The sequence below is a fragment of the Netta rufina genome, assembly GCF_964035555.1.
Source record: "Netta rufina genome assembly, chromosome: 8".
NCBI classification, from domain to species: domain Eukaryota; kingdom Metazoa; phylum Chordata; class Aves; order Anseriformes; family Anatidae; genus Netta; species Netta rufina.
Window position 1 is genome coordinate 12518128 of NC_140131.1, and position 72089 is coordinate 12590216.

General features: G+C 37.9%; 1 protein-coding gene across 1 annotated transcript; it reads right to left on the reverse strand.

Moving 5' to 3' along the window:
* Window positions 1-17452: 17452 nt before the first annotated feature.
* On the reverse strand, window positions 17453-59995 carry LOC311211878 (vitellogenin-1-like; the record flags this gene model as incomplete). Its single annotated transcript, XM_084290864.1, has 35 exons — window positions 17453-17571; window positions 20274-20435; window positions 21642-21801; window positions 21908-22002; window positions 22446-22543; window positions 22962-23148; window positions 23855-23990; window positions 25213-25351; window positions 25826-25968; window positions 26897-27103; window positions 28112-28348; window positions 29191-29247; window positions 29331-29942; window positions 30608-30780; window positions 31642-31861; window positions 33534-33678; window positions 38746-38931; window positions 39048-39141; window positions 39226-39415; window positions 39687-39806; window positions 39894-39995; window positions 40081-40205; window positions 44492-44589; window positions 44675-44892; window positions 47020-47238; window positions 48724-48846; window positions 49933-50098; window positions 50212-50369; window positions 50465-50615; window positions 53318-53469; window positions 54151-54312; window positions 56501-56752; window positions 59249-59400; window positions 59624-59644; window positions 59956-59995. 35 exons carry the CDS (start codon window positions 59993-59995, stop codon window positions 17453-17455), a joined length of 5619 nt encoding a protein of 1872 aa, XP_084146990.1.
* Window positions 59996-72089: the final 12094 nt, after the last annotated feature.

The following is a 72089-nucleotide window of genomic DNA, read 5'->3' on the forward strand; positions in this document are numbered from 1 at the left end:
TAGTGAAGCAATATTTACTTAAGTTATTTGTAGCAACCAGTAATATTATCTCTGACCCAGGGAGCTGTAAGGTAGTTTGTACAGAGTGGCTTCAATAGAAAAGTGCCTGAGCTGTGCTGTGGAGAGGTGGTACAGACACACGTACCTAGTGGCATTCAATCTGCTGCAGCACTGAAATGTAATTGTATCAGCACATTGCAAATAAGGTCTGCCAAGAGGGCTGGCATCATTGTCTAAGCTAGTGGTTATGGAGCTTGGCCAAGAGCAATGTATACTTGATCCCAGTCTCTGTCCTTGATTATTTCTGGCTTTCTCATATATATTCAATACATATGTGATCTAATGTTAGGTGTTTGAACTCCTCAAGGAGCAGAAACTGCATCCCATGTCTCTTCCACTTAGATCCAGGGTTGTGCTTCTTGTAGCCTCTGCCTGGCCCCATCCTTCCTGCATTCTCCCATGGGAAGTGGGAGCTGTGGTTTGAGCCCTTCTCATCAGGGAAAAACCTGGAATCCAGGTCTACAACTTTCTAAGCAAATTCACTACTTGGGTAATATGCAAAATCCCATGGCTGTGAATAAAAACTTGGCTTGCATTAAAGTTGCTCAAAGCACACCAAATAAATCAGACTCTTCAGGAGGGACAGCTAGTTTGTAAATCCCGAACAGCCTTTGTTGACAGAGAAGTGCTTAGCTTGTCAGCTCAGCTTGGATTTTTCAGAAATCTAGTGCAAAATCCCTTTGTGTCTTCAGTTTTCATTACCCTCTGAGCTGTGAGGCAGCGCATTCGTGCCTGGCATTTAGGATGAAGTGTATTTCAGCTATTTGCCTGTCCTGTGTACCTGTAATACCTGGGCCCCAGAGCCGCATTCCTGTAAAAGGTTTTGTGCGAGGAAACGAGAGAGGACTGAAAGCAGAAGCCATGCTGGAGTGGTTTGAGGGCACAAGTCTGGCAGCATGCAGTACCTGGTGAATTGGGATTCAGCACAGATGTCTGGTGACTGTTTCGATGGGGAGAGTGCGACCAGATCCCCAGTCTGCTTGTGTGCTCCAAAGCTGCTTATGAAAGAATAGGAGAAAAAAGGTGATTATTTTAAAAAGTTGCATGAGCACAAATGGGTGGTTTGAATTCAACTCTGAAAAAAAATATTCTTTTAAGGCATACTTGAGCAGTTAATGTTTGAACCTGCCTAGTTTCCTGAAAGGTGATGCTTATTGTTTCCAAATCGGATGTGCTCAAAGCAACCATCCAGGGACTGTAGCCCATATCTAAGTAGCCAGATAACTTAATAACAAGCAACAGCAGGTTCTTTTGTGTAGCTATGGATGTCCTGCACAATTATGTCTATTTTCAATAGCATGGGTGAGACATTCCTATAAGATGTTTCTTGGTTCTTGTTTCAGATGTCCAAGATTAGAAAGCTTGACATTAATGTCCCAGGCTGTACTCACACCACTTTGCTCCAAAACTTCTTACTATGTTGGCATCTCTTCTCCTGGACAACATTAATTCTCCAGTTGAGCTACACAATGGCTTACATATGCTAAATCTGTTCATGTGTTCACAGTATAAAGTTTGCCAGGCATTATTTGCATTTGTGGTTTATAAAGCCTGAATGTGATTTCCTGAATGCATGATGGTGCCATATATCATCAACTGATATACTCTGAAAACCAACCTCCTAATGACTTTTAGCCTATTCTGAAGGCTGCTTACATTATTGTAATGTCGTTCAGTTACCTCTAACAGCACCAGAAGACCACTACAGAGATTTTATTCCCTTGTGAGAGGGCAAAGCAACTCTTTTTCTCAGCTGTATTAGTTGTCTCACTACAGATAACTCAACCCAGATTTACATAGGTGTTGAATGTCACAGCTGCATGTCCCAGTGGCTGCAGAAGACACTGGGGAGTGCTCAGTGCTTTCTGAAAAATGAGACTATTCAGATTTCAAATTTACCACTGCAAATTAGAGGAGTGGAAAGCATGAGGCAATGAAGGATGGGATTTATTTGCATTCTTCTGATTCCAATAAACTGGTGTGACGACTAAATATATTTTGAGATCTCCAGAGTGTTGGAGAGCATGTAATATTTTTATCTTAACAAGAAAGAAAGAAAAAGATGGATGAAATCAGATAATACAAATTTTATTTAAACTCGATGTCATTGACTTGCATTTTATTTCTTGGTCCAGCTGAAGCAGGAAAATCCTGATTTTTCAGCTCTGCATGTTCTATGATTACATGAGAATCCCCTAAAGCGCTGATAAAATAAATAATTGCTTCTGGCTAATTGTTTCCAAACTACAGATGCAGTCATATAGTCAAAAATCATCATGGCCAGGTCATGGAACATCTGTTTCATATAGAAATGCTGTGGTTCTTTTTGTATTCCTGTACATCATATGCTCTTGTTGAATTTGGTGCAATTATTTGTGGAAAAATGTTATTGCTTTTTGAGAAAGGCTTTGGAATCTGCCATTTTCCAGCAGTGTATTTCTGCATTGCATTATTCCCCCCAAACAGAAAACAGCCATAAAGATGTGTCAGAAAGACAGGTTATTCTCAAAAAACTTATGATAGGTGACAGTCTGTTTTCAACACTGTTCTGTGCCATTTGTTATTTGTTTTCTATCACATTAACTCTTAGTTGCCCTATTTGGTAAAGATGTGTGTTGATAGGAAAACAAACAAACAAACAAACTAGAAGCAACATTTTCTGAACAACCTGACTGACTGATAGAAATTCTGTTAGGTTGTTCCTCTTGTAGCTAAAAATATATAAAGTACCACAGGAAGGGAAGAGATTCTGGTCAAACGTGGCTCTCCAGTAGTAGAGATGAATACAGAACTGAAGCTGTGGTGATCCTGATTGCTAATTTTATTTGTGTTCGCTCTGTTATCTCAACTTTCTCCCTGTAAATGGATTATTAATCCATCCTCCCTTCAGAGATTTTGTTTAGTACAGTCCTTTGACACTACTGATGAAGGATTTCCTCTGCAGTTTAACCCACCTACCTCTTTGTGCAGATACTCCTGACCACATCAATAATGTTTCTCCGAAGAATCAGGTTCACTGTTTTGCATGAGGAGTTGATGAATGTAATGCTGAGGTTTTTCCCTGAAAATCTGGAAGAGACACTGAAATAGTTTCAGTGAAAAGTGATCCAGAGCGTTGAGTTTTATATCCCTGAATTAACAGTGAATGGAAGAGGAAAACTAAAGAAGTAATTTCACAGTAAAGCCCCAGCATGCTGCTGAGTAGGAGAATATTCTTTCTCCATGAATCATGCTCACTCCTGGGGAGGAAAGATAGACACTTATTTCTCTTGCCACTTACCCTCTGGCCAGCTGGCTGAAGAAGAGTCATGCACCTGTAGCCACATGTTGGAATGTCTTTTCTGCTCTCTCAAGTTGTTATAATGGTTAGAACAGAGAGGAATTGTGAAGGACTGCATTATCCTCACCCTTTAATTTTGCAGGATGCTTTTTGGGGCTTCTGCTCTGCAGTACAGAAACAGCATCTTGTCTGATGTATGCATACATATGGTGGACACCAAAGTAAGGCTACCACTAGTAAGAAATACTGACTTTAATGTCATGAATTACTACTACTCCCTCCCCCTTCACCCCTTCCCTGGAAGAGGAAGGAGAAAAAAAAAGCCAAGGCACTAAGACCACTTTAGAAAAATGAAGTAGAAATGCTTATTTATTTAGCAGCTACAGCACAGAAGGAGAACACCAAAAATCAAATAAAATACCCCTAAAGTATGGAAGTCTAGTGCTAGCAAGCACCAGTTCAGTGTTATCTCCTATGGCTACAGTTGGACGCAGCAGCAGGAGTGTTATTTTCTCCCTGCATGATATGAGTCACTTCCATAGGAGACAATATGCAATCCTAAGAGCTAAGCACTAGGTGTTTCATATTTGCTGAATCTCTTGCTTTGAGTCATTGATTTCTTCACATTGAATCTCATCTCTGGCCCAGTTAGTGAGCCATTAAGTGAGGAGTCTACTGTGTTGATGAAATAATAATTCTGTTTACAGATCGCCTTCTCACCAAGACTCTGTAGGTGCAGCACAGTATCTGCTTAATTCACACTCTTTTAATAATTAAAGCTTTTCTGCCTAATGCCTTTGTGCAAAACAGAATTCTTGTGCTGTCTTCAATCAGAAGCAATTGCAGGGAGGTGGTCTGGGGAACTGTTCCTAGAAAGCTGCCCATTTGTTTGGCACCAGAGTATCCTTTCCTCTAGAATGAAGGAAAAATCCTTTTTAGGAAGGTACTCAGGTCACATATGAGCATATCAGCTGGGATGCAGTGGTACTCTGTTGCTGCCATACTTGTGACCCCTTTCAGCATAATCTGAAAACATAATTAACATGACAATTCAAAGTCTTTTTTCCCCCTTCTAAAATTTGAAAACATGCTGAAATTATATACATCTCTTAATGATTCCAGTGTCTAAGAAGGGAGGGGAGAAGACAGGAAGGAACAGCGTGTGCTGGCTAAGCAACTGATGTGCCATCCCATCCCTTCCTACTTGCACACTGCTGGTTTTAATGTGAACAGTTCCTTAGTGGTTGTCTTCTAAGAATTCATAGACACTTGCAAAACCTATTGTGAGTTTTACTTCCCTGGACCTCCTAAGCCCATTTATTATATAGTCAGTGAACCCGATTTAAGAGAGAATACAGATCAGTTACAAATGTTAAAATATCCTTTAGCCATAAAGACTTGGTTCTCCTTTTATTTATTTATTAAGTTTTTCTCAATAAGCATTCACAATGTTTTTGTAAATAGCCACATTACATACAGGGCTCTGTATGTGTCTTGTTGTTCAGGTGTAAAAAATGAGACAAAAAGAAAGGCTGTGAAGGATCAGATGTCATAATTCTAAGCTGCCATCATTATTGATTTTCATGTGTAGACCTGCTCTTGGGCTAGTACACTGTAATTAATTAGCTATATGGGCTGGATACAGCTCTGAAGTGACCATCTGCAGTGGGATGTGAAAAATGAACCTGAGAAACCGGCTATGTAACACGATGACTATCACACCTGGCTGGTGTGACTTCCCTTTGCTTGCAGGGAGGATGCCTGGAAGCTAGAGCACTTCTTATCTCAGAGTTTAGGTTTTAGGTCACGTTATTGCTTGTGTTTGGAATATTTTTTGAGTAGGAAGTCCAACAGGGAAAGGTGATAGTCCATGCTGGAATGAATTAATTTAATTGACGCTTTTGTAAATGTGAGCATTGGCTTCCATAACTTCCCTTCCCAGATCCCTCGCAGATCCCTTGCTGTACATGTTGGGGGATGTGCTACATGTTTGACAGGTTACTCTGGTGCAAATGAAATTCCTTGAAAATGTCCAGCTTTATGTATTAACGTACTTGTATTTCTGTGCAGCTCCCCCTGCCTCCTTCCCAGTATATGTTTGAAGGGGCCCTGGCTTAAGGATAAACATTCATTTCAGTTCACATTGCATCATCCCAAACGCTTTTTGCAAAGGCTATAGTAATAGTGGAATAGTTCTGGTGGTTATTCTACTGAATAGTCTCTTTCTGGAAAACCATCTTGTGTCATGGCAAGTGAGCACTGACAGAGGGCTAGAGCTCACAGGAGAAAGGTGGTCAGACCTCCAGGAGAGGTGGTGGGTGAGGGTAAGCTATCTTTGGCTGAAGTCTTCACCCCTCTTGCCCCTGAGTGGCACTATTGTTGATGTGAAGGTATGGGAGCAACTAAAACTTGTGATGTCCTTAAACAATGCCTCTGAAAATATTTTCCTAAGATTTTTACTTTGCTTCTGTCACAAAAAGCAGACTGGAAAATAGTTTGAGAGCTCTTTAAGATAAATCCTTTTGTGCCTTTCCTACAGATGCAGGTAATTGCAGAGAGATTTGGGATCTGTCTAAGTCAGATCCTGCCCATTAAAAAATACATCTCAGAGTTGGATTTGACATGCAGTGTTGACATCTTTCTTTCTATAGTAAGGCAGATGATATGTTTAGCAGACAGCTACTTTGACAACTTCCCTTCTGAGGAGCTGAAGGAAAATGCTGAAAATTTCCTGTAGCTCTTGGTATTTTATGTGTTTGCTGGCATAATCTTTATAAAATCCTGACACTGGGGGGTCACATTTATTGCCACCACAAGCAGATGTAACTCCAGAGACATTTGTGGAATTGCATCTCATTGCAGTTGTGATGCTGGACCTCCCTTTGATGAAAAATATTGCCTTGCTTACACATTAAGGGAGAACAGACTCGCCCACTTCTCAGCTTTGATACCAATTCTGCAGTTTAAAAGGCAGCAGGATCTTTCCAAAACTGTAATTTCTTTCCATTAGGAGAATCACCTGCACAAACCTTTCAAGAAATTAAAAAAAAAAACAAAAAACCACATCCTCTTAGTAGTGTGAATTACATCTTTAGTTATTCCCTATGCATTTTTTATGTTTTTTACTTCCTTTCTTTCATTTTACTGCACTAAAACCTACCTCCAGTATCCTAATGTTGAATAGCTAACTGCCCATATTATGTGATAACAACTAGCTCCAGAAACAGACTCTGAAACCATTGTAACCAGGCTCGACCTGCCAACATTCTCACTCAGAATGAGATGAAAACCAGGCTAGTGACTTATAAAAACAGTGTAGATTTTTCATTTTATCACTTCTTTAATAGGAGATCCCCAACAATTTTCTGGAAATATTTTGATGGGTTACTATGAATATATATTTCAAAATCATTACATATCTAGTTTGTTTTTATGTGGTTTGACTCTTATCAAGATGTATGTCAGATCTTACTTTACTATCTGAGAAGAAGGTTTAACTTGCATATTTATAAAATATTTAGGGCCACACGTAATGAAGTGGCAATGTGTTTTGGCACAGGTGCAACTGTGAATACTTTCAGTGTGTCAGATACAAGGTTTGTGACAATTACTATATCTTCTCTAAAGGTACAGGCAGACAAAACGTCTTCTCATACAATAAGCCATAACTGAAATTGATTGTAAATTAATGTACAGAAATTTCTTTTTTAAAATGTCTTGGTCAAGTTTGCCCTCTAGTGGTACAGTGTTTGCTAACTCTGGACCCCCAGGAGCCCGTGCAAGAAGGGCGCTCTGCAGAGAGCATAGGTAATGGATTTCATTTTACTCTTTAATTCATGGTTCAGATTATTTATCAGCCTTTACTGTGAGCCTCCCATGTACAGGGAAGACTTTTTCTCACCTAGAGGTTAGAGCGAAGTGTGAATAAGCCTACTTTCCTTGCTGCACCAAGGAAGAGGAGAGAGGAGACCACCAAGTCTCTTATATGGAAGATAAGGCCAACGGCAGTTGGTAAGAGTTGGGGGGAGGGGAGGGGGTTGCAATTCAGTTTCCTGGGGTTTTGCTGTAGGAATACGTTCAGCTAGTTGAAACACACTTGATTATGTAGCCCTTTCATTATGAACCTGTTTTCTGGTTAACAAGAAAAAGAAGTCCTACAAATAGAATGTTCAAGAATTCAGGCAAACGGAAGACCTTAAAGTAGGACTAAAATTGAAAGGTCTTTTCATATGAAGAAAATCTTTTGGGAAGGGAAGGGGGTAATGAAACCCAGTAGCTGTGAAATTGCTATGTGATAACCAAGTAAGCAACCTCTCAGTCTGTCATTCAGAGAAATTATTGCAGTTTTCAGACTTGAGTCAATGGATTAATATGGCAAACTATGCCACATATTTTGTTTCGCATACACTGTTTTAAATGATCTACCAACATTTCTGCAGCAGAAGAAACATTATTTTTTACATTTTTTTTTTCCATAGAGCACATGCTGATATAGAGGAAAATGGTGAAGTGCAATGAGTTCAGTGGTGTTAATGTAAATATTGAGGAAAAGAATGAAATTCAAGAATGACGTAATGGGGAAATTATCAGGTATCTTCCTGAGGGGGCTGACTGATGGTGATCCCACTTCATCTGTATTTCAAACACACCCAATGACTTGTAGCAGTTGGTTTTTAAAAAAGTAGTGTTCCCTGTTCCCTTTTCCTTTTCCCTTTCTTTCCCTTTTTTGCTAAATACAGCTATGTTTGCAGCTAGTAGTGCTTGAAGCAGAGCTGCAGTTAAAGGAGAACTTGATTACTGGAATGGTGGCAGGGGGGTGGACACAATTAGAAAAAAAAAAAAATATATTGCCAATATAGATGTGGCAGTTCAGTCATACTGTCCTGGTCAAATGATCTCACAGAATCACAGAATTTCTAGGTTGGAAGAGACCTCAAGATCATCGAGTCCAACCTCTGACCTAACGCTAGCAGTCCCCACTAAACCATATCCCTAAGCTCTACATCTAAACGTCTTTTGAAGACCTCCAGGGATGGTGACTCCACCACTTCCCTGGGCAGCCTGTTCCAATGCCTCACAACCCTTTCAGTAAAGAAGTTCTTCCTAACATCTAACGTAAAACTCCCCTGGCTCAACTTAAGCCCATTCCCCCTCGTCCTGTCACCAGGCACGTGGGAGAACAGGCCAACCCCCACCTCGCTACAGCCTCCCTTGAGGTACCTATAAAGAGCGATAAGGTCGCCCCTGAGCCTCCTCTTCTCCAGGCTGAACAAGCCCAGCTCCCTCAGCCGCTCCTCGTAGGACTTGTTCTCCAGGCCCCTCACCAGCTTCGTCGCCCTTCTCTGCACCCGCTCGAGCACCTCGATGTCCTTCTTGTAGCGAGGGGCCCAAAACTGAACACAGTACTCGAGGTGCGGCCTCACCAGAGCTGAGTACAGGGGGACGATCACCTCCCTAGCCCTGCTGGCCACACTGTTTCTGATACAAGCCAAGATGCTGTTGGCCTTCTTGGCCACCTGAGCACACTGCTGGCTCATATTCAGCCGACTATCCACCATCACTCCCAGGTCCTTCTCTGCCTGGCAGCTCTCCAACCATTCTTCTCCCAGCCTGTAGCTCTGCTTGGGGTTATTGCGCCCCAGGTGCAGGATCCGGCACTTGGTCTTGTTGAACTTCATGCAGTTGACCTCAGCCCATCGGTCCAGCCTATCCAGATCCTCCTGCAGAGCTTTTCTACCCTCAAGCAGATCGACACACGCACCTAACTTGGTGTCATCTGCGAACTTACTGAGGGTGCACTCGATGCCCTCGTCCAGATCATCGATGAAGATATTAAAGAGGACCGGCCCCAGCACCGAGCCCTGGGGGACGCCACTAGTGACTGGCCTCCAACTGGACTTGGCTCCATTCACCACGACTCTTTGGGCCCGGCTATCCAGCCAGTTTCTAACCCAACGAAGCATGCGCCAGTCCAAGCCAAGAGCAGACAGTTTCTTGAGGAGAATGCTGTGGGAGACGGTGTCAAAAGCCTTGCTGAAGTCAAGGTAGACCACATCCACAGCCTTTCCCTCGTCCATCCAGCGCGTCACTTTGTCATAGAAGGAGATCAGGTTCATCAAGCAGGATCTGCCTTTCATAAACCCATGCTGACTGGGCCTGATCGCCTGCTTGCCCTGCAAGTGCTGCGTGATGACTCTCAGGAGGATCTGCTCCATGAGCTTCCCTGGCACTGAGGTCAAACTGACAGGCCTGTAGTTTCCCGGGTCTGCCCTCCGGCCCTTCTTGTAGATGGGATCTCAAAATGGATCAGTTGCATTTATATATTAACAACAAACAAAATCTTAAAATGTGGCTTTTAAGCAAGGACTTTCTCTGAATGTTGTCCATAAAGATACTAACGGTAAGGCAGGGAATTCAAGAGGAACAAAAATGTGCACATTTCAACCACTCCACTGGAGTGCTGAAAATGTGCAGCATGGGTGAGTGAAGGTGACATTTAAACCTTTGCACCATAAAAGATTTAGCCTTAGAATTGGTGGTAGAATTTTTAAAAAAGATGAGAAACCATATAAATCAGTACTGGCTAGGCCAGGATTTTCTTTCTAGGTGTTTATGGTGTTTATTCATGTAGAGGTGCAGGTTTAGGAGGACTGAATATCCCACAAAACAATGAGCTTTGCCTCCACTGGTGGCTAAACTCATCTAGTCAGTGCCTACGTGTAATGAGATAACGTAATGTCATGCAGAATTATACAAGAAATAGTACTTTGGGCTTCAGATCCTTTCACAAATATAGATGAAGCAGCCCCATAACGCTTCACTCTTGGTCCCCAGCACAAGTGAAGAGGCTGAGACAGAGAGCGACTCCTGCTCTCTGCACAAGGGAATTCTGTCCCAGGGGTTTGGGCTCGTCATGCTGCCTCTCCTTCTGCGCAGGAGGGGGACATCAGCATCCCAGCATTTCTCATGAGTGGAGCAATCCATTTTGTCAATCCACCAGCTGGCCAAAAGGTGGAGAGAGTGCCAGGTTCCCTGTCTGCCTGGTGCTAACCAGCTGGCCCTGGGCATGCTTAGGAGCTTGCAGAGCCAAGCCGAAGGCAGGAGGCAACGTGCAGGAGCTGGCTCTTAGCTGGATGGGAGCTGGCATCCTTACCTGGCCCTGGGAGCTATGTAATCTGTACAGTTGCAGCTGGGGATCTAAGGACTTGGCAAAGGGGGCAACCTGCCTGCCAGATTTATTTTGGTCTGTCAGGCAAGGTCACCAATTAATGCCTCCAGAGCCTTTCAGTTTGGTCACATCAGAATTTTCCAATGTAAAGCACTAGGATTGACTGATGCCCAGCTTCACAAAGGAAAATAAAAAAAACCTGGATGTAATGTGGGTGGTTAGACTGAAATCCTAAATGCTTTCTCCTGTACCTGTAAGTAGCAAGGCCTATAAGTGTCTAATTTTCACAACTTGTGCAGCTCTCCAGCACCCTAAAGAGCATCCTTGTATCTGCTCAGAAGTGTTGGAATAGCTACAGGGCTTAGCCCTGTCTCACGAAGGGCAGATGAGGAGCCTCACACTAGATGTCTTCCCTCAGCACCTTTAATCTGTGTCAGTGGGACCTACAAAAAACAGTATCTGTGATTACACTCAGTCAGTGATACAACAGTGGTTTCCACTTATTTTCTTACAAGGATTGAATGGGTTGAACAGTCACCTGAGATGTGAGACGTAGATTGAACACTGGATTCAGACAAATGAAAGTTAGATCATGTGATACAGGTAATCATAAGAGACGATTGGAGCACTATGAAGCATGCTATAAGGATGTCCAGATTGGGATCAAATGGAAGTGGTACAGCTGCATTACAGAGTTTAATGGTGAAACAGCATTCAGAGATATCAAGATATCTGCAGTGAGTCTGAAGTAATATAAAGAGGTTAGTGTCTTGGTAAGGTAAGCATTTTATTGCTTGTTCCAGCCCTAGCCTGAGTTTGCATCAATCTCTTATGCTCATAGTGAGTCTAATATGTATACCATCTGCAAAGTCTCGTGGTCATGAACATATTTTGAACATTAATAGTTTTGTTTGGATCATGTAAGCAGGAATCTGTTGAATTCTAGTGTTAGCTTATTCAGCTCAATTTCTTTGTTGTGTTTCTTTTGATGTAATTATCTTTTTATCAGCTGATGAGAAAACAAAGCATCAAAATGTCTCTTGCTAGAGTAAATTTTCAACCACACAAGAGACAGATATGACTGTTGCTAAACAAGGCACTTAAACATTGCTTTATGTAATGTCTGTAAATAACACTGGGTTACTTCAACTTGCAAAGATTAAGATGATATATGGACAAAATAATGTGCAAACAAAAAAAAATGGAGATCAGTTTGAGAGGTGCTAGTCACAACATTTCATGCATTTCTCACCACTTACTGTATTTTGAAATTCATTTCATTACCAAGAAGATTTTAGGAATCATGAAAGTGCTCTGAAGCTTCAGAACTAAAAGAGCCTGTGATCCATTTCTCCAGTGAGATAAAACAAGGATGTGGCAAAAGACCATGGGTCATTATTTCAGCACCCTAATTTAGCATTGTTTGTTATGGTAACCCTTGCAGAGTTCATGCAGGACTCAGGTCTTCATGGTATCTGATTATTCTTCAAAGTATCACAATCTGCATTAAGGCAAAGCCAAATACAACAGAGAACGTGGCTATCTAATAACAGGACCAAAGCTGACTTATGCGCATCCTGATGAGTCTCAGTTAGCTGCTACTGTGAAGAATTTTGGTTTCATTTAGCCTCAATTAGGCAGATGGCAATTGGAGTAGTTCAGGGTAGTCTACAGAGGTTTTGGATGTTCAGGCTCCTTATGGGCTCTGAACTCCATCCTTTCCCTAACATTAAAACCTCACTTTACAATGACTGTGTCACACATGTCCCTGGCCTGGTTTGTAGTCATAGATGACTGAAAGGTAACAGAGAAGGAAAACAGTGAGAAAAGAGAGAGAAAGTCTGTAGAACTCTGAAGGCTTCCACAAGCTGATGTTTTAACATAGGGTACAATCTGAATTTTAAAGCTGCCTGAATAGCTTCCAGTCTGGGTGCACAGATACAGAGCTGCCTTCTTCGCCCTGGCTCAGGGGTTGTTTCTGCAGGTTTGATGAAGGGATGCTGGGATGCCCACATTTGTCCTCCATAGAGAAGCTGAACAGGCCAGTGTGCAGTGATAAATGGGGAAAGAAAACTCAGGTGGTGGAAGAAACAGGCTACAGATAATGAAGGGAAGTGCTGTGATCAGATCTGTCTATATGTGTATATAATTTCTTCCCCAAATTCATCTGAAAATAAACTTAATAATATTAGGACGTATAAGTGCTCAATGTGAATTACAGCTAAGTGAACCACAAGGGAAAAAGCAGAAAAAACAGATGTCTTTTTGTGCATTAAAACATTTTGAGGTATCAAAATAACAGCCTTTCAGACTGGTTGAAGAAGGACCATAAGTACGCTTTTTGAACATCTTTGGATTTTCTAGTAAACTGTTCTCCCAGCCCTGCTTGCAATATAATTACTGCCTATCCAGCAATAACAGAAATGAGAATGTCTTAGGCAATGTCTTTTTCCTCCAGAGACAATGTGAAATGATGCTCAGAAAGGTACAGAATTGTAATGTACTCACAGGAAAAAACAAAAACAAAAACAAAAACACATAGTAATCAAGTGTGGAGGTTAGTGGGAAAAGAAACACTACCTCAAACCTTGATTAGAATTTATATAAAACTTCCTGGAATGTATCAGACCTATAAATAAACCTGAAGAGAGATTTAAACTGCTGCTAGTAAACAAATAAGCCTGTAGATGGCATGAGAGACCTTGAGATTCAACATACAGACCAACCGCTAATAGCTACTCTCCTGCAACCTTCTGTGCTGTCTCTGGTTTTAGCTCTAACTATCCTATATGCTGGATTCCCGAGGTTTCTTATTCATCAGCTACACTTAGATCCACACAGTACATTCATTTTTAGGGACAACTAAAGTTCATTTAATAACTCATTTAAACGTGCTGAGTAAAAGCCTGGATCTGTTGAGTTTAACCATTGACTTCAGTGGGGTTGGAATTGTACAAGTTATTTTTTCTTTTTTGTTGGTCATACTGGGGAGCAGGCATTTTGTTTCCAGGAGGGGTCTGATATTAAGTTTTATCTTTTCCTCTCATACTGCAGATCCTTTCTCCAGGGCACAACGACAGCTTTCCTGAGAGTCACTGTGTCATTTAAAATTAGTGAATCAAAAGAGCCTGGTCTGATGGACAAAAGGTTTGTTGCCTTTGTCTAGGATACAAAAGACTGTATCTCCAACAGTTTTTTGCCTATCTTACTGTAATAGCAGGATCCGATTCTAGGCTTTTATGAATAATCCACTAAGGTTTAACCAAAGCTGACCATGAACAAATTAAGTGTGTATATATATATATATATATATATATATATATATATTTTTTTTTTTTTCTTTTGGTGAATGCATAGTTATTTTACAATTGGATGAATCTGAAAATGAAAACCTTCAACCTAGCAATAAAATAACCTAACAATAAAATATACTCATGTGGTTATGAGATCTAGTGGAAAAATTTACTTTTCATCTGTAGAATCACTGAAGAACTTGCAAAAGGCATATGGGACTATAAATTCATATGCATTTCTGACTCCATCAGGTAGGTAAGTAGTCATATCCTTCTGATGCAGAAAATGAGGCACGGAAATCCCCAGCCTCATCCAAAATCACATTACAGAGCTGTATAGGCAGAATTAGGACTCAAGCCTTGCCTATGCTTAGACCTGTATCTTTTTTTATGGCACTCTTTTTTTAAGCAATACCAGAGTGCATATATATTTCTAGGCTTGTTTTCCTTGTTTACTATGGTAAAGTTCAAAGTTCATTAATGCGTATCATTTAGAAGTACTAGGAATGAAAAGTAGAGTGTATAAAAGCTCAGCCTGTGAAATATACATTTTAATACTTGGTTGGCTATGTAACTGCATTATAAGATAGGACAAGCATGATTTCTAAGTGAGGTTTAAATATGGACTCTGCATATCCTCCCAGATGAGTTGGAAATGTCTATGTGGTGCATAAGAAACTCCAGAAGAGCTTTTTCACACTTGTACTGTTAATGTTCTTAATTCTGTTGGCACGATGGGGTGATTGTCAATGTTTTGCTTTGCTGTGCCTGGTGCCAACCTCTGGCTTTACTAACTTTCATTATGTTTGGATTTTACAGCTGCAACATCAATGGAGTCAGTCACAGGTATTCAGCTGCCTCGGCAAGAGGGCGCCAATGAACAGGAACCAGACAGAGATGAACGCTGCCCCTTAGAGATGGAAACAGGAGGAGCTGCATCTACCCCATGCCCTGGACAGCCCAGGTGTGTGCATAGGTTTTGCTAGTGAATGCTTCCCCTCTGTCTGACCCTGCACCCAAACCTGGCTGTGTTACTGGTAGGGTGATGAGGCACAGATTCCTTGGCCAAGGTCTGCCATAGGGGACATTTTTATCTTTCCTTCTTTGTGTCTGGGAGAGTGTATGAACAGGTGTTTCCTTAGGATTGATGGACTCAAGCCACAGCAGGCAGCATCCTGCTGGTGGGGGCTTTGTTGTCTATTAATAGCACAGCCAGTGGAAGTGCTAACTGAGCAGCTTCTGCTGGGGGAGAGGCACATGTGTGTGGTTTTAGCATGTTTTTCTGCCATCAGCAGGAAGAGATGTGAAGCCACTCTGGTGGCTCCTTTTAACTGCTGAGACACTGGAGATGCCTTCTTCTCAGTGCAGGAGCCAAAGTGGTGCTTTGCCAGGGACAGACCTTACCTAGCATGCTCAGTGGTTTTTAAAACTGTACAGGATGTATTATATATCATCATTGTAAAAGAGGTTAATTTAAGGCCATTGATCAGGCCTTGAATTTTTTTTTTTTTTCCAGTGAGTTCAACAGATTGTAAATTGTTTCCAGGAGAAGGCATTTGCCTTTATGAGTTGCTTGTATTTTTGGTACTGTATATCCCAGCTTGATCATTGTTAATTAGTGTCATGCTTCTGTGTTTTATTGCAAGCAGAATTACTTCACTTACTAATGGCTCTTTGCTGCTGCTAAATTCCTATTCTAGTAGTTGAGCATGAAAGTTAATTTTTCTTCCCTCACTACATTTCTACACTGCCTTTGTCTTATCTGAAGTGGTTGACTAGCAAAAGTTTCTCTTTTATAAACAAGTGGATTAAAAGGAAAGGTGTTGGATTAAAGGCGGCAGACTCCAGTCTGATCCTATGAAAGTCAATGGCAAAATCTCCCATAAGTCACAGTGAAAACAATACCAGAAAGAAAAGGCCTCTCAAGGTGTAATATTAGTGTGATTTTAAAGAAAAGTGGAATGTAGTATTCTTTATCACTCTTCTTGTTTGCAGCTACCTTTTTTTTTTTTCCCCCAGTATAGCAATTCTGATGAGTTAGCAAAACAAAGCTTTTGTACAGGGAATTTGTACAGGAAAAATTACAAATAAAAGCACAGTGCAAGAGCTCATGCTATTGGTCTGAGTGAGTTTGAACATGCTTGACAACAAAAAAAGCTGTTGAATAGAGAGAACTGGCTATCTGAATAAAGCCCCAGTATGTGTGAAGGCTCTCAAACACAATGTGTAGACTAAGTAAAGCCTGAGTGAAGGGGAAGGGCCAGGTAGCTCTCTTGTGCCCTCTCTATCCCTGAACTGCTGCTTATCCTCAGGAGGCTGGGAGAGTACTCAGTACGCTGAGGAAAAACTGCATCTTGCTTAATTTCAAGCTAGTTTCAAGTTGCAGTGAGAGATAGCAAGAGGAGTACTACTTTACTCGTGTTTCTGCTCTTGAACAAAAAGCACAGAAAAATGTTATTCTGTAATTGTTCAGCTATTTAGTCTTCAGTCCTCCTCTTTCTGATAGCTCAGGTTTTTAGTTAGGAAAAGTATTTTCTTTAATGACAGCTTCCTGGCAGCATTTGGGTTCAGCGCTACCTTGCCCATGCTAAGGCTTCTCTTGGAAGAGTGTGCTAGCAGCTACTGCCTGTTATGGAGCACATCACAGCTCACCGCACAGCTGATTTGTGTTCAAGGTAATATTGTGTTGTCACAGGGGGTGTGAAGGTGCCACCTAATCTTGCTCCCCAGGGTGGGAGGGAATTGCCTTTCTGCATAGGCCTAGTGAGAGCTAGCAGACTGACACTCCACTAGTTAAACACAGTCTGACTGTCCCTCTTTGCTTTATTTTAGCTTTATGATGCTATTGATCTTACATTTTTTTAATATATATATTATTTTGGGGGGTATTTGGAATACTACCTTATGTGTTATTGTTCCCTGAAGTTTTTGAAAGCATCATTTTCATAGATACACAATAGGAAATGGTAAACCAAAAAAAAGAAAAAAAAATCCTATTCATAATTTTAGCTCATGAGGTAACAGCACATCCATTGAAATTTAAATCAAAATGGGGACTGTGTCACACACTATAGCTCTCTGGAAAGCTACAGTGGGAGTCTAGCAGTCCAATTCATTCCTTTGTAGAATGTACTAAGGCTAATGGTCTTGCTGGGAGTAAAATGTATTTTTTGCAGAATGGTTCCAAGAACAGACTTTGCTTTTTACCATAAAACATAAAAGAAAACAAATGCTTACTGTGTCTTTAGTATGCTAAATATGAAATTCTCTACACAATGGAATGTTAGCAGTAGCCGTAATCATGTTTTCATTTCATCACCTAGTGAACATAATTTTAAGAGAGGACTGCTGTAATTATATTTCAGATAAAAAGAAGCAGAATTTCTGGATAATATTATAGTTGGTCTGATTGTTTTGTTGATAGGGAAAAATAAAGCCAGAGTACACACGAAGACTTATTTAATGAACAACATATTTATTAAGCAGTGCAGACTGTACATAATGCATTTGACTTCGGATGCAATGCAGTAAGCTTACTTTCTTCAAGCACATTTCTTAATATTTTACTACAACTATTACATTCCTTCTTACCTGACCAGGTATTCAATTATTTCTGTAATACGTCTATAGCACAACACTAAGGAATTTAGCTTAACTACAGTCGCCAGTGCAGGTACAATCAATGTCTGCATCCACAGACTCTACAACATCCTCAGATGCAGATTTCTTATCACTGCTTCTCTGCCATTCCAGCAGGCTTACAGCAGTATCTGTCAGAAGAGCAAAGCCATTGTTAACGAACATCAAGCAAATTAACGCATTTCATGGAAATACTGTTTTGATGGCTGCCAACTCCCTCATCAAGTAAAGAATGAAAGCCTGCCCCCACAACTGACATCTAACTGACTCATTGACTTGGAGCAGGATTTTCATCCATGATATAATTACTATAATACTTCCCTAAAAACAAAATGAATAACGTTTCATGAAGCACAATGACAACAGGCAGAAGCCAGTAAAAGTGCTGGAGGAGGTAGCCACTTTCAAAGTAAGACCACCTCATACCAATATACATCAGCAATCTCTTTTTATGTTATTGCTGCATATCACTGCATATTTCAGCTGATTATTTGTCGAAGTTCATCTTGAAGGGTAAGCCCTTTGGAGAATTTTCAGAGGTTCATAAACTTCTAATTAAAGTTTCCCATATATTGTGAAATCTGACAGAGCATTGTCAGTTGCAGTATTAACCTTACCACACTGCTTTATCAACAGCAGCTTGAATAAGCCATATCCTTTAATGCTGAAATAATCTAAATAGAATGATAATATTCATCCTCCCAATAAATATTCTTAGATAGTTGGAGGTTTATCATTGCAGCTGGAAGAATATTAGAACATCCATTTAGATTAAGTTTGCATAATCAGAGTGGGTAAAGCTTTCATAATTTTACTTCTATTTGTTTTATCCCTCAGTTGATCAATATATTTTTAACATACCATCTCTTATTACAGGGAAATCTGATATTGCTGGGTTTGGGTCACTTTTTGATCTCCTGGTCACTTACTGATCTCCTGAAATGCTCATACCTTCCTTGGGTGAATTACTGTCCAACCTGAAGCATGGTAGGTTTTCTTTTTTTTTCTTTTCCATAACTACTTTGAAATTTAATATTTCCCAGAAACGTGCTTGAGATGCTTTTTAAAAAATGCATAATATTTTCAAGCTATGAAATGAGATCTGCTATGAAAGTCTAAGGTCTGTTTTTTACATACTTTGATTCTTGTTATGCCTGAGGGTACTCTGTGGGTCTGTCTATGTTCATATCTATGTAGGAAACAGTTCCCTGGGCTAACTGGATCATGGCTGAGTAACTATCATCCATATAGGTAGGACTTGTGGCAGGTTTGAGATGTAAACTGGTATACAGATTTAGACATGGAATGAAATCAGCCTCAGTCAGGATCCTAAGACTATAGGCTCACTGATTCGAGGACAACAGGCAATTTTGCACCCTTGAACTTCATTTTATCCTTCTGTCAATTGTGACAGTGAAAGAGTCCCTGTCTTTTGAGACAGCAGACTATCAAGTCTGAATTCTCATATAAAGAGCTGAGAAAAGGTTTTTGTCCTGCGTATGCAAATACATATTCACATCTTGGGAAAGATGGGGATTTTCTTTTTGTTGCTTCTCCATGTCAAAGAAAGAAAAAGGCCAGTTTTAAGGGCTGGCCTTGTATTCCTATTGAGCCCTAGCCTGAGGAAAAGCAGTCATCTTGCTAAAAAAAACTCAAATGGCATCTTTTCCCTTCCTCCTTCTCCTCTTCCAGATAAATAAATAAAAAAGTCCTTGATTAGGAGTGCTGCTAGCACACTTCCCAGCCTCTGGTTCAGTAAATGAACCAGAGAAGCCTGCAGTTGCTGTAAAAACAGCAGTGGCTGAGACAACTAACATTTTTTTTCCTTCTCTGATTTTCCTCTTTTCTAACACATTTTTGTGAGAGAATAAGACAGCTTTATTACAACCTAATATTCTGAGGCAGTGAGTGGCCTGGGGTGATGACATTTGAGAGATAAAGACTTGGACACACAAAAGAAATCTGTGAAACATGGATATGACAAGATTTTGGAAGGCTTTTTTTTTTTTTTTTTTTTTTTTTGAGGTGTCTTTTCATAAAAGGATGCATCTGGCATCTATTCTCTTCTCATAGAGCTATTAGAAAATATTAGCGTACAGTACCTATACACTATGTGATCTATTAATTAATTAAAAGATTTAGGAAAGAATGCACCAGAAATATGTATACATTCAAGGCTGGATTCTCCTCTCAAACTTGTATAACTGTACTGCAAATCTGTGCTAGATGATGCGTTGCATCCTTGACAAATTCGTATAAGTGAAAGAAGAAAAAGGCTCAATATTTTAAAAAATCTGGGGCACAAGTATGTCTGTATAAAATACATTCAAAAACAAACCATTTTTTGGAACAATCTAGAGAACATTTCAGCAATGTGTTTTTTGCTGATGTATTGCACAGTGGCATAGCATGGCAGCCTAATCACAGCAGTCATGTCACACTACTTGACTGACTTTCAATTGCCTTGCTTGCCCTGGTCTACACAAAATTGCAGAATGTAATGTGCATAAAAAGACTTACTGTTGCTTATCACAACTTTATGGAGATCCTGAAAATGTGGGAAAAAAAAATATTGATCTCTGCTGCCCTTTTTACCACCTCAGACGTTTTTCTCAGATGATGCTACCTGCCATCGCCTAAACTAGCTTTTAGCTAGCCAGTGCTGTCAGTGGTTATAGCAAATACTAATGGGATTAAAAACAGCAGCTCAGAGGGGAGCTGGAGCAATACAGGTTTGTGCGTGGCTGTGTTGTGTTTTTTTTTTTTTTTTTTCTTTTGAGTACTCTGTCAGAGCTCCTACAGTATGTGACACAGAAAGAGAAAAATATCATACCTTTTGGGAAACAGTGGAAGCCAACCTTAACCGAAGTTTTTTCTATTGGAGTACAGTCTTTCATACATTTCAGTACTGGGTCAACAGAATAGCATGTAGACTCCTCTCCATCAATAGTAGGATTTCGATTCAGCTTCACATAACTGCGCTGCAGTTTGCACCCTAAGAGGAAAAGGAAAGTTAGTTAAAATTGTAGAAATAAATCCCAATCGATCCTTGCAATAATAAAGGTCCATATTTTCTCTTCAGCTTTTATTAAAACACAGGTCCCTGACAAACCATTTTCACAGTAGCGAGGTTATCAAGATAGGATGATAATAAGTTGGGGGATAGAAGAAAGATTCTGAAAGGGGAGCTATTTTTAAAATGTAATTGCACAATATAACCCAAATGGAATCATGTATATCCAGTTTTTTAAAACTACATAATACACAGAAAATAACCTCTCATGTCTGAAAGCTATTAAGAATAGATACTACAAGCACAATGGCTACTTCATTGCATTAGGAAAAATGTCAACTGTTGTGAATGGATAAAAAAATGGCAGCATTTATATAATAACATCAAGGATAATTTTTGTATTGGATGATTTTTATAATGCTGCAATTATCTCACTAGAAAGGCATAATGTAACTTAACAGAATCCAAGCTATGACTCTGTTTTCTGACATACAGATAAGTACAATTCTACTGCCAACGAAGTCAAGGAGAAAACAACCATTAACTTCAATAAAGTTGTTTCAGGTCGAAGGTAAGTGGAGACCTGTGGAACAAAACCGTATTGATGTTATGGGAGACCATCATTATTCTTCCAGCTCCATGTGAGAGGAAATTCTTACTTTAGGAGTATTTCTAAATATTTCCCTGAAATTGCACCCTTGGATGATGCAGAACAAAAATGAAATTTTGAGCACTCTGAAAATTTACATAATCTTAAAATTTGACCTACGGCATTCATAGCATGTAACATCTTTTTTTTAAATAAAGTCTACAGATAACAGACAAAACTGCCTTGTCTCAGTGACGAAAATCACACTGATTTCAGCTGAGGCAAGATTAGGTCTGATTTTGCCTCTCCAGGAAAAAAGCTACTCAGTCTAAGAAACTATAGTAGAATCAATTATTTAACATTGAACTGCACATGATACAAATGCTTTTGCTGTATTGTATATTTGCTGTGCTCATAGGTACTGTTTTAAACAGTTGTTAATGAAGTTACAATGATTATATATTGTGATTGTCTTTTTTAAAGTAAAAGATATATACTGCCTTTTTTTTTTTTTTTTTTTTTAATCCTTTCCAGTTATTGGCAGAAGAAAACTGAAATTGTATTCTCCCCAAGTATAAATTATTTTTAGATCTACTCACCACCAGAACAGGTTTCTTCTAGTAATACCCATGAATGAACAAAAGCAGAAGAGCTGTGTGCCAGCTTATGATTTGGCATTAGGAGTTCATTGTGCTTTTCTCTGTCATTATTTCCACAAACTCCACAGGTCTTTCCTCTCATCCATGCAGCAACAGTAACCTATAAAATAACACACCTTTGTAGTGAATACTGGAGTGCTTGTCTGTTACATTGCCAAGGCACTACATGGAAAGAAAGTAGTAACCTTGGAAAAAAAGCCCCATACCTTAAGGATCATTCCATCAAAAGTTACATTCTTCAGTCCATGTGTTGGAGCTTCCACAATAACTGTTGCTCCATTTTTATAAATTTTAATATTACCTGTAAAAAGATAGTTAATCATCATAAGGTGATGTGTTGAATTTTAAATTAATGGAGGAACTGAGTAGCACAAAATAAGTTAGAATGTCTTTTCCTTCACAATCATTGACACATCAGCAGGTCATTGTTCTGCTGCAGTCGGAATGTCTGTTTTGTTTTATTTTGTGAGAGAGAAAACAAGTACAAGCCTGGACATACTATATATTTAAGAAAGGGGGTTATTTACCCTTCAGTTATACTGAGGAAAAGTAAGACTGCATCTTCTATGGAAAACACAGGATTATAAATGAATAGAAATATTAAGAAAGTCTCTAGTTTTTCTTCAAATTAATCCCACTTGTATTTTCTTAAGATTGTGTTTCTTCTGTGAAATTTGTAAAAGCACAGTCTTGAAGATATTTAGTTTCTAAATCAGACCAAGAAAGGTGAGTATAACAGTTTACCTTTTTCATATTCAGAATCTCCACTGTGTAATAGTACTGATTCTTCATTGCATGCCACAAGGAGAGATGAATTTGCTGCAGGACAGATTGTGATGTTGCTTGAGGGGGGAAAAAAAAAAAAAAAGCTAATGGTTAATTTAAAATGTGAAAAATAGAGATACCCGTGACCACAGCTAGCAAAGAACCCATATGAACACCTGGATTTTGAAAGAATGACTGAGCTGCTTTCATTTTTAAATGCAAAATTGATTGGGACTTTGGGTGTTGAGATTCAACCTTTAAGGAAAAGACAGCATGGGGTTTTATGGAGCAGGTTATCAGATGGTGACTGTGTAACCAAAGAAAAGGGCAACTAAAACAGAGTCTCAGATCAGGATTCCTCCTGGAAATCCCATCTTTCCCCAGATATCCTTCTGGAAACTAGTTTCACCTAAGAGTGAGACATTTCCCATCTCCAGACTAACTTCCTGAAGTTTTGTATTTAATTCTTGCAACTTCAGGATAAATCACACTTACGCTGAGCTTGTATTTATGTGAACCTCTCTTGAGAAAGATTGGGGATCAACCTTTCTTGTAGTAATGATGAATCTTGGGTGTTCAGTACAGTCTTGGGCCACTATCAGGTTGCAGCTTTTATTGAAAGAATATGTATGGCTCATATGATCAAACGTTTTGAAATCTCCCCTGCTGATTTCACATGTAGCTACAAAACAAAACCGGTAAAGAAATGACAGATATGACAATGGCATGCATAATGCTGAAAAGTACTGAAGGCTGCCTCTGATTGGCACTACCCAGCAAAAAAAAAAAAAAGAAACTTGAACATCTCCTTGGCAGAAGCTTTCAATGTTTCCAGAGTCTGTAACACCAACAAATAGCTAACAGATGTAGGCTATATTAGTATTGATTTTAATGACATACTAAAAAAAAATCCTCAGGCTAGCAGTGATTAAAACATACCAAATTCTTGAGAAATTAGACATAGTAATGATGACAAAAAATAGTTCATGTTTCCTGCAGAAGTGTTAGATACCAATCGTTTAAAGCTCATATGAATCCTTTTTGAAGAAAACAAACAGGGCAGAAAATTCATGATCTGTCTTGTACCCATAAACTGATGCCTCTTGATGAAGAGATGGCACCTTCTAAGAAGGTGCCAAAGACAATCTCTACAGCTTGCAGACAGGAATGATTCCTGAACTCTGAAGATTTACTTCAATGTGAAGTCTCTTCATTCACCTGCCAATAAATGTGATTCTAAGTGATGGAATGAGCTGTTGAGAAAGTAGAGTTAGAGACACTAATCTTCCCTAGAAGACCACTACAAAGAAAGACAAGTCCAAATCATAGCAGAGGATGGATCTACAAACATTGCTTATTCACAAGACAAGCATATCTGCAATATTTACATTGATCTTCTTGTGCTATCTGTGAAGCTATTTCAGGAAAGACATTCCAGGCAGTGATATCTTGAGTGTTATAAGATGAAGATGGCCCTAAGGGCAAAGTGAATGGCATTCGGAGTCCCTGATAGTAGAGCGTTACCTGAAAAAGTAGAAACGAAATAACATTAAGATAAATTGAACCATACTACTCATGACATCACTGCAAACAAAGAAACAAAAAAAACTCCTAATGAAAAAAAATTATCCTGAAGATGTACTTATACAGTTGCTGTTGTGTTAGTCTCTACAGGATTCATCCAAACTTCAGGCTTTTTCTGAGGAACCATTGTCTCCTCTTCCTGTCTCACTTCCTCACTTTTATGAAAAATTGTTAAGAACATTGGAAAGTATGAAATACAGATGAAGTTTAAGTGATAATAAAGCACATTCTTAAAAAGTTAGCATTTTAAGTAATAGTTTGATGGATTAGTCTGGAAAAGTAAACAGCATCCAATACAAGTTGAAAAGTGGCACGATGTGCCATAATGGTAAGATTCCCTACTGTAGATACAAAATACATTTACCAGGACAATCAACTTGATGCCTAATGTGCCTACTTCTTTATTATTGCATAATAAAGATCCTGCAATACTAAAGCACCACAGAAGGTTAAAGACATAGTAATTTCTCTGTTTATGAATAGCTAACTGTTATTAATTTACCGCAGATATATAGGGGAAATCTGTCAAAGCGGTGCACAGAGATTTTGTGGACAAGGACCAATTGATCAGTGGGATTCTGCAGATCCAGCCTGTGCAAGCTGCTCTGAGATTTTAACTAAATGTTTCAGTTTAGTTTAAGCAGAGTTGAATTTGTGGCTGCTGTAACTTGCTCAGACCTGTCTCATCAAGTGTGGTCACTGCAGCTGTGGGACTCAAGCACAAACATAATTAGATGCTGCACATTGTTGCAGCAGAGTGCAAGATGTTCTCAAGGCCTCCATTATCTGCTCTGAGGCCCCTATACATCCCACAGAACTAGTCATGCTGCGTAAAATGAATAAAGCTGTGAGTGCAAAGCAGTCATATTTGAGGCAATTTGGGCCTAACCACTACTCTCAGCATGGAAATAAAGTATTTCACTACAGAGTTTGATTTTCAACTTCTGCTTGTTGCTACATTGCACCAAAGCAGTACAAAATCAAGGAACATGTATTTCAAGACCAATGTAGTTAGGTATGTAGCAGCTTTTCTGAAAGGGTAGGGGTCACCTTTTCTCTCTATCTTTTTTTTTTTTTTTTTCCTCCCCTTTATATAAGCATCAAAATGTTATTAGTTGAAAATCCATTCAAGGTAATGAAAAAAAATAAAATGGACACATACCCCAGGAACTTTAATTACTGTATCAATTGTTCGTGGAGAAGTTGCAGCTGCCCTTGCTATAAATTCATGAGATGGATTTCTCTGATGTGCCTCTGAGAAGCCCAACATGAGTGCTGCACCAGGAACGTATTGCATGAATCTGGAGAGAAATAAGATGTGACAAACTCAGCTCCAAGAGCGAAAACAGACATTGAAGGATGAAGATTATTGGCATTTCTGTAAAATCAGGGAAACAATGGGACAATTAAAGAAACCATACTTTGGATCAAATTAAATGGTTGATTCTATCCAGAAGAAAGACGTTGTTTTTATTTTGATCATTTAAACCTTTGTTAAAATTATTATTATTTTTAATTTTTGAGACTGAATTGGACATTTCAAGGCCATGAGCCATTTTGAATTGAATATCAAATCATTTAATAAGGAAAATGAAATTAAGCATGTCAAGTTTTAAAGTATTTGAGGGATATCTGTTAACATGAAACATGAGGGGGAACTAGAACACATTCACAAAATACTTTTGTACCATTGAACTGTTTCAATCAGTGCTTTTATAAAACGAACTAGTGTAGAAAAAGAAACACAAAAACTTAGGAAAGAACAAATTACATACGTTGTGCTTGTCTTTTTTATCCAGGATGGAAGATTTCCCCACTGCACCTTCAGCTGCATGGCTGGCTTCCTTGCCAGTTGGCCTGTGGTAGCCATGGCTGCTATCCTGTAGTCCCGGCATTCCTTGCCCCATCTCAGTCTAGCCTTTACAAGCAGGAAAACAGACACCAAAATTTCAGAAAAGAATCATGGAAGCATGTTTGCTCTTTTCAAAATACAAGTTTTTCTTCTTTTATGAAACTTTGCATTGATTCTTTATGTTCCTACGTCTTGTTTTCACTCTAAATAGGCTCAGATTTGCCATAATTTCAAAAGATTTCCTTAAACTTGGTAATTTAATAATCTTTTTTTTTTTTTTTTTTTTTTTTTTTTCTTTCTGGTAGAAGTCTGCACTAAAATTTCTATTAGCCTTCCCCAATACTTAACGTCACCCTACTTATTCGATGCTGAAATATCAGGTTGAATTAGTTAATTGCTGCTGCAAAAAGCAAAGGTTTATAAACTGTTATCCAAAGACCTGTTTCCTAGAAAGGGGCTTGGGAAGCACAGCACAAGGAGGGGTAGGGAAAAAAAAAAGGAAAAAAATGGAAAGACGTGTAGTTTAACCTATACTCTCTTAATAATAGCCCATTATTTAACCTTATTTTTTTCTATTATTTCACATAAATCCTAAAAAATGGAATGCCTTTGAGTGATGAATCTTCTGAAGTGAATTATGGAGCCAGCCATTCCCAGACAGGCAAACTCGTATTGGAACAAATAAATAGATAGTAATGAAGCAGTAATTTTTTCAAACTTTTAAAATATTTTCTAAAATACTACAGGTAATATTTTGATGTATCTTGAAAATCAACATTTTTTGACAGATTTTGAAACTTTTTCTTTTTTTTTTTTAATTCAAAAGGATGGTGAAAGGAATGGATATTCTCTGAAATTTCACAAAAGTGAAATATATTTCAAAATATGTATGTTTTCCCTCCTTGGACCTCCTAATCAGCAAGTGCTCTGGGCTTATTTAAAAAAGTGTGGGCTTTTCAAATGTCTCATTTGGCAAAGCTGCCTGTGTACTTACCTGTGCTTTCAGAGGTAGTATTACAGCATCAGCACATGCTTTCCAATTGGTTTCAGCCAGCTGAACCACAACTAGTTGCACATCAACTTTGGCAGCATCAGAACGAACATATGCTGTAGCTTGATAACCTTGATTTCTGTTGTCACTCCTTACTGCCTGTGCCACAATCGTAATGCCAGGTGGAATTACGTCTCCCAGGAAGTTGCGCTGAAAAACAACCCCCAACCATCTGTGCTTAAGTATTTCACTGTATTCACTAGAGAGCCTGCAGTCCAATTTATGTATGCTGGTAGCAGAAAGCATTCCTCATCATTCATTTAGTTTATGGTGCGTCTGTCAATATCCTCAATACTTAAGAATAATTTTGGTTTCAGTCTTAATGATTTCATTAACACCAGGAATTTACAAAGAAGTGTTTGCTTTGATAAAGAATCCAAGATCTTCCAAATTATCTTTTTATACTTAAGATTTTGCACATTATTGCAATACTCTAAATAGCTGCCTACTGTATGCTAGGTATCTTCATAGTGTTATACACATTCACAATCTATTTTACTATACAACAGTTCCTTCAAACAAGTTGATTATTCTGAAATCCTTTGTAGTAGCAGAGTTCCCAGATACATTGCCAGCATTTGCAAGGCTACTTGTGCTGTTATGATAAGTAGATACATTTCCTTAATACAATTACAGAATACCGACTGTATACTAAAAATAAAGATGAACAGTGCTTAATAGGACTTTATATTTCTCAATCAGTAATGATCATGGGTATTCTGATTTTAGTTATTCTCAGCATGCACTCATGCCCTCTAGTCTACATCTGAAAATAATTAGGAGGCTAATAATTAGGAGGTTTAAAACAGAAGCTTTAAGTTATACTTATTTACTTCCTCCTAATTTGCATTTTTGCTTAGGTAGAAAAAATATATTTCCCCTTTATAATCTCACTCCCTTTATTTTTTTTTATCATTTCCAAATCCAGGTTTTCACATAGAGCTAATGGCTTTAGAAATTAAAGAAAATGTAATCAAAACCCCAAGACGAAAGGAATTTGGAAAAAATGTTTACAAAGGAAAAGAAATCTCAGTGCACTTTCAATTTACAAACTTGACTACTTCCTGGTCCTGCCTACTTCAGCTCATTAGAGTGCAACCACGTCTATAGCTTCTGATCAGCAGTTAGCAAAGCTTGACTGTACAGTAAAGATACTACCTCGTGAGTCAGGCTGGAATCATGGTTATGGTGAATGCTGACTCCTCTGCTCATGTGGCTTCTTCTTGAGCTGTGCCCAGCTGTTACCCCGTGGTGGTGGCTGCTGCTGCTGCTGCTGGTGCCACCTGTGTGACTTCTCCTGTTGCTGCTGTCACTGCTGCTGCTGCTGTTGCTGTGGCTGCTTCCTGACTCCGAGGAGGCTGATGATGAGCTGCTGGATCTCTTCTGTTCTGGATGCTATGAAGCAAAAGTAGGTTAATAAGGTATGGTTTGGTCTCTAGTTTTATATTTCAGACATCAAAATCAGAGCTCTCAACCTCCCTGTAAAGACAATTCAGACATAGCTAGCATGTGACTTTTACTATTATAAAGCAAACATGAAGTACGTTGGGTAGGGATGTGGATCTGAGGTACCTGTACCTTTCAGCTTATAGGAAGGCCATGTAGACACTGATTGCAAATTGCAACATCACATTGTCTAGATCTAATGTCAGGCAAAATAAAACTGACACTTAACAAGTGTTCAAACGTGTGCGTTTTTTTTTTTTTTTTTTTAAAGAAATAAAAAGAGATTACCATTTAATTACAAAAAACGTAAATCATTTTCTTTTTCATAAGCAGGTAACACTTACAAAAGCCACATTATCATCCTTCTAACACAGACTTAAAATACCTCTGTGCCATAATACATACTGAACCTGCTTTCTGATTCCATCCACATACACAATGATTTTGCCTTTCTGCTGTGATTGCTTAAAAACTGTGGAAACAGTCATTCCTATTGCAAGGTCCTACCACTTTATAATTATCCCATGGTCTCTGTTAGCTGTCTTGGCTGTACTGTAATGAATCTAGCCCAAAGGTATCCTGACTGAAAAACTGAGGGCTGTTAGTGCTGCAATAGAAGGATGTAGGGCAATAGTTGGTATTTTGTTAATAAACCTACTTATTTTGTCAATGATATTATTGGACAATATGGAATGAACAAGTAAAATGAACCAAATAAAGTGCTTCAGTACTATGCTTGATCGTATCAATTACGGCCACCATGGGAATGTGTGATTGAATAAGGTACATACCCAATGGTTGTGAGCAGACCTGAAGCGGAGCCGGTATACTTTTGGCAGGTGACTTTCCTGGAAAATTCCAAAATAAATTATTACATATAGCTCAGTGAGGATCACCTCCTAGTAGAAGTCAAAGTAATAGAAAATTTTACCCATTCGGTAGATAAGTCGTAACTACTGTGACTGTTAAATTGGGACTTGTCATGTTTCGTTTCACCTTGTCTGTCGTATTTGCTGTGATGATAGGAAACACCAGTGCTTTCACTGCTGCTGGTGGTACCAGTGCTGGAGCTTCTGCTGCTGCTGCTACTCTGCGTTTTCTGTTTCTGCTCACGGACACTTCTTTCTCCTTCAGCAGCACTGGCATGTGGAAATGATGTGGTCTTGGACTGCTTCTTAGCCTGATGCCTTATACCAGATGCTTTGCTGCTACTGCTGCTGCTCCCCTTGCTGCTGTTGCTACTACTGCTCTTGCTACTACTGCTCTTGCTACTGCTGCTACTACTGTCTTTGCTACTGCTGCTGCTGCTTCTGCTACTGCTGCTGCTACTGCTGCTGCTGCTGCTGCTACTGCTGCTGCTGTCCCCAAAGGGGTAGAATTTCTTTTCTTTGGCTTTATACTGTCTTGCTTTCAGATTTATCTGGGTCCCTCCTTGTGATGCTCTGTTGTCAGAGTTGCTGCTGGATGGGCTGCTCTTTGTACTTTCAGCACTTCCACTGGTGCTGCTGGCACTGGATGAGGAGCTTCTGGATTTTCTTATTCCCTAGTCAACACCAATAGAAAAAAAAAAAGGTATACATATGTATTTATTTTGTTTCTGTGTCCCTACAGAAGGCTTTAAGTAAAATCAGATATAGAGGGCTATGAACCTCTCTGCTGCCTTAGAAGACAAGATGTGTACCTGAGATAGGATTCTTGCAATACACCACAATGAGGCTAATACATAATGACGTGTTAAAAACACACATAAATAGAACACTACCCTTGTGTAATAATAAATGTGTAGAAACTTGGTCATATAATTACTTGTAACTCTATGTTAGTCATAGCTATAGCACTATCATTACTATCTCAGAACAAGTTGTATAGGTCAGTGTCACACCTCTTTGCTACGTTGCAGTAGCTGGGTGGTACAGACTACCTTCTGGACACACAATGTCTATTTGGGGTCTTACATAACCATGCAAGAGATCTTCAGAGAAAATTACAAAACCAACCCTTCACCACATCTATGCCAAAAAATATTAATTTAATCAAAAGACTTGCAGAAAGAATTGTGTACCCAAAAGCCTGTCTTTATTTTCCAACTTTTGTTTACCATCTAAATTAATGAGGTTAAAGTAAATATAAATAGGCAAAGTAAGTATAAATAACCAAGCTTTGTGTATTGCTTCCCATAAATCTAGAAGTGGATTTTTACAGCAGTACCTGGTCATCAACAGTTTCATCAAGGATTTTCTTCACTCTTTTGACTGCCTCTTTGCTGGAAGATGCTTGTGTCTCTGGATCGTCAAATGTTACTAAACGTATCATTTTTGCAGGAGCTTGGTGCCCAGCTTGAATTGAGACTTGTATTTTTTCAATAGGTGCCTCTGTGTAAACTGAAATCACACAACAATTAGTATCACTGTTAGTAGTAGCAACTGAATAATAAAATAAACCAAATTTTGCTATGATTTATCCAGACATTCTTCACCATATATATATATTTGTGTGTGTGTGTTGAGTAACTTTTAAAAAATATTTCAGTAATAGCTAAATAGCTAAATAACTGGCAACAAGCGAATTTTACAATGTTAGCATAATAATAGGTTCTTTTGACGTCCATAAACAGAATGATCTTTTTAAGATTTATGTCAAGTGAATTGTGAATTGGATTGCTTAACCAGATAACACTATGGGTGAGTGAATCAGGCACTAGAAAGGAACTGAGGTTTACTCTTGATTTGCAAAGAAAGGCCCAATGGTTAGGCCTGATACTTAGGAGACCTAGATTCAGTGGCCTGCTGTGCTTTTGCTTTTTATGATCATGGATTAAGACATTAAGAACTAGATCCTGACAAGGTTAATCCATAATTCCCTTTAAGAGTCTGGGTTTTTAAAATGTAGCTACAGGACTCTACATCAGATCTGCTGCCCATGTCCAATTGCTCTTTGCTTACATCCCAAATCTAATGATTCAGGATGCATCAGACACGCTCTGCAGGTACAGATCAACTCTGCTTGATGCTGGCCATACAGAGAGGTATTGCGCCACATGGCCACTTGCTGGGAAAGCTGGGAAATGGTTGTCCAGGCCACTATATAGATAAGATACTATATATATACATAAATATATATATATACACATAAATAAATAAATAAATAAATAAATAAATAAATAAATAAATAAATATATGCACACATCCCCACCCATCCACCCACCCACCCACCACTTTCTTTTTGTGCACAATTGTATTTACCTGGCTTGAAGCTCATTCTAAGGGCATGTTCTCCAACTAAGTAGTAAAGAGGCACATTTTTGATAAATGCTGCATGTACGCTCTTCCTCTCAATACACACTTGAAGCCCAAATGTACTTGCATTGGAGCATACAGACCGAACAAATCGCTCCTTCCGGGAAGAAGAGTGTCCAAAGGAGAAGGAATTTCCTGATGAAACATCTTCTACAGACTGTCTGTCCTATTATATAATGCACACATCAAGTTAAACTGGACGACATTACAAGAAATACTTGTATGCTAAAAGTCCTGTTTCAGTAATAGATGCGTATATTATGCAGAAAGAATTATCCAATTTATTTGAGATTGCTAGGCTGTGATATAGAACAACTTGGTTTTCAGTTGGACAAAGGTATCAACTGAATGCCTTGATTAGACTATCTAGAGTAAAAGGAGATTCAGGCTGTAAGAGTGGAAAATTATGTCACAAGATAATTCTAATTTCTTCATTTTGTTTTCACAGAGTATTAAACTGTGTAAAAAGATTCTTGACCAATCTGAACATGCCGACTGGAGTTCTTTCTTTTGCTTTATTATTGGGTCAAACTACAAAACCTTCATCTATGTCCACACAAATTCTGTCTCACTTGAGATCTGACATGAATGTGAGAATATATTAACCAGACATATATTATATGTAAATTATATATTAATATATTAACTAGATCACAGAGATTTCCTAGATGGCCAAAGCCTATAAAATGTTCTAAATTTCCACTCAAAGATATGTAATTTACATGTAATAAATGATGTTTGCAGAAGAGTGAATGAAAATTAATTAAAATTAGAACCAAATCCATGAAATGAAAGCTATAATTTCCTGGAGCAGTGAAGCAAATAGCAAAAAACACGTAACCATGAGTTTTCTTTTCATACATAATGCAGAGTTTGAAATTATTTTTTTACTCAGTTTATCATGTCTCACAAAATTTCAAACTTGCATGAACCACGCAGAAAAAAAAAAGGAATTTTAATACTGATCCTTTCTTTCCAAAGGGAATGATAATGATACTGGGAAATGCTCTAACCAGTGTCATTTTTTCAGTTGCTGCTCATTCAAGAATAACAACAGAGTGATAAATTTTCAGGAAGAGCACGTAGGCACAAAGATCTTTGATTGTTCCAGGATATTGGAAACTGCTCCAGCTGATGGTACATTTACCTATTGACTTTTCCATATGAAAGTGCTGTACTCACCCTCTTTTCATCTCTTATCTGAAAAACCTTCAGAGTTGCAGGATGAGAATGAAACCTGAAGAGGACAATGTATTCCTCACCTCTGTCAGTATTTTGTTGAATGAATTGTCATGGTGATGCCTTCACGATGCTGCCCATCATAGAAAGCCTGTAGTGGCTTTTATGGAAAGTTGCAGCTCAGGAAGTCCTTTCGCTTGACACACAAACTGCCATCCATCCTTGAATCAGAGTGCCTATAGGCGTTAAATTTGGCTCTGCAAATTGATCACTGAAGCATCTCACGAAATATTTGTGGCTGTCCCAGGAATGTAATGATTGCATGATGGTTGTAAAGCATTTTAAAGATTGTGGGCCTATCCTGTAGATGGCAGTGTAAAATTAATTACCAAAGCAAATGTTCTTTTGTGTCACATGTCTGTTGTGATCACACTCCAGATTTTAAAATAATGCTTCCATAGGGCTATGTGTGTTATTAGATTGAACCTGACTTATTCTGTGCAAAGTAGCTTTGGTCAGACGTGAGTCGTACATTTTCCTATGGAGAAAAGAAATGGTCTCCCATTGATTAAAAGCCCCCCCCCAAAAAAAAGAAAGAAAAAAAAAAAGAATAGACACTACACATATATATAGCTATATATACATATAACTACAGTTACCCTGATGTTATCAGTCTCGCCTGATGCAGAATCTGAATCGAAGGGCATCTTCATTATGTCAGGCACTGCTTCAGGTTGAAGAACTGGAGTCATCTTACTAGCAGCCAAATCTTCAATATTTCGTGTAACAGCAAATGTCTTAGACCTGCAGAATAAACATTAAAGGGAACCTGTATTGATAAAGCACTGCTGAAGAAAAATACTGAAAAATGCCTTATAGCACATACTCAGCAACAAGTATCTTACCTGGCAAATTGCTTTACAGGTATTTAGAGCATCTTTCCTGCTAGTTGTATTTTCAAGAATGGCTAAGAGTGAATAAAGACATGGACCAATCTTGGGCCAGATATCTCACAGTTAGGCTTTTGCAATGAAGTGTTGAGTTTAAAAAAACTGTACTTGGTGGGATCTCCCTATACCTAATGGCTTAAAGAACAACCCACTTAGAAGCTGGGCTGTGGACTATGCTGTTAAATTTTTGAGACTCCTATTTTGAGTTTTTTTCCTTTTAAAATTTTAAACTTCTGTGTATTCACTGCTAAACTTGTTTCTCACTTCCTTTAATATTATAGTTGGAAAAATACTGTCATAACTTCAAAAAATAACGTGAGGGACTGAGGAGCTACTGAATATTATTTCCTGTTTAATATTTTTAACCTCAACTTGTCTCCAGCTTGATATAACTGCACTGGTACAGACCTGTGGCTTGGAAAGACATCACAGAGAGGATGTGTTGGAAGGTGAAGAGTGTACTTAGGTAAATGTGTTCAATACATTGGTTACAATGTTGTGGGGTCTAAGAGTATTAGTAAGGATTCAGGACAAGTAGCATAAGACTGAGACCCTCATGGCTAGATATCCTGATGTCCTGGCTCCATAACCTACATTCTTCACAGTGCTGTGACAACCATGAGTTTTGTTTCGGGTCACAGAAACATCTTGAATACTAAACATTTTTGACAGGTGAAAACCTATTTCCTTCAGCTAATAAAATTGTCCTAGCTCTACCTTATTAGCCATTTATCATAGCTAATATCCAGCTCAGAATTCCCCCCATACTGTTTCTCACATATGAAGTTGATCTGCCTGCCCTGGGGCTTTTGTGGTCCATCAATGGCGGTGGCCTTTGTGACAGTAAATGGAAAGATGATCTGCAAAATGGTCTCTATTTCAATATGGTCCACACTGTACTAGCCTGAGCAATTCCAATCTAACCTATTTGAAAGATGAATTTGTATTCATTTGATAGTGCTCTCTTCCTCTTGCAGGCTCCTACTGTGCTGCGTGCACTGTAAAGCACACAATTGCACTTCATGTGGAACACCTCAATAAAACGTGTGTCACCTGTGGGCTTTGTTTTCTTTTCCATCTCTCTCTTTTTTTAGATAAGGACATGACAGCAACGCTCCACGCTGGGTGAGAGGAGAACCTTGAAGAATGGAATCTGAAATAAAATATTCTCCCTAACAAGCTGAGAGGATAAAAGACAATACAAATCAACTTGCATTTCAGATGGCTCATCTGGGTAAAGGGACAAAAAGGGAAATGGCTTTTATTTTAATCCCATTCAATAATTCAAATGACCACTGAACTGCAGTCTGGGTCTCCAAGCAGAAAGCCCTGGGGTTTCTTTCCCATTTTTATTTTTTTAGGCATTTTTTATGCCAATAGTCTACTTCTGCCACCTAATGAAAGTAGAGGATCGATTCCTCCCTGTTGAGCACAGAGAGCCAACAAATGTAGCTGCATCACAGGTGACACATGTCAATGTCTGCAGAATCACACGGCACAGTAAAAATAGGCTACAAGAGCCAGCTCTGGTGCTTTAACAAGAAAAACAGTCACAAAGAAGGCCTAAAGCTATGGTATGAAAGAATCTGTTCTCTCTGATCCCAACACAAGGGAGAAAAAAATAAAAGGGAGAGTTTCCAATATGTATTAGTGTATTTTTTTTTTTGGATGAGAGAAGAAGCTGTGCTATAGTATAAGCCAAATTCACTGCAGGGGTAAGAGACAGCAATTCAGCTGTGTTAGGCCACTGATATTTCAGGGAGTGTGGCGTTACACATGGGGACAGAAGATTTCAATGTCTGTTTAAAACAAAAACAACAACAAAAATCACTGAAAAACTATTTCTCCAGGTTTTAAAGCACAGCATGACATCATATCCAAAGAAATAAGTAGCAAGAGGCAATTTTCCAACCAGATCTTTAACTCTCTTTCTGCTGCGGTGAAATGAAAATGTTTGTCTTTCCTGCACATCATCCTTCTGACCTTGGAGCAAAGGTGTTACAAAAACAGAGGCTTGGACTGCAAGTCATTTCTCTCCTCTATCCCCAAACATGCAGCATGGTGAGCTCATGCACTACGTACACTGGGTCTTCTGCATTTTCCATTATATGTTGTATACATGTTGTGTACAGTGTTGTAATTTTGTAATTCAATCTTATAAATATGAAGCAATTTCTGCTTATCCTACAGTTAAAACAAGCAAAAAAGCCCCATGGTAAGAGCTCTATTCAAGATTATGTATATACTTCAGTAGCCTGTCATTATGAATATGTGATATATTTGCAAAGTGTATTCTTTGGCAGCTCTTCATATTTATACTTTAATCACAGGGCTCTAATTTTTCCTTAAATTTATTTGATTTTTACTTCTTCCTGTAAATTTTGTTTAAAAGTATTCTTAAACAGCCATCTGTAATATACCAAATAATTATGCTAAAAGAGCCTTAAAAATAACTATTATTCTTAATTAAATTTAACTTTGACAGAATTGAATTGAAACATATGCTATATATTCTCTTCATGGTATGATTAACTGTGCTCTGATTTTTGCTGTAAAGAAAGTTGAGTCCTTAGTGTACTTATTTGTCTTGGGAATACAATCTCTCTATCACCAAAGTTTTTGGGCTTTAATTTTTTTTTTTTTAATCGTTCACCTGAATTTCTTTTCCACTCCTGGATATTTATATACATCCCACAGCTGTGACTGGTTATAACCTGTACAGTATGTAGGATGTAACTGAACTAAACACTGTTGAAGACTGTTTACGTCCTGTGTTTGGGTGTGGGAGATGAAAACTAGAATAATTTTACATCCTGACCAGCTTCAAGGTACTACTATAGATAGTAACTCACTGACCATCAAGACAAGTGCCTAATACTAAAACATTTCAAACTGCTTACAAACAGCTGAAAGACCAATAGTTTTCTAGAACCATTTCTTTAAAAGGAGCATTTAAAGTTAATATGGGGAAGTGTCAGAAAATTTCTAAAATATCGAATTCAATATTTTATATTAATTTATATTTTATATTGAAATATTTGATTTTATATTGAATTCAATTAAATTCCTTATTTTTTGGTGGAGCTATGCAAAAGGAAGAGAAAGTCCATCTTAAACTAAGACTTTGGACAGAATGTATATACATCCTTCCTCTCTATATATCATTCCTGGTAGTTTCTCTTCATACCTTTAAGATTTTACTTTGTTTGTTCTTTGACCTCCTCAGTGATGTGGTTCAGCGTTACATTCTCTAGTTATTGCTTTCCCTTCACTTGTACTCATTGCAGTTTCATTGCTCTGTGTGATTTCCACCAAGCATTTGTTTTGTAACAGTGAACAGGAATGCTTTTAGGAGAAAAATTGATGGTGCTAAAAGTTAGCTAGTGAGTATTAGCTTTCTCACATACTTGGCATTATGGAGCTACTTCCAGCTGACAACTTCACTTTATAAATGGGAATACTGCAGGGTCTAGAGGAGGGCTTGGGCTGGAACTGGTGGACTCCTTGTCTATGATCCCCTATGTTTGTTACTGACTTGTTTTATATTTTCTGGCAATACATTTAACCCTTTTGTGGATGATTTGATTTCCCCTTAAGTCAAAAGAGGAAAATATTTTTTATTTTGGTTTGCCAGAAGGATCTTTCTGCTTAAATTTGTAGCTCTCTGCCTGAGGCTCTAAACTCTACAATGTCCAATATTCTCGTTCCAGTTCAGCATCCTTACTAAGTTCATTAATATCCGCTTTGTCCTTTCTGATGATAATTAGTGAGATCAAGTGCCCGCTGTCCCTGGTGACCTTGGAAGTATACTGTCCCGATATTCAGAAGAAACTGAACAAAACATTCACTCATGGTGCCACAGCAGTTTACACACAGCTAACAGACTCTCTGTGAATTGCTGAAACTCTCCCTCCTCTGTGTGGAGAACCTGATTACAATCATGATTGACGGAGCTGAGGAATCATAGCAGGGAGGAGGATGTGATGTCAAATACCTAATAGGTGGTTCTGTGACCATTGAAGAGCAAGGGAGAATAATGATTAGCTTCTGTGGTGGCTAAACTGAAGAGACCTGCAGAGCTTCTCTGGGCCAGCAGCCATGAATGCTAATTGCAGATGGATCAAGCAACTGAGCTCTTTTGTTATGGCTGTATTCTTAGAGCAGAAACTTATTAACATTTCTGCAGCTTGTATAATAGCTGATTTCTATTGTCAGTGATGCTTTTTTCTTTGTTACGAATTTTCAGCTTGTCTTTCTCACTGTTTTTTTTGTGTGTGTGTATGAAGGTTTTTTAAGCTTTGGTCTACTGCTTTGATTCCTTGGACATACTCGTTCTGTTTCATCCCTCTCTTCATACTTGTATTTCCATCTGTTTTCATTTGTTTGGCATCTGGCTACAACAGTTTTCCATAGTGTATTGTAATTGCATACACTGATAATAAATCAAGTAGACCTAACAGGCAAGAAAACCAAATGGCAGCTACAGGGTAACGGCAGCTACAGGGTAACAAGGGGTAAAAACACAAGAAACACCAAGTCCTCTGCACTTCCAGTCACCAAATGCAAATATGTATGGGTTACCTGTTACAACTGATAGAATCCAGGTGGCTTATATTTTACCTAGTGTCTTCAACCCAAATATATATATATATATTGGGATAGAAATTTTATGCCTTCTGAGTTTCAAATATTTTATTAATCTCAAAAACTGAGAAATGGTAATTTTCAGGTCAAGACCAGAGAAAGTAAAACATTTTCAAGCAAATCTTTTGTAAATGTCCTTTCATTTAAATTCAATAAACTACACTGATCACCCCAGTTACTCAAGCTGTTAGTCAAAGGCAAGATCCCTAAGCCAATGTTCCATTTAATTTGGAAACACTCTACAAGGCTACAAAGAAAGATAAATGCTATGACATACCTTACAGTAAATAGGTTAGTCTCTTCTTTACATGGAGGAATTTCAGCTTTGATACTTTTTTCCTTCATCTGGACAGTGGCAATAACATTCACAGGTACATGAGCATTAATTTTGGTGTGTGCTTCCAACCCTGCCTGGATCATGTTTGTGTTGATCCCAATTACAAAGGTCATATCCTTAGCCATGCTGAAAAGTTAGAACGAGAGGGTAAAATTATGTACATACAGCAAACAGCTGCTGAATTTTTTTGTGGCCTCTGTCACTTGGAAATATGATTCTTTCAATTTATGAAAAATATTTACCTTAGACTCATTTTGGATCGCAGCCTAATGTTGGCTTGCAGTAACTCAGTCAATCTGAAATCAGACCTTGGAGAAGGTGTAATCTGTGCTTGAACTGTTAGAAAGAAAGTAAAGTGTTAAAAATCCCCCCATAACCTGATAACCATGTTTGTGTTGCTCAGGTATTGAAATACTTTACCATTTCCTGCCACCTTTGTGACAGAAGAGTAATAGAAGCTGGTCTCCATTGGGAACCCAACACAGGTAGGCACAATATGACGGATCTCAGAGGACAGTAAAGCCTTGGTCCACTGCCTCCCTATGCCACTTTGAAGGTTACTGATTAATCTCTTTATTGAAGGGATTTTTTCATCAGGTCCATACCATGCCTGCAATTACAGAGTTCAACTTGTCTAAATAAGCTGAGCTTGAATATCATGATCTGTGTCATTAACTGTGCCTCAAGGGAAGGTCTGCCAGCAACGATTATAGCTAATCCTGATCAAAGTTTGAATTTATTTACCTTAACACTAAAGACAAAAAAATCTCTTGAACTGAGAATTTTAAAAAAGGGGGGGGGAGGAGAAGGAAATGTGTGGAAGAAATAGTGTTTTAAAGCTTTTGGTGCTTATCTATCTGGTGGTGTTTTTGAAATGATACCTGCAATGCATTTTGGATGGTGTTTTTATCAAGTCCACCAAAAAACAACTCTTGGCCAAATATCTTCAAGTAGCCTGAAGCAAAAGGTTTGTCGCTCGGGAGTGCCTTCCAGTCTGAGAGCTGCATGAGAAGAGGAAGAAAGTCTGACTCTTCGTAACATTTGGCAAACCAGTCCCTGACAGATTTTCCTTTATCCTGATAATTTACCGTTTTCAGGATTTCCCTGAAGTCATAGTCAGTCTCCCAGTCCCTGTCAGGAGAGTAACCTTTAGCAAACACCTCCTGCAGTCCTTCAACTGTTATTCCCACCTGTGGGATGAAGCAAAATGTAAATGCCAATTGGATGATGGTCCTGTGAAGGTATGAGGGGCAAACTGCTGGTAGACTCAATTACCTCAAAGGGATCAGCAACTCTTCCAAGGAAATGTGTCCGCAGGTGGGATATTGCTGTTGTTGGAATTAAGCTGCCTGCATTATTCAGTACCAAATATTTAGCTGCCAGTCCACTCATAAGGAACTCTGAAGAGAAATAGGTAGTAAAACACAGCCCAGTTAGTATTTTAAAGCCACAGTGTGCAGATTGTATCAATTTACTAATTGCATAATACAACTGATACAGCGTGGTATGAGAAAGGCCAGAAAACCCAGCTATAAACCTGATGTTATAAAACAGTCACGAACAGAATATTCTGTATTCTTGAACTGTTAAAGGGCAAAATTACAAGTCCCCTGCTCATTGCATGGTGTATATGTTATTTTTCCAATTGCTTCTGCTATATCCTTTACATCCAGTCAGATTCTATAATGCCAGTTTATGAAATGCTTTTACAAGACATCATTTAAGGCAACTTGACAAAGGGGATCAGAAATGAGAACAGATTTGCCATCCTTTGCTAATAGTTTAAGAAAAAGGGATAGAGATGGCCTGTAAGGACAGATGGTGAGGTGTAGATTTGTTTCCCAGATGACTCAGAGGCAATTTAACACACCTCGTTCCAAATGTTGTAGCTCTTTACATAAAATGAACTAATTGTTAAATAATTGTTAACTATTGGGTAAACTTCAAACAAACATATTTTTTGTCTATTTATCTTTAGATTTATCATCTACAATGTTCTTAAACACAGATAATTAGTGCAGAACACAGTTATATGTTCTTCCTGATCTTGGCACAGCTTTATGCTGTCCTGTTTTCTGAATTAAAGTAATCCCAAGGCTTTTCCAAGTTTCCTTAAGTTTCAAAATGAACTAGGGTAGCACAATATGTAGGCATCCCTGTTGTGCTTCCTTTTTTCCAACCCTCCTTCCTTTTCTAATACTAGATAGAGGACAAGAAAATATTTATAAGAGTCCCTATGTTTAATTTCTGCTATCCTTGTGTTAGACATAGGCACCATATACTGATTAAATAGACCCTAGAATTCTAACAAGACCAGAAATCAGCATTGGAAATCCAGGTTAAATGCAGAGCCCTAGAAAATGCATACCAATAATTTCAATACCTGTGTAGAAATTACTGATGTATTAAGGAAATATATTTTCAAGTGTTTTCTAGAATCATAGAGTATCCTGAGTTGGAAGGAACCCACAAGGATCATTGAGTCCAAATCCTGGATTTGTAATGAGAGGGAGTGAGACTTTGTCCTCTTTCTAGAAAAGGAGTGATTAAATTCTCATAAATTATTTAGCCATAATTTGAAGACTAGATTACTGCTTGGCTCACAAATGTTGATGTTTACAAATATTCAGGCCCGTGTGATTTCTCTAGTGCCATTCTCTGTGTTTCAGACAAAATCTCACTAGCATGCTAACACCTTGTCATTCTCTTTTGAATTTGTGCATGCTGACAGAGGCCTGAATGATCCTTGGCCCTAGCTCACTAAGTTTAGTATCTTATGCTAAGTTTAGTAACAGATTACAGAGACTAAGTTTGATTTCTAATTTCTCAGGACAGATTTTCCAACTTTCCAGGTACTTGAGAAACAATCTGTTGGAAAGACAATCCACTTAGTCCGCAAAATCCGTATGAACTGACCTTTCACTAGGTCACCTTCACTCTCCTTCTTCATGAAGCTCCTGCATTACCCAATGTGCTTCGCACTATCTGCCTACAAAATATGCTGTTCAGTAACAGCTCCTGTGATCAAAATACAAACATTTATGCTATCCCATAAGAGGCAATTTCCCATGGCAGAGGAATCATTGGAGAACCTTCAGCAGGCAGCCAGGGAAAGAACAAAAAAATACCAAAAACAAAAAACAAAAACAAACAAACAAACAAACAAAACACCTCACATTTATCTCACATTTATTTTCCAATTGAAAATAAAAAGCAAAATGGTATCACACTGGGACATTACTATAAACTGACTTTAGATCTGTAAATAAGAAGACTAGATTTTCTCCGAATGACTTTAGCCAGAGCAGTCTTATTGATACCTCATAAGAAATGTTGCTCATAAACGAGTAAATGATTAAACAAAATTCATCAACTTAAAGATAGTATTTTTTTTCCATACCTTAGGCATTATGCATCTCTAATGCTCTAAGAAAATATTTACCAATGAAGAATCCTACTAACTCAGTGAGATGATGCACCATGGCCACTTCACTGTGAGAGTGTGATGACACCTGCATATATCTGACTAAATATTTTACCTCAAGGAAGACGGAAAGGAAAATCACTAATCAAATAACACAATCTTTAATACCTGGATATTTAATGGATATTAGTAAGCATATTTCATTATATAAATATGTAGAAAACCTGTACATACTGAGAGTCAGATTCTGTTAGTTCCCATATTAAGCAGTACCTGGGTCATCCATTTGATTTCAGAGGCAGTGTGCAGAACATGAAGCACTATTTGTGGTGGCCATGTGTGACAGATTCCAGATTAGAGGTATATTCAACTGACATTAGTACCCATCATTAAAAATTCAGCACCTAGCACCACAAAGAACTGTGATGCTGAGGGCACATTTTTGTTTTTAGCAAGAAAATAGGTACTGCATTACTGCTGTCACTATGGTAACTCTTCTAGAAGGAACTCATTGAAACATTTCACCCATGGCTATTGGTGACAAATCAAATCAGAAAACTGGAGGATGGAGCCTCCTCCCACACCGGTGCAATTGAGGATTGACTTCACTTAGCTGACTGAATTATACAAGTCTAAGAATTAAATAAGTGAGAAAAGGAATACGTTTTCCTTAGTCTTCAGGATAAGAAGTTTAAATTTCACATCTGCATTGTAACCGAATTTGTGACACTGGCATTCACCAAGAATTAACAGCAATTCAATTCACTATCTGCTGCATTTGAGGCTACAGCCAGAACAAAATAATCATTTCACATAGCCCTCTGCCAACTGCCCTCCTGTGTACTGCACCCTTCGTTTTCACTGTGCAAAAATACAGGCAACTTCATTTTTAAAGCAAAAGTAAGGAGAAAATGAGTACCTAAAAACTGAAACACATATCTGTTTATTTCTGGAAAATGTATCTCTCTATGAATGCATTTTAAATGGCACAAAAGTTCACACACACAGTGTGTATTATCTACACACTGTAGATATTATTAGTGTATTTCTTTGGGCACTCTCTGCCTCCATCTCTGAGGAAGCAAGCATGTGGTATTGTGGTTGCTGTGGTATGTATCATACTCAGTTTCATTATAGACCGGACTAAATGCTCATATAAAAACCATGAAACAGGGGAAGGGAAACAATAAGATCCACAAAAGTCTTCCAAAACCCCCTCCCGTCCCAAAAAGAAGGCAAAAGTACTTGCACACTTAGCACTGCAGTTTTTAGATGTTTGAGTCTTTTTCTATTGACGACTTTGAAAAGAGTCTTTATATGTACCAGTGAATAACAAAAGTGCTAAAAACATCTAAGTCTTTCTTTAGATAAACAGCATGTGTAAGGAGACTGTTCGTAGATATCATCTCTCCAGTCTGCCAGCTACATATGCCAAATCACTGAGGCTGTCATGGTCATTTACATAGGAGAGTTGCTTAAAAAATCCCTACTGGGAAGAGTAACAGAAATTGGAAATGGAAATAGGTACAATTTGGCCCAGAAAGAGATGTCCTCTAATCTGGTCCTCTCCCCCCTAACTGCCAATGCTCTTGATTTTTCTAGGTGACTCCCATTGATGTAACTGGTGTGATTCCAGATCATGCTCATTCCAGTAAAGAATCTTGGAAAGAGGGTGCAAGAAAAATCTTTAGACAACATGCTTGAGTTAGCTACTCATAGGTGCAATGACTTGTTACATCTGCCCGTTTTTGCTGTTTCACTGGGCACTACTATTGGGGTGAAGGGAATTTAGCATCATATTTGATTTCAGAAAGAGTTGTACATGTTCAGCACCAGTAGAAATTAATCCACTTCAGCAGTAATTTAGGTCCCTTCTGTTTGTTTGGTGCTGAACAATGGTATGAAATTGTTAAGCACCACTGAGACTATGGCATTTGATACAGAAACATGTGCCTCACTGGCTAATGAAAACAGAGGGTTAGAGCCCCATAAGCTCTCTGGTAATTTCATGCTGGCAGTGTGCAGTGCAAAATACAGAAGGACCTGAATACTCTCAAAATGGAGAGCCTGAGATGTATTTATTTATTTATTTCCACTGAATGTAGGAGAATATGGAGCAACAATATGCAGCTAGCCACCTGGCTAGTGCAATTAAACTCTCATACTTTATTGTTATACTTCAACCTGCATATATTTCCCTAAAAAATCTTCAGGATGATTACTATGGGGCAGGGATGGGGGGGGGGGGGTAACATATCTTACCTTTAAACATACTGAAGCGGAAAACCTTGCTGAACTGATATCCGGATCTGTCAAATTTGGGACTTAGTGCCCTGACAGCCATTCTGCAGGCAGAAGCCCTGAAAAAAATCAGTGAGCACATTAACACCTCAATTTGTCTGCAACAAGTTATTCATCTAGAGAAATGAGGCAGATTTTCCTTACATCACTTGAAGATCCGGAGCTGTGCTTCTACCCAGGGCCCTCAGGTGAGAGTAGATGAAACTTGCCACTTGCATGCTAGGTTCCTTCAGCACAGCATCAGCTAATGTCATCAGGATTGGAAGACCTGGCTTGGTTTCAAGCAAAACCACTGCAGCTAACATTCGAACCCGAGGATGAATTCTGTGATTCAGGAAAATCTCAAGGGTGATAGCCTGGACCTGAAAATAATTAATACTTTCAGATTTACTCTATATTTGAAGAGTTTTCTAGTAACCATTCATCATCAGTGAATCAACTCTTCTTCACTAGTACAGTAAAAATTTGTATTGTTTATTTATTATGGCAACAATATTCCTGGTTTCAGAGTTTGAGGGCAGGAAGGGGCATTATGGTAATGTATTCTGATTCCTTCACAATCAAAGCCATAGAACTTCACTGGATAAGCATTACATCAAATCTATTGTCCCTTGTTAAGCACTAGCAAATTATATCTTCAGCATAACCAAGATGAAATGTAAGTAAAAGAGATTTCAAGAACCTACCACATATCTAAGATGTGATTTCAGTGATCACTGATCCCTACATATAAAGGTATACTTTATTTCTAACCATTTCTCCCGGCGCTCTTTCTACCAGAATAAAAAACAGTTTACTATCAATAATCTCTATGCAATTTAGGCAATTTAAAATTGTAAGCTTATGCAACAAATGTAATTTTCACAGTACTACTTGTGACTGATGTGTTTATCGTGTACTATATTTAGTATCAAGACTAATTTTGTACTGGAACCATACACTTGCACGAGCTGCACTGAAGTGTTTGACCTCAACATCAAACAGGATGGAGATGGTGTAACACCATCTGACCATCCCTGTGTGAAGTCCTTTCTGACTGGGACAGTGCATATATATGCTCTCTTCTGAAATATCTGATTGAGAAAACTTCAACAAACTTTGCAAACACCCTGAATGATGTCATTAATTTGACTATATTGATTATCAGATACCAAGTGTGAAAAGGATGCAATAACTTCCTTCTAAATGTTACTAACTTTTCAAATTACTACTTTTTCATATTAAAGAATAAAAATGACAGGCCATGTGTTAAGTCTGTTTAATGCAAATATGGGTGTGTAGCTGGTTGTAAACAAGGGATTAAACTAGTTTTGAACAATGCAAAATCCAGTCATAGTCATTAACCTGTTACAGATCAATTTTCTCTAAAGTAAATGCATATAAAATAGTACTAAACAGCAGTCTGGGTCACTTGTGGAAAACTGGGCCAAAGGGCAAGCAGACATACAGCATTGTTTCCAAACGCCAAATCAGCTTTTTCCTTCCCTTGCAAATCTAATTCCTACCCTTGCTAGTCTCTCCATCCCCCCACCCCATTTTTCCTGTCTAGCTCCTGCTCCTAGCTCTAGTAAATGGTTTCTTTATTCTTTTGCTTAAAAGCATACCCTGGCACACTATTGTCTGTGGATCAATATGTGTACTCAAACTGGGAGTCATAGGCAAAAAAAAATAACAGTAGAATGGAAAAAATGATACAGATTAGTAGGAGAATAGTTAATGAAAGCCTTTTATTTTACTTTTTATGTTAAGAATAGTCTTATATAAAACAAACAGAAAAATTCAGTATCAAGAGAAAAAGCTTGACAATGTAAGGTTTCCTTTTAGAAGTGGATTGCTTTAAGGTGAAAATGATTGTAAAGTGATGTCTATGGTAGATGAGATTATGCCTGTGTAGCCATTGTATGAGATATTGAATCATTATCTCGTTCAGGGACAAAAGTCACATTTAGTAAATGTTCTGTTTATGACTTAAACCCACACAATGTCTGTAAATTTGTAATTAGGATGCAAACCTCTAGTATCTATTTACAATAAGATCTGGTCTTGAATTACGATTAGATGTGACACTCAGTATTAAATGTCAATTCTCTGAAAACCTTGTTTTGTGGTTCTCTCACATACCAAAGTTGAAGTAGCACTAAACACATTTTGGTCAATAATTTAGCTTTCTGTCTAATGTCCTTGGAAAATAAATGTTTGCAGTGGAAATACTGATTTGTCTTCAACAACAAGGTAATGAATATACCCTTTTAATGGGATTTTTGCTGCTTTCTGAAATAGTAGAGGTTAATGTCAAAAGGAATAAAACATGATAACTTAGTAATGGTGAAAGAATTAAAAAAAAAAAAAAAAAAAGCCCAAAAGATATTACAGCTATGTTCGGAAAAAAAATAAAATCCTGCTCCCTTATCTCCCTTATCCCCCATCATTGATTACCAGCAATGTGTTGACTTACTGTAAGTACAAAAGAGACTGTATTGTTTCCTTACCATTTTTGGGTCTCTCATGCCTATATTTTTCAGGGCCATCACAGCAGTCGTATGGACTTTGAGTGGCAGATCTGAGGCACCAGCTGCATATCCAGGCAAAAATTTCTTGATGTGCTTGATGCTGGCTGGATGTCCCACATTTCCAAGGGCTTTCAAGGCCAGAGAAATTTCTTCTGTGTTAGACTTGCTCAGTGCCTCTCCTGCAAAGCCATGGAGTAGCTGAAAAAAGAAAACAAATCTGTTGAGTTCAATTCCAGCTCTTATCTATACTCCATTCCACAGCCTATGTTTGAGGCTTGACTTTGATAATTTCAGTTTGTTCAATTCACTGATTTTATTTTATTTTTTAAATTCTTCTTTATGTTCATGAATAGGACATTTTATTCGTGGAAGTATAGTCAAGAAAGCTGCTATGAACAGCTTCTTCATCATTATGCCTTAAACTTATCTAGTAAGATTTTAAAAGACAAAATTAATGGATAGATTCTAGTTCCCACTGTTTTTCAGGGTGAGTTGAAAACCCAAAAATAAAGTCCTTTGAATATCTTTGCCTACTGTTTGAAGACAGGTGCAAAAATGCAGGTATAATTTAATCCTTCAGACCCTCAAATAAGATTCCTGAAGAGGTATGGCTAGTGGTGGTGTCCTTCAATATATCTGTGACAGCAACTTTTTAGTGTGGATTAATAGCCAGGAATGAGATCATCAGGTCACTTTACAGCCTTCCTTGTAAGCAACTGGATCACACATATTTATGTGGCAAGATTAAAAATAGTTGTCTGAAGACTGAATATGAGAAAATATCCTAGCAGAAAACTTTTACAAAGAAAAAAATAAAGCTCTACAAAAGAAACACAGATGTTATAGAATAATTTCAATATAGTTCCTGTATTTTAAAATGCATTGAATGAGGCTACATAGACATTTGCTCTGGGAAAGAACTTCCATTCCCTGGCACTGGGTTTCTTAGATTTTATTACCTCAAGAGCATTGGTTGGAATTGTAACACAGGAAATGCATGTAGGAGTATCAACCATGCCTACATACCACAGGAAAAAATCATGGCAGGCACACAATGTATTGGGAAAGCCCTGTTTTTGCTGAGGGTGACGGACTGGTGATGGACTGACCAGTGTTCTAGATTGAGAAAACTTATTTCTCCCTCTCTATGACTGCCAGTTCGACAACCTCTGTAAACCATTACATGCACACCTAGAATGGCAAAATGTTATTTACTGCCTATTTAAGTTGTTTTCAGGCATGCTGAGTAAAAACATTGCAGAACAGGGATGTTAATGCTGCTACTCAATGCCTTATACTCAATGTGGATGATTGGGCTCTGTTTCTGCCTGGAAAATGTCTGAGCTACACAACTTTGAGCAAAACCCTGGGCTTTTTGTGTCATTCAGTTTATATATCTGTTAAGTGCTTATATCTAGAAGTATTTCAGAACAGTGTCATGGGACTTCATTATTAATTGGCAATAAAGCACTCAGAGATACTTAGATAGAAAGGCCATGAATTATATGCAGCTTCTTCTCACTCTCGTCTGTTAATCTTAAGATAAAAATGCTGTATTTAACCAACTGGGGTTCCTTTCCCCAAAGGAAACAATGTACTTAAGTGAAATACAGATTTCTGAATAATGAGGAAAGAACTCAAGGCTTAATTTTTCTTTTAAATGATACATAAAAATTTGGTTACCTGAAGACATTCAGAGCAGGAGTCTGATGAGGAGCACTGTTTGTAGCACAGTGATGCATAGCTGAGATGGCAAACCTTTCCAAGTACAGTACTTGAGCGTGGACAATGCTTTTTCACGATGAGCTGGGGAGAAAGAAGTTATTTGTTACTACCATTATTGAAAAGAACAGCAGTATTAGAAACAGTGTTTCTGCTGAATACATACTAGGCTTTTTATTTTTATTTTTATTAATGGATTTATAGTTATTCAGTGAATATTACTGTATTTGACAATGCAATCATAAAGTAATTCCAAGTAACATCTGGAAGGCAGATATGTTGCTTTTATAGCATTTCGGATTTAAAATTCGTATAGACTATAATCTAAAAGGAGGAAATAAACCAGTTATGAAATGGATAGGTTATTAATTGGGTACACATTATTCAAAAAGCATATTTAGGTGTTTTATAATTGCTTCAGCTATAGATACAAAATGAAAAATTGAGATCTGTTGTGAATGGAGTTCAGTACTTTGGGCAGACAGGAATATTTATATAAATGTAGGAGATGATGGGAGGCAACAACACACTTCTTTGAATGGGAAGCACAGCATTACCACACAGCAATGGCCAGGCTGTCTTGGCTTTTACAGCTGGCAAAACTGTCTATTCTGATATTCATGGTCTTTACTGAGGATAGGCAGAGTTCAGTATCTGCATTTGAGGGCAGAATTAGACCGTGCAGAATAGGAAAAAAAATGTAAAAATGATTAAACCTCCTACATGGGCTCTACATTGGCATAATTCCCTTGATTTCAATAGATTTGCTCTGATTTATAACCATCCTGCCAGGCCAATCAGGACGAATACATGGATATAACAAATATGTATTTCTTACTCCCAGTCTTTGTAGACACTCTGTTAGAGATCCAATCTGATGTAACTATAAAGTACATTTGGACAAAGGAAGACTAGAAACCACTGTTTGCAACAATAACCTCTGTCACTGGGGGGTATTTCACTCTTTCTTTCCAGTTTTATTCTGGATTCATTTTTGCCCTTTTTTTTGCATTCTCCTCCCCTCAAGACACTCAGGAAATAAACTCCTTTCAGCTTCGCTAGAGGATATAAACCTTTATATTTTCAAAGCCTTTGCAATCTTGTCAAAGTAATAAACACAGCAGATGCTAAAATCAGTAAAGAGTGATTTGAGTGTTTAAAGAATCCTACTGTAGCTTCCTCCATCACATCCCGAGTTGGTGTGCTTGAGTGCAGAGCCACGAGCACTGATTGAGCCACTTCCCAGTTGGTGAGCTCCTGTTTCTCCATTTTATGCCTCAAGAACCTGAGTGCATGGTGACTGGCCACTGCAGGAAGTATATCCAAAAAGTAGCGCCTGGAATGTGAAAGGCAAGGACCATTTTCCAGATCTGTACTTGAACACAATAATTCCAGATGGCCTCCAACAGAGTTTATCAGTAGAAGATTCACTACTTGTATTGTCTGTACCTGTACGCTGGTCGATTTGAGAACCGTTTCCACACTGATTCATAATTCTCCTCATTTGCAGCACGGAAGAGGTGCATAAGCTTGAGGGCTTTGGCTGGTGCATCACTGGAAAGCTGTTCATATGTGGTCTCTACTAGGTCTTGCAGGCTTTCTTCTATCTGCAGGAAGATTAAAATGCATGAAGCTCACATGCTGTTTCCCACATGCACTGATTCTAATATCCAGCCAAAAGTCTGTCAGAGGCTAATTTTACCTGGCTTTCCACATCTTTTATTTTGAATAAGTGGATGGGAAGCTGAAGCAATTCACTGCCAAACTGGTACTGAAGTGACCCACGTTTTTGGAATTCTTTTGGTGGGACCTCTGCCATGTGCTTTTGCACATCAATCAAGGCAAGTTTCTGCCTGGAATTGAGGAAACCAGAGAGATAACATCACAAGATGCAGGGTACAAACTACAAACTGTTTCTACCTCTCCGCATTGCCATGCAGCTGCATTTTATTAAAGGCTTTGGTTATTGAGGGGTAAAGATATTTACAAACAGATGTCATTAGGACACGATGCTCAGAACTGTACTCTGAGAAGGTATTCATTTACCCAACAGGGCTCAGATCAGAGCCAGTCTTTCCTTCAACTGGAATAACACAGCTTGAGAATTCAGGGAAGAAGTGGGAGGTGAGAAGCTGTGGACTGAAGAAAATCACAGAAACTGTGTGTTGTGTCTTAAGAAGTAAATTAAGGATTAGGGAAAAATAACCGGTGGGAAAGTTTTTTTTTTTTTTTTTTTTTTTTCTTCCCAGAAATTATCACTTAATTTAAACCTTTTAAGATGTTCATAAAAGCTTTCACATGTCTGTGCCTCCTGGATGATTCAAAAGGAACTGAAAATTGTTAGATACAATAAGAAATGTTACAGTTTTTTATTTGCACTATTTCTATTTCCTCCCCATTTTGCCCAGCAAGCTGGGGGCTGCAGAAGATAAAAGGTTCTCATGAAGTTTCAAATTGGATTTCCCAAACAAAGAGGGACACAAATTCAGGATTACTCTTTGGAAAAGTACTAAAGTTTCTGGAAACTTTTCAAAGAGCACCAAACTCCTATCCTTTGTTATTTGGAATAATTCATATGAGAGACTGTCTTTGTAAACATTTGCTGTCTGTGCTCAATATTCATCTAAAGAGATGCATCCTGTGACACCAATTACATTTAAAATAGGTCATTTAGGACATTATAATAAAGTTAGGCATTTGTATTTAATAACTGAAAACATTCCAAAAGCAATATTGTTGTACTACACAGTATCTCAAAAATCTCTGTAGATAATTGGCTCGTTTATTTTGGAATCTCTATGATGAACTCCTGTATCACCTTTTATCTACTCCTTCTGTACATATTACAGATTGGCTGCAGAAAATATCGTATAACTACTTTCCAGACAAGCCACTAGAATTTGAATAGAAATAACTACAGAATCAGAAGAGATTTTTTTCTCTCTTAAAAGTTTATATAATATTGTTAAAAAGGCCTTTGGATCAGAAAGTATAATGTCAAGTACACTTTGGCAGATTTAACTCCCTTTTTGAAAATGTGATGGATCTATTATGTTCTCATCTTCATTGTTTTGGGAAGGGATATATCTTCCTAGAATAGATGGGAAAATGTTAGACTCCAAAAGGAAGAACAAATGAATACTAAAGATAGGATTTAAATGGTGAAACAAAAGTAAAACCTCTCTTGGCTTTAAAAGGTGCTGTAAGAGTCTTATGCTGAACAGGTCTGAAAAATCAACTCCAAATGTTTTAAGTCCTTGATGCTAGATTTTCTATTTATTTAACGCAGAGTGTATTGCAAAATTAACATCTGAAAACTAGTATGACACATCAGTATCTTCCCAGCTACCTCTGGCCCTTTCTTCTGGGCAATTCAAGAGATCATGCAAGAGAAAATGGGGAAGAATAAAGGTACTACTTCTGGGGGCTCTGTACCTGAAGAAGAATAGTAAGGATGACAGACTGTGTAGGCTTGCAGAGAGTGAGCTTAAATCAGCACTGGCCCCAGACTAATGATCACTCACAGCAGCCTATAATTTCATAAAAGTACCACAGCTGTATCCATCTTTACCTAGATTGCATGAGAGAATAAAGTTGCTTTCATCTTTACTGTACTTTTTTGTTTTGGTTAGCCAAACTGAAAATATTTATCATATAAATTAAGTTAATCGTTTTTTTATTGACATGAAATTTCTGATGTTGCAGTTTCCAAAAATGTATATTATACCAGTAGATTCTTACAGAAAATGGAGCAATGCAAGATTACAGCAGTTCAAGAGTGGGATTAAGGTATAACTTCTATACAGTGACATTCATTCATAAAATTATATTCAGTTGGGCTACCCTGTCTATCAGAGTTCTCTACTAAAGCAGGTAACAAAACCTTTCAATGGATTATTTTGATGCAGACAAATCAAAATAATTAAAACACTGAAAGTCTGGGATCTTGAGCAGAGGCTTAATTTCTTAGACAACTATGTTCTCATTTTGCCCCAAACTTGTTTAAAAATCACACATTTTTACATGTATTGTTCCCAATCTTTTTGCAATAAGAAACAATTTCCTATCAAGGAACAGTTTTGGTGCAAGATTTGCAAGCAGCCCACAGTACTTAGGAAGTATATCGGAATCCAAAGTCCTATCTAGCTTTCTTGTGAACTAGTCTCCAGGGTCTCTTACTGCATTATTATTTTCCAGGGAACTCTCTTTCAGTGAGTAACTGTCTTTCAAAGTATTTTACTGCAAATATATTAGTTCACAGTTTTTCAGATGGAATTACATTTGTTTTGGCTTTTATGACATAAATCAAATATCCTTGAGAAATAAAATAGTCAAACCCTGCCAAGTTTAGCTAACAAAATTTGGATAGTGATGTGCATGTTTCAGATTTACAACTAACAGTGAAGGTTGTTTTTATGAACTGTTTGGGGTTTTATGTAATTAAATACTGGCAAACAATAGACCGTGGAAGTAAAGGATTTATTTCAGTTATGGAGTTTGACCAGATTACTGAGATGCTGAGTTAGCTGCTGAATTGAAGACATATGTACAGTACCTTGCTTCCACTATAACATTTCCTCCTGTTATCTCATTGAATGGTGCAAACTGGTGTATTTCCTCGACATCAGCTTGTGTGATTACAGCTTCATTACGTGCATATTTAATTTTGTAATTGTAAGTAGCAGTTGCCTGGGAATTCTTGTTTCCCTTTATAATGAAAAAAAGTAACAAAGAACATAGAAAGTCATTTAACTTCTAAATTCTGTGCCTAGAAGCTATTACATCACCCACTTCAACCCACTTACTTTCCAGGGCTGTTTTGCTCATTGACCACATGAGCACTTGATGTGAATTCTGCCTGTACACTTCCATGGGAGAGGTCAGGCACGCTGCCTGGCTCCGTTTCTTTTACTGCTAGTAACACTGCTAAGTGTTAACTGTTTTTTCCTTTTCCCAAGTGTAAGTCATTGGTTATTGCCTTGGGAAGGAGAGACGCTTGCTGAGCAGAGCAGCAGTAAAAGCCACACAATTTATTATTTCAAATACAGGATTATAATAAGACACAGAAGTATCTATCCTGAATAGCAGAAACTGGATTTAGCTTTTTTTTTTTTTTTTGACATGATAATTAATTTATCAACTTATGTTGATAATTAATGGTTTCCAAGCCAGCCAGCTGAGGTATATGCATATTACACAACAGTCTGCATCACAGACCTCCGCTGCTCTGTGGATTTCATTTTCTTACAGGAAAAAAAAAGTCAATAAATATAACAGAACTGACTCTTCTCTCACTTTGGGTGTTACAAAACATCAGATAATGTGGATGCTAAATGGCTCTCTGCATATGAATATAAAATATGTAAACATGATACTGCTCTAATTTACCTGCTGGCAGGTCTGGCATGGATGAGCGTATGCTGAACCTGTGACCACTTGGACTTTCTCTTCACAGCTGTTCAGGTCCTTGGATTTGGTCACATAGACTAGGTTTGCTCTCTTGTTTTCTTGAATTGCATATGTTGTGTTACAAATACCTCCGATCCCAGCCTGGCAAAATAGAGATAGTGATTTTAGAAGTGTACTCCTCCACAAAGCTCCATCAATTCCTCACATGGACTCTACTGTTTAATTCTATATTTTCAAAATTCCTGATCGGAGTGCATGCTTTTTTATTCATTGTACTGTCTTGAAGGAAAAATGGGATGATCTGTACCTTCATTTCCTTTTTCCCTTTCATTTCCTTGTAACAGCTTACCAGTAAGCCAAACCAGACTTTCCCTGAGAGAACTAAAACATTTGAGAGCTTCCCTGAGACAAGATCTGAAGCCTGAGAAAAGATGGGTAGTGATTTCCAGTTAGAGCTGTTGATTATGAAATATGATTTGAGGAATATTAATAAAAAGTGCCAAAATAATGTGATCAGTCAGAATGAAATCTCAACAGCAAAGTATTTTAAGGTTGGAGACGACGTTCTGCCCTTAAAATTTGCTTTTATAGATAGCTTAAAAATGCCTATGGAACAGACCTTGGAATATCAGATGATCTGTCATGATACAAACAGCAAGAATTAAAAAGAATTTCAGGACAGCAGAGTTTTGATTGTGGGTTTTCTTGAGTGTGCAGTTTTAGCTCAGATCTGCAATAATATTTCAAGCATATATATTTATAAGAGCTCTTAAATCTCCTTCAGTCAGTGAGGAGATTTTGGAGAGGAAAATATTTGATTGCATTTTAGGAGGAAGGGTTATTTTCATGATTTTTTTATTGTTATTGATAGCATAGCCACTCCAGAGAGCAGCTCTGGGCTATGTCAGAACAGCAAAATGCTCATGTGATGGTTGCAAGGCAAGTCATATCCACTCTATCTTTAATTTAACAGCATTCCTGAAGACACAGTGGCTCTGGTAAGGGCTAGGAATATGAACCCACATGCAGGCTTTCCAAAAGACTTGTACTCTGCAGATACAGGTGTGGGGCTCCTCTGCAGACTTCAGGGTGAGGTAGAGACATTTAAATTTAAAGGGGAATGTGGCTTGGTGGGATGAGTTAGCCTTATGCATTACTGGACTTGTAGGGTTATTTAATTCACATCTAGCTCAGATATCTTTGCCCTACACCCTGTAGGCTGTGAAGCAGACTTGCTCAGCTTAGTCCTTTAAACCTGTGTGCAGCTCATATTTGGAGACTAATAATGCTTATCTTCCTTTACAGAGAGAGTTGAGATTGTCAAGCAAGTGTGCCAATGCTCATTAATCAGTTGCTGCCTGAGAAAAGCAAAGAAAACTTGGAAACAATTTTAGGAGGCAAAGTTACATATATAGCTCAGCTATGAGAATGGGACATATTACTAACTGAATTAGAAAGAATGAAGATGTAAAACTAGATATGAGAAAATAGAGCTGCAGAACATGCGACACCACCACCTGGGTTTTTATGTGCAACAAGCAGCATGATATTAAATCATGCAGTTCCTTTCTGAGAAAGAGCTCCACTTACATAAAAATACATTTAAAAAAAATTAGTTATTCTGGTCTGCATTTGCAATAAAAATAACATGAAAGTATAATAATTTCAAGGTTTTTGCTGATCTCTGAATCAAATGTAGTCTAATCAATGTAAATACGGTTTTGGAAAAGCCAAACACATTGTAATTTCTATGGCGAATAGTAATATCAGATGATTTACCTCGACTAAGATATTAAAACCTGAAAAACAGTGGAAATTCCAACAGAGCATCAACTGCAGCTGTCAAATCTATTACAGTAATATCATAGCATATGTACTGTTTTCCTTTTAAAAGAGGAGCTAGAAGATATTAAAGTATATATGATTGGTTAAAAAGTCAAATTGCTGTTATTTTAGCTTTAATCTTGTGTTGCAAAGTTTAAGCCTGTTTTAATACAGTAGTCAAATTTTACATAAGCTTCAGCTTTCACAGGAATTTACTTTTCTTAGAATTGCAAGCCAGAGTTTGTAAGGGTCTAATACTGCAAATGCATTTTCTGAAATACTTTGATCAATCAGATTAAAAATCTACTGTTCTGTCTTCCTGTTTAGCTACAGCTCCATCAAATATTGTTCCATAAGAATAACCAAATGGTTATTACCCTAGCTTAGGTGTTTCTTGGTATTGAAGTTTTTATCAGGGATGAATTCAGAAAATATAGTAGAAAAATCTGAAAATAAGGCTTATTTATTTGTATAGCAACCACAATGGCCAAGATAAAATGCTCACCTCCTGTAAACTGTATGAATGCTGCATCTTCTTCATACTGAGTTCCAGCATGTTCAGAATCCCTCTGTAGATATTCAGACTGTCATCTGAGACAGAATCAGGAGCCATGAGGTTTCCAACGTGGCCATTGCTATACTCAAACTTGATGGGATTACTAAGTTGTCCAGTTAGTGCCTGAGTCAGTTTCAGCGATCGAGAGAATGAACTTGTAGGCCAGATGCCATTGTACTCTGCTGCTTCGATCGAGTGAATCTAGAACAAAAGGGGGAATATAATTCCTCTTTAACTTTTTCATTTTTTTTTTCAACACATGTAAGCAACTAGAGTTTTACTCACTTCAAAAATACACATTTAAATAACATAAATTCTCTTCAGAGGGAAAACTTGCAGTTGTCATTTAACACAGTTCATACAAATATACATATTTTTTATATATAAAAGGAAAGAGAGTAATGCAAATGACTGTGACATTTCCACAGTCACTGCACTCTGTTCTGTTTCAGAGATAATCCATATTGCCAAAGGTTGACTTGTATGAAGAAATGAGCCAGAAAAGAACTGCATGAATCAGGTTGCTACCCAAAAGTAGTATGGAAGATCTGCAGGAAATTGCAGGAGAAAGTTAATGTTGCATAAAGCATCATTAACTCCTGTTGTGAACTCTGTCGTCTCTCTTGCTGGGGTCACAGAGCACAGACAGCAGTCAGAAACTAATAACAACATGGCTGCTGGGCCAGCCAGATAGTCATAATTAGTTTGAGCAGTGGATAGCAGATTACAAAAATTGTCTTTCCCTACATGTTTTGCAGTGGTGCACAAGAGCCGAAGGCTCAGGCACTGGCCCAAACCCTGCTCCACACATCATGCTCTAGCTTCAACGTGGGGCACATCCAAGCAAGTGGAAAGTTGTGCTAAACTGTGCATAACTTGAATGATTTCTACCCCATGGGAATGGGGCATGTTTAGCTTGGTTTCTCAGAGGACTCTTTCCTCCTATAGATTTTGACAATTTAAAGAGACTCATCTCTGACACTTTAGGCTGGCAATATGATGCAAGATGCGATTTAATTTCTCAAAAAGCCACACAAAGTAAATCCTCATACAGCAAATCGTCAGAGACTGCACTTTCATATTTATTTTTGTTATTGGTGGAGATCACTGCCAACTCCAGTAACTGAAGTTTACAGAGGAGGCTGTTACAGAGCAAATCCCTCATGCTGCCTCTTGGACATGCTTCTGGCATATTGCATTTGGGCAGGTTTGAGACTGCTCTGCAGGGTCAGCAGGCAGTAGTTTTCCTGAGCCCTCAGGGTCCAGGCAGGACTTACGCTGTCTGCTCAGTTTTGAATACAGCTGGCAATTCCTACTTGTGCGTTTGCGATGAAAAAAATTGTCAGCTGGAAACTGCCCAGGGACCACAGCTTTTTACTTAGGCTGAATATGAACTAGTAGGCTACAGATGAAAGATTAATTCCCTGAACCATCCCTCCAAACTGTCTGATTTAAATATAACAGCAGCAAAATAAACTTCTCCAGGAGCAGAAGGGAATAAATGTATTGTTACCTTTCACTTAGGACTTGCCCCAAAATCTTGTGCTTTTTTTTTTTTCTTTTCTTCCTTTCTCCCTTTCTTACTAGTAAGTATTTATATTTGAAACTGAAACTTTTTCACAAATGCTCTAGGGCAGGTGAACCAGTGTTGGAAGGTATTAGGGAACAGGAGTCAATTTCTGGTGAAGACTCACCCCATCATACCAAGAGCCATTTCAACATGTGTTCTTGTCCTGGCCATGGGGCGAGGATAAGAATTCTGCTTGCTCTGTGCCAGGGAAGTCTTCTACTCACCAGTACAGATATGTGACCCTTAATTCCTTTTTTTTTTTAAAAAAAAAAAACAAAACAAAACAACAAAACAAAAAAAAAAAATCCAGCTATTTGCAAAGGTCATGGAAAAACAATGTTTCCTGTCTAGCTCTATTATAATTTGAATTTATAAAAATACCTAGTACCAGAAGGGTAATTCAGTCTGAAAGGCTACAACATTTGCAAGCATTTATCAGACAGTCACCAGTCTTTTTAATCTGCAGTTTTTCAATTTGCCCAATAAAAGCTTTTAAAAAGATCATTTTTCTTCCACATACACAGAAGACTAAGTAGAATTTGTGTAAAGCAATTGAGGGGGGTGTTTCAATACATTCATTAGAAACTCGTATAGGCTTCTGTTAAAGGCAAAAGTGTTTCTCACATAATCAGAACTCTTAGTAATTACTCAGCATGCAGTAAAAATATACAATTGAGGATGACAAAGGATGTCATTTGGGACCCTGCAGAAAAAGAAGCTACCAGATGACATTAATTATGCTAAATATTGAATCACATCCAGCTACTGTGGCGTGTTTTATTGCCTTTCGTTTGCTGGTTACGAAATCAGTTGATTAAATAATCCTAGGTTGTACAGTTTGGAACAATTGGATTGATCCAGTAATAAATTATTGTGCATTTCAAATTACATTCCATTGTCTCCCTGACCACAAAGCAGAAGAAATCCTTCAAACCCAAGGTTGGCTTGAGCTGAGAATTACCTGGCAAAGTGCAAATAGAATTTAAGGCACTGCATAAAAAAATAATAGTGTTAGTTACATTCTGCCTGAGTAAGCACAATATATGATGAAACTTAGTTGTTTCCCAAAAGCTTAAAAAAAAAATATGAAGAGAATTTTACCTTTCAAATTGAATACATTTTCTTACCCTAATAAGACAAAGTTTTGGCCCAATACCACTAATTTCCACTTTACTTTTTATTCTTATTCCAGCTCTTGCAAGTCCTTTCTCTGGAAGTCCACTGAGAAGTATACTTTCATGGTTATATGTATAAACCTTGTTTTCATTGAAATCGGGTTCTGCAAAGAAATGTTTCCCATAAAATGTTACAGAGATTGTATAGAACATATTAAGATAACTGTATTAAAATGTATGGAACAAAAAAGATGAATTTGTTCATTTTTTTACTGTACCTAAAGAAAATTAGCTGTTGTAAAATTGTATTAAACATTGATATACTTTTCAGATTCTATTTTGAATTCACTCATTATAATTATAGTAGCTGATAGGAAAATTACTTACGGTAATTAAGATGCTGGCTCCCTGAAAGAGAAGGAAAAGAAAAAGAGTAATGAAATGAGAAAGCAAAAATAACCCAAAATGTTAATGTATTTTAGTATGAAAGACTATATTTCACCTTGTTCGTATGGTATAACACTTTCCAATTAATTTTACTTGTAACTCAACATATACACAAAAGTTTCTTTTTATCAAACAACAAAAAATTTGCCATAAAATCATTTTCTAAATAAAATTTTTAAAGCTAATTTTTGTAAGTGAACTGTACTTAGATTCTGAAACCTCTTCCTGAATCTGTTATTCAGGAAGTTCATCAAAGCAGGTAAGTTACTTACCCACCAGGGTTAAAAGCAGGGTTAATATCAAGCCCCTCATGATGGGGATAAAGTAAAGGTGAACATGCTGGGTTCCCTTTTATAAAGGCATGTGCTATCACATGCCCCTTTTGGCAAGTTGATTTGACAAATAACTGCATTTTAGAAGGTGTATTGATCAATCAAAAAATAAACATCTCTGAGGGCAAGAATGCTGACAACTTCAAATCACCTCATTATTTCAACTAACTTTCTATGTGAAACAGAAATTTTGTTTTTGGAATATCTTACTTTTTTTTTTTTTTTTTTTGTCATGTAGTTAATAGTTAATAAAAGAATGAATAAAATACAATATTAAATCAAAATAGTTCCTTAATATAACTTTCTCCAGTCTTAACTTTGATGTCCTGATATTTTTTACTTGCTAAGGATCACATTTTTGGAGACACACCTTGCTCTGTCACATTGAACATCTACTTTTAGAGAAGAGTTTGTAATTGATTTTATAGATTTAGGATTGAGATAGCTCTAGGCTCATAGTCATGAAATGAGAAATGGTCTTTCCACAGTACCTACCACAGCTCTTTTTGCAAGTGTTGCTTCCTGCTTACACCTGGGAAAACAGATCTTCAGTGTAACTTCACATTAGCTTCTAGCTAATGGTCAAAATTTGTACTATAAATAACAACAAGAGGGAAGACAATTTCTTTTGTTTATAAGAAGAATGCAATAAAACAGGAGGTACATTTCTGGAAGCAGGTCAGAGAAGTGGAAGCCTCAAGTTCTCATGATTTCTCTGTGGCCTTTGGCTGCTGAGTCTCTGGGGAAAATGCATCCAAAACTTCCCACTTGTAGCCGCAGCATTTAGACCAATCCTTAGCAAAGTTAATTCAGGAGTGAGTTCCCTCCCTAACCTAAGTTATACACATTTATTAAAGTGTTTAACATTTACTTTGAATTTAAGCTTGTCTTCTGATCAAATGTTAAATTAAATATCATGTAAAACCCACATGGTTACGAGGGTTATTGAGGGGACAGGAGAGCTCAGGAATGTATATCTGCTATTTCCTCGAGGCTGTGAAAGGTATAACATCCATGCAAGTAATGCACATCATCAGGAACTCTATCCTCCAAAAGGAGAACAAGGTTTTCTCAGCTTTTGCTATTCATCTGGGAGGAGAAGTGTGAAACCTGAGTTCAGGTCCTGAGGCCTATACCACCAGAGCCTGAGAAAATGCTTAATGCAGTTCCCATCTAACAGTCTCTTTACTGTATTACTTCATTTACTTGGAGTGATGCCACCTGACTGAGGAATAAAGAAGTGATTATTGTGGTGCCAGTGCACCTGAGCTGTGGCTGTGATGGGAAGTAATGTGGCCATATGCTAGGCCCCTTGCTTGCTGCAGCCCCACTAGCAGCATGCAGCTAAGAGGAGTGAGGTCTGCCTTGCCTGGGGACCTTCTCTGCTGACAGCATCAGAAATCCTGAGTTTTTATATAGCAACTTTCTTCCACAAAGGGAAAATGCATATCTGGATGAGTAATCAGATCTTCCATGAAAGGAAATGTGTGTCTAAAAAAATATTGAAAAATATAAGATAGACATATGAACTGTTACAAGAGATTAATAATTGGTGTGTTCCTTCGCCATGGGTTTAGATGGTGAAAAATTAAGTGCACATGGCTTTTCCCTCATGTTTTCCTTCAGGGTGCTAACTAACAGCCCTGGCTTCTCAGTGTGTGAGAGACGATGAGACACACTGTGCTTGCAGGCCCTGTGAAATCCAGCAGCATACCTTGGCTGGCATATATGCACTGTCAAATATAGTTAGAAATGCCTTATAAAAAAGCTGGGCTGCTTGCAGCCAGAATGGAAATAAACGCACCACAGCAGCGCAGTGTGTGCACACCTCCCTGCTTCAGTCACCCTGCTTGTCAGCACTGCTCGTCATGCTGCAACCTGGCCTCTGCACAGCACTGGGTTAGCATGCTCAGCTGGCCATGTTTCCATGTTATGGAGCAGAGAAACTACGTAAGTGAGACCAGTAATTTAAACTATATTATTAGCAACATGTTGAAATAATGATTAAGGGACACACATTTTAATATGGAGTTATAACATTTTTCAATTTTAATAAAAGGCTTCATAATTGAGACATAATGTGAATAGTTTTATTCTAACTGGATACTGAAAATATTGCATTTCTCTTTTCTAATGGGAATGACTGTAGGAGTCTAAGCTTGCAATCAGTATGTAGATACCTGATTACTAGACAGTTAGCTAAAATAATTAATATTGTGCAGGCTGCTGTGTTTTCATCTGCAACACGTCTTCTCTGTTTTGAATAACCTCTCTCTACCTAGCTTTTTCTGCTTGGGGGTTAGGAAAAAGTGATTTCAAAATCGTTGCATCCATTATTACTTAAAAGGGGCAACCTAATAAATTCAGTAAGTGGAGAGGACATAGCTAGTATCTGAGGGTCACAGCACTGGCCTCTAATCCTTTCTCCAAAGGAGACACATCTTTCCACCTAGCTCCGAGGGCAGAAACAGGCCATCTGTCACTTTAAGAAAATGGATAAAAAGAGGAAAGGTGAGAGCTACACTTTTTAAAGCCAGTATGTTTTTTCTTAAACATTCAAAACATTATGATAGTGAGCAAGAAAATGAAGGAAAATAAATAAAATACAATTAATCAGGACCTCCATAAGCAAATGCTGTTTACTTTAGTTGCTGAGGAAGGAACCTTATTATGGGCATGATCTTTACATACAACCTATGTCTTTTTTCTTTTAAAGATATAAGCAGTGAAGATAAGTATTTCTTAAAAAGTGATGTGAAATATCTTGGGATTTTTTAATTTTCGAGGGAAGAGAGCATATGGCATTGAGTGTTAGAGAATGCATGATGGCTGTATAAGGGCTGCAGTAAGATGAGGTAGGCTGCTTTGAATTTACAGGGCACTTGCACCATAAATGAAACATGAATACAGGCTAATTAACCTGATTAGAGCTATTGCTGCTACACTGCAATTGTCTTTACATAACACATTCTGCCTCAGTAACAGAGTCTTATTATCTGCTGTTGTACTGCTGCCGATAGCTCTGCACTCTCCTTGTTCTGTATTCATGTTGCTGAATTATGGTGCAGTGATGCCATTTCCATCCTGCTAATATATAGCGTACCAACAAAGCAGGGATTAACAAAACAGCTCCCAAGCAACCATAGCAGGTTAAAATAGACATAATCAGTTGGCTAAGCTGAGTGATTTTTAGTTTTCAGTTTTCCTCATTTCTAAAGATGAAGAAGCCTTACTTAATATATATATACATATATAAAATCCCACTTGTTTCATATTTAACATTAACTCATTGATTTTTTTTTTTTTATTTTCCAAAATATTCAGCATTTGCTATTGTAGCACAGCCTCCAATATAATGTTTGATATTCTCTCCAGAGACTCTGGACAGTGCCTAATGAATAAGAATGTGTTCTGGGTTGGGCTAAATTGCCATATGCTGATTCTAGTACATTCACAAAGGGATTCTGTTACACTAGCTTGCTTTAAAAGGTGCTTTTTTTTATTACTATTTTCTCTTTTCACCCCCACTTCCATTCCTTTAACTGGAAAGAAACCAACAGGCCTAATTCCCTGATGTTACCCCAGTTTGATGCTGGCACATCACCAATGGAGTGATAGCTATGGGAATCAGATATGATGTTTGCAAAATGAAAGAGGTAGAAATGCTATTTATGTTTCGTATAGCTGTTGGGGTATGCATGGTTTGAAAGATGTTGCTGATCTAGTATTGTTGTAAATTGTTTTTTTAAATAAGTTTGTTTTACTTTAATACATGCTGTTAGACCAAAGACATGTTTTTGTACATTTCAATGAACTTGTCAGTGCGATTGTTCCTGATGTCTAGCCTGTCATTTCCAGAGCAAAGAATGAATGTGAGAAAAAGAGAGGAAGTGTGGAATCAATCTCTGACTGTCTCAATCTGAAAACCAATTGTTTTTATATAACTTAGCTCTACGAAGTTGTTCAAAGGGTTTTAATTTCATTTAAATACAAAAAACACATTCTGAAGTCTAGTGGTCCACTCTCATTGCTATCATCATTGGCTCATCAGCTGGCATACTGATTAAGCAGCCTCAGGATTTTTCTCCCCCTTTCCGTATATACTATTTCCCAAGTCATTTAGTAAGGTTAAATGTCAGACCACTTGTCATCTGAGATTTGAGTCACGTCATATCTGAGGACTGGTGTTTGCTATGTAATTCTATTACACTAGAAGATAATTTTTCCAAGTTTATCTTAACCCTAACTTAGACTTCATGGTCACACAGTGATTAGATTCAGTGGCATTGGTCATGACGGGAAATCAGGTAGCCCTGAAATTTAGCCCTATCATGTCTCCACCTCAGTCAATTTGGGGATGAAATGGTGACTGCATAAATTGGACACTGGAGAACTCTGTGTTCTGTGTTATACATTGTTTGCCTATAGGCTGAGGTACTGCTTATTATTGCATGCTTGGTTGGAGCTACCATGGCTAATTCAGAAAAAAAAAAAAAAAAACTTGTAGAAAGTTTATTCCAATGTACTTTGACTGTATAAAACATCACAGAGAGGTGAGGAGGACCCAGGCCATCCTGTGTACTGTAGGATGGACTGCAGGAAGAAGTTTAACCTGGTTCAGCAAGGACTCAGCAGCAACCCTTTTGCAGGAGGTGCTGGGAGTATATGAATTATAGACTTGTTGCCACCTCAGAAAAAAGCCTGCTATCCTCTATAATCCTTTGTGAGGATCCTTTTCTGTTCTCTGATGAACAAGACCTTAGTCATTTGTGGGAGAGCCTTAGGAACAACACAATTCTCAAGACATTCTGTTTCTTTAGACCAAGACAAGTATATTAGAGGTAGAGAACTTCAGACTCTCCTAAGAAAAGAACTGGGCTTTTATTATATATATATATTTAAAGTGTGGAGTTGTACAAATATATACGAGTCCTCAAAAATGGGACTTATTTTGTGGTTCCATCCAAAATGCATATCATTCTTTATGAAAAATAAAGGATTTGTTTTCCCCAGAAGCCAATATTCTCAGGTATAATGATTATTTTTTAATGTTTTTTAGACCTTTACCTTAGCATTATATTCCCTTATACCACAAAGCCACGGCAAGAGTATAGATATAGATAGATATAGATCATCACTTTCTAGTGTTAGATTGTCTAGTAAGTTTATGATATCAGGAGGAAGCTTAGTATGAACTTATTCTCAGTACAGAATATACGAAGAGTGTGATACCTCTATCTTCACAGCACTGGGTCACTGTGACATTAGGTCACATGGGTCAGATAAGATAAGCAGTATATTATGCTCTGCCAGTTCAAACAACAGACATTGACTTTACCCTCACAAAAAAAAAAAAAAAAAAAAAAAAAGCAAAATCATGTACCAGTATTTAATCAATTACTTTGACTTCCAAAGATTAAAGGGTCTAACCATATAAAAATAATAACAGAGTTTGGTTTTTAAGTTAATGTGAAAGTTAGTTCAGGAATAAATTGAGCACCGTATGTTTCATTACTTTGAAGGAAAGTTGCTAAATTATTGTTCACTGTATAGTACGTATTAATCATAATCCCGTTTTCTGTATAAGACAGTTACAGTTTAAAATACTAAATGGAACACTGATGTTTGTATCTGCTTATTAAGCAAGTGTAGACCCTCAACAGTGCTATGTTTCCACATTGCCTGCGAACATCAGAGGATAAACTAACACTTGAACAAACCTTTGGCTAAGACTATGAAGAATTAGTTTCTTTACCCCCAATATAAATAATGAAGGTTGACAAATTCCTACATTGAGGAGAGGTGTGATCTGGATACAGATCCAGGTCTGCAATTTATAGCTGTCTGGTGCCTTATGCTCTTAAACAATTGCATTTTCACCCTTCTTGCAGAAAATTTCTTACCCATTTGGCTGGGCACAATTTTAACTTCTTATGATAGATAAAGACTGCCTTTTGCTGCAGGAAGCATTTAGCACAGTCAGAATGCCATGAATGCTGTTCTCCAGCACTGTGTGTGCAGCCTTAATGAGTAACTGCTCAAATTCTATTTTCAAGGCTTTTTAGTCTGAATACAGGCAAAAGTTAAAGGTAGACTCTGGCTGACTACGCTCCCTACCCCACAATGAAGTTTTTCACTCAGTTTAACTGGAGCTATATCTACTATATACTGACACTAATTTGCTCTTTGAGCAATCTCTGCAACTTTAGTGCAAACATTCAAGGAATTAAATAGTTCTTAACACAAGTAGGATTTGAAAAATCTGCTCTATCATATGCACCTCTCAGACCATTTTTGAATAGTTCTTTAAGGCTTTATAACAGAAACCGATCAATTTATTAAGTATTTATTTATTTGTATATTTACTGTAAGACCAAAAATCATTTCCCTTTGATCATCTCACCATTTAAAGAAAACACTGAGAACATAATTATTCTCTATATATTTTATATATATTCTCTATAATTTAATTATCTGTATATTTATATATTCTCTATAATTTAATTTTCAAGAAATTCCTGTATGGATCACCAAACAATGTTGCTCTGAAAACTGAAAAATGAAATAATTATCCAATTCTTTAATTCTTCAGGGAAGGCAATAGAATTAAGACAGACAGCTAGATTCCATAGGTGTTTCCTACATTTTTTTTCTTGTTGGCGTTTCTTTCTCTTCTGACAATTTATTTTGTGATTCATTCATTCACAGGTTGAGTTTCTTCTGTGATAAACTGATGTAGCTCAGTCAAATTACATGGAATTGGATCAGTTTACCCCAGCTGAGTATCCAACTCAATATTTTTAATTATTTAATGCAGAAATGTGTTGGTTGATGCTACCTTCTTATTTTTCTAGAAGATTTCGAACAACAACTAAATTTCTTTAAATTAGTTAGTAGTATCCCATAATTGTTCCAGAGTACTCATGCTAAAAAACATAGAGCAATGTAGTTGCTACCTCATACATGCTTCCAACATTCATAACATTTGTGCTTTTTTTTCCCCAGAATTTTTGGACACTGACACTAGTAACAAGGAGTGAAAGAACTAAAAGCAAACAGAAACTAAGTGTCCTCTTTGTTTAAAGACCGATTTAAGACCTTTTCTAGAGATAATAAAACTATTTGGTTTCAGAGTTCTGCAGGTTTTCTGAAGTGAATTAGTCCTTTACCATTTGTAAAGGACTAATTTGCCACTAGTGCACCTAAAAATACATATAGAGTATAAACTTCTAATAAATATATGCATTAAAAATACATATATATTTTAATTCCTAACAAGTTGTACAAATGTCCTGTACCACTTACAGTCTTTGTCAGACCACCACTGGCAACCAGTGCAAATGCCTCTGGCTCCAATCTCACATTCAGGTAAAGCAGAACTGACTATTAACACAGACTTTTCCATATGTTAAAAAGCTCAAATCTTTTTCTCAGTAAAACTATTACTCATAAGTAACAATAAATAAATAAATAAACAAAAATCTGGACATGTTTAGGTTCTACAGACAGCTCCTGGGTTTTCTGTAGTAGTAGCGTGCTCAAGCCATTGTTCTAATATGATAGTGGTGCCATTGTTGAACCTGGAGTCAAAAGATGCTATCATTTTAGGTAGAAGTGTTGATACTAAATAATTCAGTGTCTTTCTGGAAGGTAGCAGCCCTAACCTTTCAGCTCTCCTCACCAAGCAATCTACAAAGAAATGTTGCCAGGAGAAGCTACGGAGGAGTGTGGGAACAGCTCATCTTCCAGGCATAAAAGTAACTGCTAGTAACAACAAAGGGAAATTAAAATATGAGATATACATCTGTAAAAGAAAATATGCTCTACATGAAAGCACATCAGCAGCTCCATCCTTAAATTTCCACTCACCCAACATGTTGGGAAATGTATAGAAAAAGATAAAAGAGAGTGACAGCAGTGCATGTACCAAGACTTAGGCAATGTCTGAAGAGAAAGTAACAAATGCTCTGTCTTAATGAAGCATGGAATAGAAACTGATCTTGGAGTACAGTTGAAAAGCCAGACCAGTCACCTGGGAAACAAGAAAAAAGGCAAAACAAGCAAGTAGTCTCAAGCCTCACAAAACATTCATGAAATAAATCTACCACATACTTGCAAGTTAGTGGCTAATAGTCTCCAAAATTATAGAACTGTCTATGCTAAATGTAGGCATACTACCACAGGTACATAAGCCAACCTTAACATCAAAGACGATAATTACTGAAACATCACGCTCAAAGTATATAAAAAGAACATTAAATGTATTTCTAGAGATATTTTTCCAACTGCAAGGAGCATGTGATGGGTTTGAAATAATCTGCCTTTTCATCCTGAAGTTGCAGCAAATGGGAGTTTTTTTGTCAATTAATGAGTAAATTGCCTCTTCCTTGCAGGAAGGGTGAACCCTGTGGACAGATTTTCAAAATGCACCTGGATTAAGCCCATGGACATCTAGCTGTGAGAAATAAGGTGCCAAAGACAACCAACAAAGGCAAATCAGGGCAGCATAGGAAGGACAGTCACTGAAGTTGGCCTGAGCTGCCTACAATGGCATGGTTGCACAAGGGGCAAGGAGAAGACATTCAGCAATGGTATGAAAGGACAAGTTCTGTGAAGCAGCCATTTTTTTCCAAGAGTACTCCCCTACCCTACCCTGGGAGATAATGGGAGCACACATCACTGAAGAGCAGGAGACACAGGAAGCTGACAACAGTTTCAGATTGATCTGGACAGAGGGAGGGAATAGATGCCAGCCTTCCCAGGGAGGGATGCATTCGATTTCTCATCATAGCACTTTGCACACACTGACACTCATTTTGCCCTGGAGCTTTATAAGATCTTTGACCCAAGACAAGTGCTTCTGTCCCACTAATTATGCTTAATTGGAAACCTATGGTTTTTAGAGAGACTCTTTGGTGTTCTGAATAGGCAGATGGAAAAAAATATGAGGAAAAAGGGGATTTCAAATGAAACACCCAGGTGTTATTTTGTCTGTTTTATTACTTCAATATTAAGTAGTTTATTTTTGGCTCTCTGTCTTAGGGGAAAAATGTTTTGAATTTACCTTTGTAAACAAAAGAATAGGGAGATATTTTAGACAATTTTAATAAATACACTACTCTGGAAACAAATGAGAATAATTTGAAGCTACACAATAAAAAGAAAAGATATATATAGAAAATGCTATTTTTCCCTTTTGAAACCCATTTAAAAAAAACATTTAAAATTCTTCAGATGAGCAGGCTGGAAAAGGTGTCTACTCTAGTCTCTTATCTGAAGCCAGGAGCAAGTGCACAATGCAGAAAAAAAGGAATCAAGAATAAACTTTTCTCCATTTGATCCTTCCCTGGGTCCTTCAGAACAATATAAGAGAGCTTCAGGTATTTTCTTCTTCTTAATCTTGCACTTCTGGAAGATGCCTGAATTTCGTATATTCTGCTTTTCCCAGTTGGGTTTTCTCTCTTATCTGGAAAAGTTATTCTAATGTCTCTTACCGTTTTCAGCCTCTCTCTTGCTTTGTGGCATTACAGACACAGTTACTCTGTATCCCAAACTCAAAGCTGAATGAGAAGCCCACTACAACAATACCCCTCAGATGGTTCCTTGATCTCTCAAACAGCCCATGCTGTAGTTCTCTAAACCTCTCAGTAATTTACATTGCTTCATGGGGACTTAGACTCTACTAACAACGAAGAAGACTGAATAAAACTGAGTACTCCGCTTAGCAGTCCAGAGAGTGGAAAGGGAGCTGCATTTAAGCCATCCTTTAGGTGTACTGCATCCTCCTGTGGTGCCCTGACTATGCCACTGTCACAAAATCAGACTGCAACCTTGTCCATTCCCACCCCCTGCTTTACATACATAAAGGTCTGGGAGGCACCGTCTTCCCAAACCTCTCCCAAAACTGTTATTGTGTTTATGGTGGGCATTGGTAATAAACAAACAAGAAAAAAAAAGCACAACAAAAGTTGCAGTCATTTGTATAAAATATTCTATTCCTTCTTTGCGTGTATGGTATGCTGATTACCATGTATGTTAATGGCTCCATTGCAAAATGTAAATGTTCATCACTAGAAATATGCTGTATTGTCCCACAGGGACTCTGAAAGGGAAAAAGCCTAGCTTCACCTCATCACTACAAAACAAGGGATTGAGAGAGAGGGAGAAACCGCAAACACATGAGACAGCAGTCCAAGCACCTGATTCCCTTGCAGCAATGTTGCTGGCAGTAATTCATATGCTGTGTTGGGAGGAAGGAGCTCCAAACAGGGATGCAAAGGAAGAGGAAAGAATGCTGACTTCTGTGCTCCAAGTGCTTCAGTCTTACAAATAAATGTTGCTGTTTGTTTGTGAAGTACAAGAGACAGCAACACTTAAGGTATATCTGCTTGAAGGAGGTTAACAGGGAAGCTCTCTCTCTCCACATTTCTGTTTCATTCTCTATTTCATTAGGTAAGAACTCTCCAGCAACAGTTTACCTTAACCTCATTAACAGTCTCTGACAACTGCTTTCTCTCCAGCTTCAGTTCCCCCAAATGTTCATGATCAAGAAAGACACAGTTCACAGTTTTCTCTTCCTTGATTTTTTTTTCCCCTTATGAAAGCCTGCAGTATGTAATGAACGATTGCTGCCAGGAGCACACTGCAAAGTGTCTATGTGACGATTATGTGAGAGGTTCATAGTCTTTCACATTCCATAGTGTAGAAGTGAGCCTTTGGGGCACCTCAAAAAGTTTTAAAACACTTGATTTCATTCAGGGAAGAATCAAAGAGTTTCAGTAGAAGAAATTGTCTTTACACACATAAAAAATGAAGGTTTCTAAAGGGATCTTTTAGTTAGATGACAGAAAACCTGCATTTTGTAATACCGCAGGGGTTCTTTTAATAAGTGACTGAAAAGTTCCATTTGACAAGTTAAACCTTGAATTTTTTTTCATACTTATTATAGCCAAGGAGGTGCTAACCTAATACAATGGGCAAAGGAGTGTTATCACAATACAATAGACCAGACAGAGTTAGTACAATACTGGGCAATAAGGGATCTCACTATAATGAGTGAGAGAAGCAGTGTCTGCAACATAAGAAGCAAGTTTCAGAAAAGAGAAAAGAAATGTGTTTGGTTTGTTATTGGTCATTTTTATAGCTGCAATTGTAACCCAATGCAAAGACCTCAAGATGCTTAAGAGTCTTCTTTAAAAAGCAGAATGATCGTTTCAAAGGTTCACAGGCCAAAAGAGACCATTATGGTTTCTGAACCAGGGGCCTCAGTAACACAGGCTATAGATTGCAAAATGTTGCTTCAATCAAACCTGATATTGGAGTTATATCAGCAGTGTAAGGCTAGACCTTAATTTGGTCTTGTGTGTTGCTCACACTGATGCACTGTGAGGACTATGGAAGTCCTTAACACCAGATCTGAAATCACTTCTTTCTCTCTACACCTCTGATATATATTTCCACGAATATATATATTTTCCATGAATATATATATATTTCCATGAATATATATATATATATTCATGGCATTGAAGTAATTTTCTCCCATTTATGCTCACTTCCCAGCTCATGTTCAAATTTCAAGGTGGTTTAGATCGGGCATCAAGATAGTCCTCTTGAAAGTATGAAAGGTGTTTTGCTAGAAGAACATTCCCATCCACTGCATCATTCTAAAGCACAACATGGTCAAAGGATGCTCCAAAGAGATTCATACGTTGTGCTATATGTAAATCTGTGCAGTTATTCAGCAAACTAAACTCTGCAAATGTATGTGACCTACTTTTCAGATTGTTTAGCACCTAATAGTATCCCTGCTGCTAATCAAATGGAAACTGCAAATATAATATATGCCCTTGATCTGGGAAGAACAGATCTATGGATAACTTGAATAATACTTGGGAAAGGTATAGGAGAAAATGAGATGGGTAAAAGGTTGATTTTACAGTATAGCTGCATGAAGGCTTGGCTGGGGAAAATGTGCTGCTCATTCACTTGATAAGGGTCCAGACTGAAGTATTTGGGGTGGAATGGTGATATGGAGCATAATTGTAACATACAGAGATACAATTTGACTCACT